Source organism: Carettochelys insculpta, chromosome 1 (genome assembly GCF_033958435.1).
Source record: "Carettochelys insculpta isolate YL-2023 chromosome 1, ASM3395843v1, whole genome shotgun sequence".
In the NCBI taxonomy this organism is placed as follows: Eukaryota; Metazoa; Chordata; order Testudines; family Carettochelyidae; genus Carettochelys; species Carettochelys insculpta.
The window spans coordinates 46,406,726-46,478,814 of record NC_134137.1 but is presented as its reverse complement, the minus strand read 5'-3'; the positions used below and the strand labels follow the sequence as shown (position 1 = coordinate 46,478,814).

Sequence of the window (72,089 nt, the reverse complement as noted above, 5' to 3'; positions counted from 1 at the left end):
GCTATGTCTCTCTCCCGCCAGCCCTGGCCCTCAGGCTCTTGCAGTGGCTCAGCTTCCAGTCCTGGCTGGGCTGCTGCCTCCACTCCTGCCAACCCTGACTGTCCGACTGGCCCCACTGCTGCTGACCCCATTTGGGCTGCCCACCATGTTGCCACTGGCCCCACTGCCACCAGCCCCATATGGGTTGCCAGCGCCAGCCGGACTCCCAATCCCCAGCAGAGCTTCCAGTCATAAGCTCTCCTGCCACCCAGCTCCTGGCCAGTGGGCTCTCTGTGGGCCAGTCAGAACACAGAGTCCCTGTTTTTAGATGGTCAATCTGTATTGTATAAACTAAGGGGGAAATTCAGCCCATAAAAAGGATTTCTGATTACATCAGCAACCTGGGGGTATCCACAGGGCTCAGAAAACCTGGCAGTAGTCACTTTTAAAGGACTATTACTATTGAGATAACTGTTCACTTACTGTTCACTCTGCAGCAGAGAACTGGAATCTTTCCCTCTAAAATAATGTGGATCAATCGGACATTAATATAGCTGGTTTTGGGTGCTAATTAGAATTCTGCTGAGAATACAAATGCTGACTCATTGTCCTACATTATCTAATTAAAGAGTTGTACTAAGCTATCTTTGTCTCTTTTTTTAAGGTGACACAAATACTTTATTATAGACATAGTTTAGTTTTGAATTTCTAAAAAATATTTCCAGTTTTTGCTTCAAATGGCATTAATACATGATATGATCACTAAAAAGAGCATTATCTGCAGGCTCCTTTCAAAAGTTCATTGTGGTGTGTCAGTGTGCTGTTCATTAGGGCACGTCTTGTAACACATTATAGTTTCCTTGTAAAATACTTCCATAAACTGTGTGTGAAAAGTACTATATTAATGTCTGTTCAAGGAGTTCTCCTCTTTATGCCAAATTCACAACTATTTGCTTGATTAATAATGAATACCAGTGCTGTCTTGAATAAAGATTATCGTGTAGCTAACTTTCTCTCCTCTGAAACACTGACTAGGAACTTAGAAACTAACAATTATCAGAATACATACGTGAGTATTTGTTTTTGTTTTAATATTTTAGAAACTGTATTATGTATTGATCCACTCCTGTGAAATGCTATAAGTATGGCCTGAGTGTACATTCTCCTGTTCAATGTGCTTTTTATTGTAACGCCATATTTCTTTATTTCAATTCATAAATGAACATTAAAGTGCCCATCCAAAGTGCTCTGGGCTATAGACGGTCCATTCCAGTTTCCTTTAAAAGCATTTTTTTAAACTTTATGGCTTTGCTTCTCATGGGCCTTGCATAGTAATATTTAATGAATTCTTGTCCGTCAAAGAAGTCTCCCATTGAGCCAGCTCCCTTCACAGCAATAGGCGCAGGATTTAATTCATTGACAGGCATTGTGTCTGCTCCCTTGATTTAGAGGTCACCACTTTTTTTGGTGGGGGTGATTTGCGATTGTGGGGTCTTATTGTATCCATCACTACTTGTCAGTTATGAAAATGGCAGAAGTGGCCCCAAGTGCCCAAGTGCTTTGATTGCCCTGAGTGTTGCAGATCTTGAGGGAATTACTAGTGCCATTGTCACCAAGAAGCTGGAGCACTGTAATGTAAGCCACCTAGAGATTTCTCAGATGCTTCAGCTAGTGCAGAATGACTCTGTTTCTTTGTTGAGTGGATCACAATAATATAGAAGCATAACACTTGTACTTCATTTGTGCCATGGCTTCCTCTTTGCATCCAAGAGCAAGTCAGGTGCAGTTGATGTTGGTGTTGAATTACTGATGATCTACAAAGCCCTAATGTTATTTGGATCCAAATATTTCTGAGGTCTTCTATCTAAACATCTCTCCTCTTACGTCCCAGTGTTGCAGTTTCAACCAACTGGAAGGCTTAAGTTTCTCTTATTTGGGCTGAATTATTGTATGTGCTATTCATGAGGGTTTCTGCTGTTGTAGAGGACCCAGCTGTATGTAACAGATCAAACTGTATAGGAGCAACTCTATACTGTCTATTACAGTGGGTACCGTAGTGCAAAAGCCCTCGGGAGCTGACCTGGTGCTAGATGAAGAAAGATTGAAAAGACTTGGAATTTTTAGCTTAGAATAGAGGGGACTAAGAGGGTTGTGCGGGGGATATGACAGAGGTATATAAAATCATGACTGGTGTGGAAAAAGTGAATAAGGAAAAGTTACTTACTTGTTCCCATAACAAAATAACTAGGGGTCACCAAGTCTACGTCTACACTAGCTCACTATGTCAAAGTAGCCTATTTCAAAGTAAGAACATCAAAATAGGCTACTTCGACACCTATCATCTACACATCCTCCAGGGCTGGTGCTGTCGACGTTCAACTTCGACGTAGTGACAGGGAAGGTTGAAAGGAGCTGCCCCAGAAGGAAATGAGGAGTGTCCACACATACAAGCACTCCCCATCGAAGTAAGGGGCCACCAAAGCCTGCAGATGGGGTCACGGGCTGGACTAGCCATTCTGGGGCAACAGCAAGCTGCTCCCTTAAAGGGCCCCTTCCAGACACACACAGCCTGCACAGCATGAGCTCCGCAGAGCCAACAACCAGTTGCAGACCCCATGCACACAGCATGGACCCCCAGTTGCAGCCGCAGCAGCAGCCAGAAGACCTGGGCTAAGGGCTGCTGCACGTGGAGACCATAGACCCCTGCAGGGGCTGGACAGAGCACCTCTCAACCCCTCAGCTGATGGCCGCCATGGAGGACCCCGCTTTTTTGACGTAGCTGGACGCAGATCATCTACACATGCCCTACTTCGACGTTGAACATCAAAGAAGGGCACTATTCCCATCTTCAGGTAGGAACAGCGATTTTGACGTCTCACCACCTAACACCGATTTCAACGTCGAAATAGTACACGGCGTGCGTAGACACGATGCATGCTATTTTGAAGTTGTGCCAGCTACTTCAAAGTAGCCAGCTAGTGTAGACGCACATGAAAAGAAATTAATGAGTAGCAGGTTTAAAACTAGCAAAAGGAAGTTTTTCTTCACACAGTGCATAGTAGGCCTGTGGATCTCTTTGCTGAAGGATGTTGTGAAGACCAAGACTTTAAAAGGGTTCAAAAAAGATCTAGATAAATACATGGAGGTTAGGTCCATCAATGGATATTACCCAGGATAGGGAGGAATGGTGTCCCTAGCCTCTGTCAGAGATTGGAAATGGATGTCGGGAGAGATCGCTTTGTGATTTCCTGTTCTGTCCACTCCCTCTGGAGCATCAGGAATTGGTCTCTGTTGGAAGACTGGATACTGGGCCAGATGGACCATTAGTCTGACCCAATATGTCCATTCTTATGTTCTTATGCAGGAACTTAACAGAATGATGAGGAATGACACATTTTCCCAGCTTTGGATACAAATAAACACAATTAAATGGACAATGAGAAGTCCTGTGTCACCTTAGAAACTAACAGATTTATTGGAGCATAAACTTTTGTGGGCAAAGATCCTCTTCATCATATGCATGGGGGGGTCTTTGCCCACAAAAGCTTATGCTCCAATAAATCTGTTAGTCTATAAGGTGACGCAGGACTTCTTGCTGTTATTGCATATACAGACTAACACGGCTACCCCTCTGATACTGACAATTGAATTGGCTACTTACAGCACAAATTAAAAGAGAAATGCTAATTTCTTTAAAAAGTTGCTCCTTCTAGGAGCTTCTCAGAAGACACTTTTCCTAAAAATAATTTTTAGTAAGGTCCTATGCCTCTCCATAGTCTCACTAATTTGAAGGTATAGCCAATAAAAAAAGCAGACACATCCCTCTGTTGTATGGCAACATGTTCCAGATATGGGGTTCAGACCTTCCCTCCTGGTGAATATGAACCTTAAGATGAGAGTTAATGTAGGAAAAGCTTCCAAAACCTTTGCATAAACTAATAAAGCTGCAAACTTCAGACTGGCCATATCAGTAATAAAAAATGTTAGCTAAAACTAGGGCTGGCGTCTTCCACTAGCTGACAGAGTAAAGTGAGTAACTTGCTGATAAGTGCATCCCTTTGCATATAATGAAAGCATCTTCAGCTACTCTGGGATAAAAATTTCAGTGGCAGTCATCATTCCTCCTGCAACAAGGCATGAACTGATCATCATCTGGAAAGAGGAAGAAGGTTCTTCTCATTGTAGAAGGTTACATAATTGGGTGTGTTATGGGAGTGCTACGACTTTCTCTGCAAAATGCTCCAGAGGACACTGTTGAAAGCAAGATATCAAACTAGACGAGCCGTCTGTTTCAAACTATGGCTGCTCCTATATTCCTATAAATGGCTCCTCTTTTGGCTGTTTAGGGCCACCTTTCCAGCAAGTGCCTATATTGCATATGTAGGTAGGATCAGTTTTTAATTAGATTGTATTACTATAAATGAATATAAAACTAACACTTTTCACGTGTCTTAAGAGTTTCCTGTGACCAGCAGGCAAGTGTAGCAAGTAAATTTATATGAACCTATCACAGCCTTTAACTTGAATTATGTCAGAAACTTTCTGCCTTGAGCTTTGAAGATTTTTAAAGCTTTTAGTTCCTTTGTGAGAGCTAAGGGGAAAAGATTGAATGTGCTAATGTAGGAAAACACACTTTGAGGAACACTTTCTGGAATAAAAGAATCACTATCCAGATGGTTTACAAGAGACAAATGTGTGTGAGGAATCGCTGTCCATGAAAACAAAGAAGATGTAAGAAGTAACCCCACTTCCTGATAAGTGTACATAGCAAAAAATGAGCCAATAGTAATCTAAACTCTATTGATTGAACCAAACAAAAATAGACTCTACAGATTCCATCTTCTCACTTAACCTTAAATCAACATATTTCCTTTTGCATCTATTGGTAATAGAAACAGTGCTAATCACAACATCATGCTCAGGTGGTGTATTAAACTAGTCAATCACAAGCCATTTCCAGATAGGAAAGCAATTTAACTCCTGAATACCCATAGAAGCAGGACAATGTTATATGCTGGCTAAACACTTTCTCATTTGTGGTTTATTCATGTAGTGTCTGTCAGACACTAACACTAAATAAATGTAGTTGTATATTTGTGGTCACACAAGTGTTTGTTGTATACTTTCAATATTTGCTGAAAGATGGTTTTCTCCGAAATGTTCCCTATTGGCCTGGCTCTGCTTCCTTTTAATTTACTCACTTCAGTGGAAACAGGCCAATGCTGAGAGCTTCTGACCAGCTCCTCTAAAATATCAATAATTCGCCTTAGAGCTTTTGCTTCAGTAAGGCTGTGGCCGCCCTAGCCCCTCTTTTTGGAGGGGCTATGGTAATGTGTCACTTTGGAATTTGCTAATGAGGCGCCCCAGGAATATGCACTGGCTTATTAGCATAATGGTGGCCATGCGCACCTCGAAACTGCCAGTTTTGAAATGCACACCGCTCGTGTAGCTGGGAGCCTTTCAAAACAGCCCCGATTTCAAAAGCCCCTTTTTCCTATTTGGTTTTGAGAAGAAGGGGCATTCGAAATCGGGGGGCTGTTTCGAAAGGCCCCGGGCTACGTGGGTGGCATGTGTTTCGAAACTGGCCATTTCAAAGCGCGCACAGCTGCCAATATGCTAATGAGGTGCTGCATATTTATGGCAGCACCTCATTGGTATATTCCGAAGTGCCATGTTGCCATCGCCCCTCTGAAAGGAGGGGCTAGTGTGGCCACAGCGTAACTCTCTTTCAAATATGTTACCAGTGAGCCATGAGTGTACTTCAGACTAGTGGAGGTTTGGTTCTCGGAATTATCAGAAATGGTGACAGCTCTTCCAGATTTAAGAGATATAAATCTCTTAAGTGGTCAAATGCAGTAGCAGACTTTTCTGAAATTTCCACTTCTCCAGTATTTCCCAATTAATATGAATTCCACGTTGAAGTGAAAATTATTGCATTAGTTTGCAGACCAGTAAAGATAGATGAGACAAAAACCCCTGCTTCCTAACTACGGTAAACAGAGGCATCTCCCCAGTGCTTTCCAGGAACATAACCACTGGCACATCTCTTAGAAGATGCATCACCCATCCTGCATTGCTATCGCCACCCTGTGGGTATCTGTTACCTTCCCACACCACCCAGACTTGGTGGGCTATGCAGGCTACCTACGGCCACCATGACAAAGGGAAAGTTATAGCTGTTTTTCATGGCCACAGCCTCCACCTCCTTCCACAGACAGGGCCCTGCAGTAGGTTTTACACCAGCAGCCATTGCTATAAGTCCAGGCTGAATGTAGCCCATTGAGTGTAGTTACACAAGCCAAGGCAGAAAAATCTTACCTTGTAAGCCTTGAAAAGAAATGCAATTTCTCTTACTTTACAATCGAAGTGGGACTAGGCATAATGTTTAAAAAGTTACTTCTTTTTTCTTTTTCCCCCTTCTCACTTTCATCTGATGGAAAAACTGATTCAAAAGGGAGTTATGTGCTTAGGACAACCTGGCTCATGTTAAAACCCTCTTTAAAAAGAAAATTCCAGGCTCCCATGCTCAGGATGACCCTAAGGGGACTATGCTTAAAGACAAAGCAGAACAGAAGGCATGCAGGGTGAGTGTCTCAGACAGACAACAAGTTGAACCATGGCTGTTCAACCAGGGGTTTTGTTTCTTGGTTCTGGCTGTGCTTCCAGCCATTTACTCTGCTGTTTGATGGCAACAGTGTTGAATGTGGGATCAGAGAAAGGATAGTGAAGCCTAGCATGGTGCTCATCCAGCTCTCCTTACCACACTTTGCTTTCTTTCTGCTTCTCTCACCAGCGTCAGGAGCTTGATCTATAGCTTGCCAAAAAGAGAGAGAAAAATCATGCGCAGACTGAGATCCAGTGAACTCACTCTAAGTCTATTTTTCCTTTCAGCAGCACCTGCACTGGGAGCAGTTTGAAAACCCTGTTCATTTGGTGGCTCAGGTGTTAATCCTTTAATTCATCCCACTATTCATGCCTGTAAAGAGCAAGCTTATGCAGCATCTTGGGGCTGCATCCCAGGATTTTACAGCTGTAAAACAATTAATTCACCATCCTATTGCTTTGCCTACCATCTTCCATATTCCCCATTCTCCGCTGCCAATGACCTCCTTTGCTCTCTATTTTCACCCTGCTTCATTAAAATCAATGGAAAGCCATCTTCTCTTCGTGCTTCCTCTGAACCCTTTCCTGCTGCAAATGCACACTCCAGGCCCAAACCAGAACTGAAACGTTCTGCTCTGTAATGAATGTGTGAGAAGCAGTGTTCTTTCAGTTCCAGCAAACTGGAGAGATTAAAGTCAGTCAGTTCATAAGCACGAAAGAGCTTGTTTAAAACCTAGCTTTTATATTCTTTTAATTGCTAAAAGTGCTAGTTTTTTAGAGATTTAAAAAGGCCCAAAGTCTGAATCAGGGCTCAAGGGATACATATAGATGGATGGAAAATTTCAAAGCTGTAGAAAATGAGGTGGCAACTGGTAAAAAGATTTTGGATGATATTTTGTATGCATGTCAGAGGGGGTGTCTTTTCAGCATTATTCATATTTTTTCTCTTTACTTTTCTGTAGGAGGGTCTATATCTTAATTTCACTTTTGCACTTCATTAAAACATAGAGTAAGGAGCCAGAATAACTGTCTGAGCTGTCTAGTTCTGCCACAGATTTCCTGTATGACCTTGGAGAAGTTACCTCAGTAGGAACTGTTGATGTTCAGCAACTCTGAACATCACCTGCAAAAGCAGCTGTTTAAATGTGAACTAGTACATCTGAATTAGAAAATGTTGTATTTAATCCCTTTGCCCTTCAATTTTCCCCAACTATACAACGCAGGCTAATAACATTTACCTGCCTCAATAGTCGAGCAAGTCTAGATACTACAATGGCTTGCGTCCATAAATGCCTAGAAAAATACATTAATTCCTTTTGTAAAAGTATTGAAAATCATCAAATGAAGGTGCTACATGAATGCCAACTATATTTCTATTTTCTTGCTTTCCTTTTCTGTCCCAATATAGTTCATATTTTTAAGCACCTAAGCTATGTCTGCCTTAGAGGGTTTTGTCAGCAAAATGGCTGTTTTGCTGACAAAACCCATGGTACATCCAGATTCCCAAGGTATTCTGTTGACAGTAAGTCGGCAGAACACTGTACTTCTGTTCACAGCTGTACCCTGCTTCACACAAGGAATAACACCAGAGATATGTCAACAGAAAGCTGGTGCGATGTGCTGGGGAGCCCTCTGTCAACAGACAGGGCTTCCAGTTCACCGAGCAGCCCTGTCTGCTGTGCTTCCAGTTGATCATTTTGCTGATAGAGCAGTCAGGCAGTCCAGCTGCTCTCTGACGACAGAGCGGATTGCTGTTGCAATCAGCTTGTCAGTTTGGATGCTATCTGTCAACAAAAGTTTTATCGGAAGATATCTTCCAAGCCAAATGTCTATAGAAAATCCCTGTAATCTAGACGTAGCCCTGTCGTGGATGTCCTCTGGAGCAAAGATCATAGAATCATAGACTCCTAGGGTTGGAAGAGACCTCAGGAGGTCGTCGAGTCCAGCCCCCAAGATAGAGCTGAGCAAAACGGTTAACCACAAATAATTTGTTAGATTAATTTAGCTTCTTTTTCTGCTTGTAGAATAGTTAGTCTGTGATGTGCGGAAAGATAACCACTGTTGTTGTGTTGGTGGAGGGGGGCTTTAATTTGGGAGAGGGGTATTGGAGGTCTCATGCACCAAGCAGTAAAACAATGAAAATTTCTGAAAAATTAGAGCCAATGATTTTCTAACACACATGAGCTGCGTCTACACGTGCACGCTACTTCGAAGTAGCGGCACCAACTTCGACGTTAGGCGGCGAGACGTCGAAGTCGCTAACCTCATGAGGAGATAGGAATAGCGCCCTACTTCAACGTTCAATGTCGAAGTAGGGACCGTGTAGACGATCCACGTCCCGCAACGTCAAAATTGCTGGGTCCTCCATGGCGGCCATCAGCTGGGGGGTTGAGAGATGCTCTCTCTCCAGCCCCTGCGGGGCTCTATGGTCACTGTGGGCAGCAGCCCTTAGCCCAGGGCTTCTGGCTGCTTCTGCGGCAGCTGGGGATCTATGCTGCAGGCACAGGGTCTGCAACCAGTTCTCAGCTCTGTGTATCTTGTGTTGTTTAGTGCAACTGTGTCTGGGAGGGGCCCTTTAAGGGAGCGGCTGGCTGTTGAGTCCGCCCTGTGACCCTGTCTGCAGCTGTGCCTGGCATCCCTATTTCGATGTGTGCTACTGTGGCGTGTAGACGTTCCCTCGCTGCGCCTATTTCGATGTTGGGCTGAGCAACGTCGAAGTTGAACATCGACGTTGCCGGCCCTGGAGGACGTGTAGACGTTATTCATCGAAATAGACTATTTTGATGTCGCAACATCGAAATAAGCTATTTCGATGTTGGCTGCACGTGTAGACGTAGCCATGGTATTATGGCCAGCCTTTGTAGGTGCAGATCTGCATGATACTTAAGAGGGAAGAGCAATGGCAGGACAGGGAGCCTGTGCAGAGGGGTCCGAATAAGAGACGCTTATTGAACCTGACACAGAACACTGCAAGCACCTATTTGCTGGAATACAGACTGGGTTTGAAAGGGTTCCCCGGGCACGATGGCTGAAGAGCCCTGATTTTCAGCTAGTCTACCCAGGAACCCAAACAGGAGACTCCCTGGGAACTGGAACTGTTTAAGGCCATCTACCTTCCTGGAAACCTGATGAAATCGACTTTCTCTTCATCGTGCACCTGTGAGGTTATTGGGGCCCACAGGGACTAATGTTTAGCTGGCCTAGATGCTGAAGCACCAACAGTGCTTTCCTCCAAGTTGAGATCAATCTGGCATAATACCGGTACTGGGGGCATTTGATGTAGCAGGCAGCTGCAATGCTCACTGCTTTTCTGAGGACGTGGTAGTTTCTTTGGGAAAGCACCTATATTTGTGTTAAACTAATGAATTAAACTCAGTCCCAAGCTACACCTGCTGTGGAATATTCCACCGGAGTGAAAGGCCCCCAGTTGCCTCTCCCAAGTGGTTATTATCAGACCCACAATGCCTTGGGTGGCTGGATGTGGTGAATCAGGACATCCTCTAGACAACCTCAACTGGCTGAACCAACTTTAAAGCTGCCTTCTGCCAGCAGAAATCCTGGGGAATGTGGAGGTGCAGCTGCTAGCTCTTTCCTTGGGGCAACTCTCTGAACAGTCGCTCCATCCCCCTGCACCAGCAGAATCTAATCCATCCCAGTCACGTTGACCACTGTATGCTACATTCAAAAATATGTATTATGTCTACAATTAAACAGGGCAAAATTATGAAATCTGGACATATTAAGATGTGAGTGAGCTTGAAGGAATAGTCAGCATGGAGCAGAACATCAGAAAACCTCTTGACAGAGGGTGAAATGGAAACTCTGGGGTACTTAAAGTAGGCAGACAAGGAAAGGAATTTAACTTAAGTGCAATGAGACCACATGTGTGGTCCCAATAGCTATTGGATAAATTCTTCTGGTGCTGCCTCAGAATAATGTCACAGTGTAATACTCTTCTTTTAGGGGACCCCACCAGCTGCCATCTCTCATCATCACAATGCTATTAGCCTTAGCTTTTTCCTTTCTGTACAAATCTCACTGTTACCACTTTAAATCATTTCCCCCAAAACAAAAAAGGACTATTCTTGTGTAATAGTTATGTTTAGTCCAATCTATTCCTTTGTATTGTATTTGATTCATTCATGCTTTTAAAGTATACTTAGTATATTCTTATATAAATTTTATGTATTTCAAATATGCTATTTTTATGAAGGCAAAATTATGGCTCAACCTCACATGCTGCATCCTGACCAGTTACTGAGAATGATCACAAATATAATGCATACACTTCCAACATACCAGTCATTTTGTTGTGTTTCAAAATGGATTGTACTGAAATTTAACTGCCTGCACCTTTAGATTGTAGCATCATGTACAGCTCTTGTCACTGGGGATAAGGTTATACATGGTAATGTGCTTAGATATAACAAAACATGAACTACAGATACTGAGCAGGATAAAAATGTTATAAACAAAAAGGTCCAAAAATTGTTATCAAGGTTGGCAAATCAGAAAAGCAGAGGGGCAACAGGAGAGGGGTATTGAGAGGGGAAGTTAAGAGTTAGACAAAACAATGTGTTTTAAAGGGGAGCTGCCAATTTATCCTAAAACTATGTTCCTGATTCTTTACTGTCTTCCAATTTTGGTGTAAAATGTGAACATTGTGATGCAACTGACTGCACAAAGGAGAAAAAAAGTCACCAAATATGCCTCTCAGATCCCAAGATGAGTTTGCAGAGCTGACAGTTTTCTGTAAATTAAGCGCATTTGCCCTGGGATTTACCAAGTAAAATCTATAATGCCAGCTCCACAGTTTTTCAGAGTAGAACTGCAGTTTAAAGAACAAAATATTTGCAAAGCAGCACAGAAACCAATCTGCATGAGAACAACACCATAAGCCATTTCTGCAAGGTATTTTTCAGTACTGCCACAAACGGAAATTAAGCAGAGGCGACACCAAACCTATGAAGTCTACTGTGAACTTTCCAAATCTGAGACACTTAGAACTGTAACTATACACAGGGCTGGAAAAAAGAAACACATCACAAGGGAATTCTTTTTTGTTTTAATCACTTGCATATAGATGATAACTTAGTGTCTTACAAGTATTATGTCGCCTTTCAGGCTGGAGTGCCCTTAAGCACTTTCACAAACTTTTGTCCTTATTTAGCACATGCTCAGTTTTAAGTATGCGAGTAATCCCGTCCCTCTTCACATGCTAAAATCAATAGGACATAAAAATGTGCATAAGTGGTTGGCGGATCAGGGGTCTGTACTAGAAAACAAATCATTTCCATTGGTCACTGAAGAGTAGCTCTTGGGGCGAGGAGGGAAAAGTAGGATCCATTTAACAGGGCTCAGTGATGCTAAACAACAACTCAGAATAGGAACACAAATTAAACAAATTGCTTCTTTCCAATAAGAGGAGCTGTGTTCCCTAACTCATCCATAAATTCAATACATAAATTCACATTCATTTAGAAGAATGTTAAGGTTTTTATTCACTGCCAGTCCAAAGGTTAAAAGTGAGGCCAGATCTCTGCTGTTCTGGTGTGCAAGACACACAGAAACGTATTCAATGTGTCTGCAAGCCCAACCTTAAACCAAGATAATTCACGGGGTTACTTCATCATTACAAAATAAATTGTTTATGATACTTTATGAAACACCCATGGCATTGTCCATAAAAGTGGAATGCTGTATTTATGAGACAACCCTTATGAAAGGTAGTATAATTTTAGTATCTTATACTTGAGGTATGCTAAAAATATATGACTTTTTCATCAGGGAACAATTACAATAAGAAAAGAGAGAATGCAACACAAGACTGGACGGAGCTGACTGGCTGAGAATGAGGTAAGGATTTATAAAGCATTGTTCTCTGGTGGTCTGGTAGTGCACAATGAAAAGTTACAGTGGCCGCCCAGCCTGCTAGTCTGGTTCAATCATCAGCAATTTCCCTTCAGTCCTCTGTTCGTAGCTGGGCTCCCATGCAACCCTGAAGCTCTCTGGAAACTCTGAAGCAACTGCAAGAATCCCAGTAGAAAGCAGGGGATAAGTGTCAAACTACAGTCATACCGTCTGACACAAGAGCCATGGGGCCGTAATTCTGCATGCTGCCGCTACTAGACAACCAAAGCAAATTATAAATGGCGTAGCAGGCTGTCTGCTGGTTATGTGGTATGAGATATCTATTTTTATGTTTCAGTTTTCTGGAACCCAGCAGTAGCAGCTGAAAACAGTCAAAACTGTTTAAGTATGTGTGCAATCATCAGAATGCAAGGAAAATAGCCTTTTCTAATGAGAGAGAAGGTAAATAAAGCCTGAGAAACTGGAAACATTCCTTGGCTTGGCTTACTGAGGAAAAATCTTAAAAGGCATTGTGAACTGCAGAGAGGCCATTAATCACAGGGAATGCACTTTCTCAAGTACAGTAGGGACATGTGCGAACCTGTCACTTTTCAGACCATTATCCAAGAGCTTTCCAGAATTTCAGAATACAATGATTCTTCCTTCAGACCCAGCTTAAGCTGTCTGGCAACAGAGTTATTGATCTGAAGGAAGATAGTTTAGGGCTTTGTTCACCTGGCAAGATCCATAGTTTTCCAGACCATGAAAGCCCACCATAAACTGCAGGTGGTTGTCCTAGCTGGACACACGTGCATGAGATAAGCAAATGAGCTGGAAGTGTCACAAACTGCAGATGAATCTGTACACTTCTACAAACTTTCTTCATGATTTACAAGGTCCTAAAATTGATATTGCCTGTTAATAGTGTTATTAAAATACAGAGAAATAAATTTAGAGCCATTGTGAAATAATGGTAATTGCTACACTGGCTGCTGAAAACAGCAGCTCATTTATAATAGTAAAAGATATTCCTGCCTATTTCCTAAGCCTCTGGACATATTTATAGTAATTAAAATCTCAGTCAGCCATAGTTTTGCATTGTCCTGCCAACACTGGGCTGTTAGAGCAACACTTCCCAGATCTGAACTAGTCAGGGGTATCCTGAGACGTGCCCCCATCGCATGGATTGAAGGACTAAAGAGCATGCTGGCATTCAGGCAGAACCAGTTAAGTGCACTGCAGAACATGTGCCACCTGGAAATGGGGGAGCTTAATAAAGTGAACCTGGCCACAGAAGGGGCTCAGTTTGCCTGTGAGGAGAGACTGCTAAGGACTGCTAGCGAGCTCCAGTAGCAGCTGAAGCCCAGTCTGAGAATTTTCTTTCCCTTCTGAGCTCTTGTTTGGGGGCAGACCATTACTATAATCCCTAGAGGGCTACTGCAAGTCAGTGACCTCTGGCAGGGGCTTGGGAAGCACCACCACAGACTCTGAGTAACTGGACTCAGAAGGATCCTTGGAGTGAGCTGATCTCCCACTGGAAGCGAAGAGATTGCCCAGGAATGGGGAGTCCCATAGGGGACTTAGGGCAAGAGACTATAGTCAGTTCCAGGCTGAGGGCTGGCTCACTACAACTGGCAGAGAATACAGGCATGAAGCACTATGCCCGACACAAGGCCCTGAGATAGAAACAGGTACCACACCAGCTCACCGAAAGGGGCTTCCAGCGAGATGGATTCCAAATGCTGATGTAAGTGGATGGCAGTGTGGCAACCAGCAAGAGCAATTCCAGCAGCAAACGTTGCAGCAATGGATGGCCCAACAGTGGGCCCAACCAGCAAAGGCGACTGTATCCAAGCAACAGGAACCCAGACTGTATGCAACACTTGAGACCCCTGACACCTGCACAAAGAGATCCTATGGCAGGGAGCACTGCCACTTGTGCTGGTGAAATTAACTCATATGGACCCTGATGACAATCCAGAGTCTTTCCTCATGTTCTTTGACAGGATAGTGTTGGCCTGTTAAGCACGGGTCATTAGTTTTAGCTCCACACTTAATGGGTCAGGCACAGATGGCATACCATAATCCTGATCCCAAGCAGGCTACAGACTAGGGTCATGTAAAGGTCACTTTTTTAGGTTACCTGTGTATCCATGAAGAGACACATCTGCAATGCTTTAGAACACAGACCTACCCAAAGGGGACATGCCCTTGCCTGGTGGCATTATGATTATAGGAGCATTGCTGGCAGTGGCTTCGCCTCACAGAGCACTCCAGGGCACAAGTTGCAGGACTGGTCCTAACAGATTCCAGGAGAGCATTTCCAACACTGTGCTGAGTTGCTGTTGGATGCAGTGCAACTAAGGGAGAATTTTCTGACTGATGCAGGGTCATTGGAGATGGGACACACATGGCCTCTGCCAACTTTCCACTAGCACCACTTACAGTACCAGATGCCTACCAGCAGACACCAAACCCAAGCACATTCCTGGCATGATAGAAACTATGTGCAAACCCCACTCTTGTGACCCAAGCTACCTGCATGTAAAGGAGAAGACATGGGTGATGCATAGGGCAAGCTCAGATGAGGTATTACCCAGATAACTGCCCGGTAATGAAAACAACCAAGCTAGAGTCTTCGAGCTCAGACACAGGCCCCACTTCTGGTTTAACTCTGCTCCCCACCAAGAAGAAGCCCACAGGAAAGAGCTCAGTGACCTGTCACTCTTATGGGCTATGGAGATACATAAAGAAAAAGTCTTCATTGATGGCAGGTGAATACATGCAGGTATTACGTGCAGAAGAGGTAGCCAATAGGAGGACTCTGTTCAAATTGACAGTCCCCATGTGGGGCCAAGAAAAATAAGCATTGGGAATTGTAGACTCGGTGCAGCCAGATAATGATGCTAGGGTAGGTGGAGAGGATGACTTACCCACAGTGCACACGTGTAGGCATAAAGCAATATATCAGAAGATGACTAGAACCAACAGTGGGGTCCTGCACCTATTCATTTATAGTAGCACCAGCATAAAAATTGGTGTATCCCATAATAATTAGCTAGGATTCGCTCTCCTTTCTCCAAACCTTCAACTAACTGGCCAGAGGCACAGCTGACTCAAGTGATAGGTTCCAGCCTGTAGATACCATGGACCTAACTGGCCTAGAAGGCTCTGATGACCTCCAGAAGGGTATGATCTGTGGACCAGGACTTGTCAGAGAGATGCGTGAATGGCCAGCCTCTGCCATGGTCCATAAGGCCCTATGATGGAAGTGGGGAGGCACTTCATCCAAGAGCATCATGTGGCACTAAACTATGCCTGTGAACAGGTGGTGTCCGTGGATGCGGGGAGCAAAAGGTTCCTTCTCCCAATGCCTGAGACAGTACCCACAATTTGTGCTGGAGAAAGTATAGCTGTACCATTTGGACCAGCACCCTCTGTCAGCAGTAGTGACAACTCAGTTACTGGTACCCCCTACATACTGGCAGGCCATAATTCACCTAGTACAAAATGCCTGGAGCCCTCCACCCAGAGCTCTGTCTTCCCAGAGTTCAGAAGCCAAGAAGATTCCCCTGCCCTGCAGCTGTAGCCCCAACCCTTCATCCATTTCCCACCCCCACCACTGTGGCTGAAGTCCATAACCTCTTGTTCAGAGTTACAGACCATTTCAGAGTTATGGACAACCTCCATACCTGAGCTGTCTGTAACTATGAGGTTCTATTGTACAGCATCTGCCTACGGCAAATGCCTTAAGAAGTTGAGCACTTTTGCAAAAGAGGTATAATCACATAGCCACTTAAGAATTTTCCACCATGGAGGCAGAACTCTGCTATTATTACCATCTTCTGAGCCAAAACTAATGGACCATTGACAGGGCTCATTCAAAATGCTTAAATAAACCAGCTTGGTAAATTCTGATATAAGCTACGTGGCAAGAGGAAGGAGACAAAGGTTACTAGTTCAAATATTCTCAAGCTATGGAAAACCTTGGAAGCTCTCCTGACTGAGTCCTGGTTGATCAACCCAGAGCAGGGACCTGAAGTGATTTGTGTGGCACCTTGGCCCATACCATTTAGTGAGGCCCTTTCACCAGATCCGAAGAACCAACTGGAGCAAACTATCCAAGATGGTGATCTCTGCAAGTCGCGACCCATCCCACTGATAAAGAGGCTAAAGAGCCTTTCTGCACTCGGGCAGTGCAAATTAGGCTCACCAGCGGAACACTCTTCACCTGGATAAGGTGAGCTTAAAAAGATGAAACTTTCCAGCGACAGGGGAGAGGTTTGCCCAGGAAGAGAGTCTGCTAGGGATTGCTTATGAGGCCCAGTAGCAAGGGGAGCCAAGCCTGAAACAGCAACTAACTTTTCCTCTCTCCCCACCCTTGTTAGGGGACAGATTGATATTATAAGTGTGATACGGGCAAAGGGCCCTGGAAGACTGCTCCAAGCAAGGAACCTCTAACAGGAAACAGGGAGCACTGCCAGGAGCCAGAGGTAACGGCTTGAAGTCAGAACAGACCCAACAAATAAGCTAAAATCCTGCCAAGAAAAGCGAGATTGTTCAAGAGTGAAGAATACTCAGAGGACCCAGGGATAAGAGCAGGACCATCCCAAAGTGGGGTAGGGCCTGAGACAACCCCTCTCCAGTCCCCCATGCCTCAGGCCCCGCCCCTCCCATGCTCTACCCTGCCCACTTGCCCTCTCACCCAGCAACAGGGCAGGAGATTACCTGTGGCCAGGAGTTGCCATAGCAACGGTAGCAGTAACAGGGGGTCACCTTCCCCACCCCATTCATTTTGCAGGCAGTGGGAGCAGCAGCATGTTGCACACTCCCACCCCAACCCACTGCAGAAAAGCAAAGTGCAGAAGGATAGGAAGGTGGCAGAGCAGAGCAGGCTGCCACTTCCACCACCCACATGGTGAGTTCAGGGAGGAAAGCAGCCCCCTACTGCAGGTGCCCCCATACACAGACCCTGCCCCCTGTTAATCCCTTGCCCCAGGTAATCCTCCTCCTTCCATCATAGGACAGCTGGGGTGGCTGCTGCAGGGCCTCCCAGTAGCGCAGGGCCTGGGATGGCCATCACACCTCATCCTATGGACAGGATGGCTTTGGGTAAGAGACTGAAAGAGGCTACAGTCAAGCCAAGGTTGGTGTCTGGTTAACAACTGGGGGAAATTCCTCGTGGTGGTAGCCACATGTAGAATCGTGAAGTATTTCTAAACTGAAATTTGAGGAATACACAAATCATGTATCATGGTGTAAAAGTTCACAAAGACATTTTGGCCTGAATTTGCCAACGCTAATTTGGAAGATTCCACCCAGATGTTCAGCTTTCTTAAATTTACTTCCCCCTACCTCCACATGATCAAACAAACACAGTCCAGTGAACAAAAGCAATGACTCGTACAAAACATTCTGGAGTAGCATCAATCATTTTGTCAGAGTGGGGAACTGACCCAGCTCTGTATTTTGCATAGTGCCATGTAGCACTTGGGTGGTATTTTAAAAGAGTGACTACATCCCAGTCGATTGGGGCTAGCAGGGGCTTTACACGCTAGTTAAGACTAGTTCACAACTAGGACTTCTGTGTGCTATGGGAATACAAATAGCAACAATAAGTGAGAATAATTAGCCACACTTGTCCCTTACAAGCTGAGTTAACAAGGGCTCAGCATCCATGATCTTGCAAGGGCCCTTTGCATCACAGTTAACTTCACTGTGGAAGAGAGATCCTTAGCCTAGTGGAGTGGTCCCCAATACCTTTACCTCACACTTTTTCTTATCCTTATCTGTTTCCCATAGCCCATGATTCTGGGAAGGAGGCAGGGAATGCAGCTCGGGACCCAGGCTGTGGCTGGCCAATGGTTGGAAGTGACACCTTGACCAGGGACCAAGACAGGCAGCTAGAACCCCAGGCACAGACCTGGGTGGGGATTCCCGCCTACCCCCTTTGTGGATGCTGCATAACCCCAAATATTCCTCAGCACTCCCCTAGGGAGGCATGCACCACAGTGTGGGGACCTCTAGCCTAGTGTCTGTCATGGACGCAAAGAGAATCACAAGGTCTATCCCACATATATTGAGCAGCTGCTGAGCAGCTCCACTGAGGATACTTTCATCCCATGTAGTTGCCCCCAAAATATTAGTAGTAATAAAATTTGTCTTTATACTTTTGCCAGCATATTTGTTTCACAGAACTGTGACAGACCTGTGCTGTTTGCAAAAAAGTAGGTGATGAAGTTTTGCCAAAAAGCACTACACAATATAAGTCACACCATACTCTGTGTATAGTTACGCAAGCCACTTTGGACTTCTGTTCGTGAAACAGGCCGTTTGTGGGATGCATGACATCTAAAACACCAGAATACTTCCTACTGGTCAGCACGCAGGTCTGCAGTGGCTGCACTTCATTAAGTCCATGCCAGCATGGTTTTCTGCATGTGCACAGTTGTCTAAATGGAGAAGAGGGAAATTATAGGGGAGAAGCAATCAAATCTATAAAAAAAAAAAGTGAAAACCTTTCTCCCTGTTTATAGCACCACCGCCTTCATAAAATCCCAGGTACAGAATGGCTGTCTAACAATCTGTTGGTTTTCAAATAAGCAGGCAGAGTTAAAAGAAGTGCTTTTTTAACTGCTGCCACAAAAATTGTTGACAGCTAAGTGACACTGGAAATCCATCAGGAGAGAGGTCACAGCAGAGCCTGTCAGTTTAACTCTTTATCAGAACTTGTTTAATGGGACTTTATGTTCAGCCATGTGAACTTTGAAATACCTAAGTTCAAATTTCACCTTCAGATTTACCATATGTTCTTATTTCATCCTCAAATTTTCCATCTGCTTTCTTCTAGGCCTTCCTAATGTGATGCCCAGGCAGACTGTATGGTTTTCCCAGGTGCTTTTGTCTTGGAAATTTTATGGCTTATAAGAAACAATAAAAATTTATGTTATACATGTTACCTGTATTAATTAATTCCACTGCACAACAATGTTTCTTAAATGATATTGTCCAGAAAGGCTGTTAAAAATCTACTGTAGACAAATATGGCAATATTTTATAGCTCCTTAATGCCAGATGGGTTAGGAGTTCAGACAGACATTTGTGCTAATGCATTTTGCATTTAGGCATTGTGCTGGGAAAAGGCAAAGCTTAGTAACAAAGAGTTAAAACTAATATACACTGTCAGGTAGGAGCACATATAAGGCAGAGATTATGTATTTCCCTACTAAATGGACATGGTCCAGGGTGCTGCTAGGTGGCATACATTATCCTATTATTTCACAAATCTAACATGAAAGATTTTATATGTGGGCATCCACTTATTCCCTGTTGATAATGCATATATACACTTCACCAAATTTCGACACATTTGGCAGCATCTGAGCAAAGAAACATCCATATGCGGAACAGCCAGAATTACAACAAGCTGGAGAAAAAACCCACTACTACAGCTGAACATGCCTTGTTCGACTTAGCTTCGCCAGCGAAAGACCGTGAAATAAGCAGCACACGGACATGAGCTTTACTAAGTATAACAATTAGGCTACATCGATACTAGCAAGTTCTTTCAAAATATTTTTCAAAAGAAGCGGCTCTTTTGAAATATTCAGTGGAACACCTACACACACAAAAAGCATTCTTTCGAAATTAAATCAAAAGAATGTAGCACTCTTCTCAAAAATGCTCTTCCACTACCATTGCAGGAAGAGTGCCTTCTTTCAAAAGCTTCTTTCGAAAGAAAATGTGAAGATGCTCCATGGGCCCTTGTTTTCGAAAGGGTGCCTGATTTTTCAATCCCTGGTCCATACTTTCGAAAGAGCAGATCACTGTTTTGATCTACTTTTGTGTGTGTGGATGCACTTTCTCAAAAAAAGTTCTTTCAGATCTTCTGGAAGGGCTTCTTTTGAAAGATCACTGTAAAAGTAGATGTACCATTAGCGTATTAAGGAAATAGACAGCCTTTGTGGAGATTCCTACTGCTCTTTGCATCTGGTGGTTAATCACAAAGTCAACAGAGACCATGAGAGCCCGACATGAGGAAGGGGCCACTGACGGGAACATGTACTGCATGATGTTTTTCTCTTCATTTTTTTTTCCTAAAAAGAGCAGATAACTAAAGATTTTTGCCAACGGACAATCTCTTCTGTATCCTCCTCTCTCAAAGGCAGAAGACTAGGAAAGAAGCATAGATTTAGATCATAACTGGGACTGTGGCCTTCAGAGAAACATGGAAAAGAATGGGCCTTGCTTTGATTTAGATTCCCCTCCAAAAAAAGGGTGATTCATGAGTGAGAAAAAGGATGAAGATTCATCCGGGTTCAGCCTGTTCCCCTCAGAGAGTTGTTCCATTTCATTCTTCTCCAGATACGACTACTGCAATTGGAGTTTCTCAGTAAAAGTTTTATGGGCAAACCCAAATCATCCCCCCAGTCACAGAGAATTTGTGAGGTCCTAGCAGGAATAATACCTATTTAGAGTGACCTTCTATTTTCCAGTTTATTTAGACCATGCTTGACCTCAGATTAACTTCTAGTGGAGATGGGCATTTGGTAAATTGATTGTAATAAGCACTGAATTAACAGTGCCTGAAAGTATCCACCTTGGCTCACACAAGCCCAAAACTGCAAACTTGTACTGTTTCATCTCCACTGCAATCCTTCAGCATACTCTCAGGAGTGAGACAAGGGTGCCTATTGTCACATTTCCTGTTCTTGATCACGGTGGACTGGATTATGAGCAGGAGAACAGATGGCCATCAATGAAGCATTCAGTGGACACTTTCCAAACAGTAAGAGGACATTGATTTTACTGACAGTCACCTTCCTTTCACACCGACATGGTAGCGTAGAAGAAAACATTGCAACACTGAACAAAACTGCCTCAAAGACTGGACTGAGCATTAACAAGGGAAAGACCAAGACAATCAGAATCAACCAGTCCAACAACAACACCATCACACTGGGAGAGGATGACCTGGATGTAGTGGAGCAGTTCCCCTCCTTGGGGAGTATTATGGGAAGAGGTAGGGGAACAGATAAGGATACCAGTGCCAGGATACGGAAAGCAATAGCTGCATTCAAGATTCTTAGTCCATATGGAGTTCACAAATCATATCTGCAAAGACAAAACAGCGGATCTTCAACACAAATGTGAAAAGTGTACTCTTGTATGGATGTGGGACCTGGCATACTAAAAAGTCTTCAAATAACAAGCTACAGACATTCATAAATAGATGCCTGAGGCAAGACTTTGTTACAAATTAGGAGCTTTGGAACAGATCAGGACAAGAACCACTTGACGTTCAAATCAAGAGAAGGAAGTAGGGATTGCTAGGCCACACTCTCAGAAAACCATCATCCAGAATAGTCCGTTGAGCTCTCAAATGGAACCCTGAAGGAAAAGGTAAAAGAGGAAGACCTTGGACAACACAGAGAAGATATACTGATGTTGAAGGACAACAAGTGGGGTACTCCTGGAGTCAGCTAGAAATTTTGTCCCAAGACAAAGTGAAGTGGAGGAAACTTGCAGATGACCTGTGTTCCACTTGAAGTAGAAGGGTGTAACTCAAGTCAAAATTACCCACAAGTATTTGTGCAAATGTGATTTGATTATAGCACTTTATTGTGTGCTGCTAAACACTAAGCTGGGTAAAATTTTGATCATAAGGGGGAGTTCATCTGCTGAGACTTACAAATATTGTATTACTATCCAAGTGGATATTTACAACACGGATGTGATTCAAAAAATTATTTGTAAGCAAAAGCAGCAAGGTTAGCTTCCTGTTACATGTGAGTTGATTTATGTGATGATCATACGTGCTCACACTGCTGCTAGGTATTTGTGATGCTAACCAGGAATTATTCTGGTTTCAGAATTTTAGCACATATGATTTTATCAAGTAATTTTTACCAGTACTGTTGTGGTCACTATTCATTATTTCTCATTCTCCTGGTTTAAAAAGTCTCCATCACCCATTGAGGAAAAAAGACACTGCCGTGTGACTTATGTGACTAATTACACACCACAAAATAACTAATAGATTAAATGACCAGTTTGCAATTAGCCTATAGACAGAAGTGTGCTTGCATTAACTATTCAATGACTACTTATGAGCTAGAAATATATTCATGGACAGAAAAAAGACTACATTTACAATTAATATTTGCAATGAACAATTCTGCTTTTGCAAATGCAGCATCTTGTTCAGGTTCAAACATTATCCATTATTTTGGAATCCTGTGAATCACGTCATTACTTTACTGCTAAGCAGGAAAATAATTTCAGATCAGGTGGTTTCTATAAACCTTCAGGTTGCTTATATGTTCTTTTCACATAGGCTATGTATACACTAGCCCCCCACCTTTCGAAAGGGGGATGCCAATGAGATACTTCAGGGTACACTAATGAGGCACTGCAATGAATATGCCATGCCTCATTAGCATAATAATGGCCATGGCACTTCAAAAGTGCTGCTTTCGATCACATGCAGCTCTTCTACACAGGACCCTTTTTGAAAGGACTCCACACACTTCAAAATCCCCTTATTCCTATTTGGTTACAGGAATAAGGGGATTTTGAAGTGTGAGGGGTCCTCTCAAAAAGGACCCCATGTAGATAAGCCGCACGTGATCGAAAGCATCACTTTGAAAGTGCCACAGCCGCTATTATGCTAATGAGGTGTTGCATATTCATTGCAGCACCTCATTAGCATATCCCAAAGTGTCTCATTAGCATCCCCCTTTCGAAAGTGGGGGGCTACTGTAGAAATAGCCATAGTGTATTATTGTTTGCTGGTGAATAAGGACAACAGATTAACTAAACTAAAATAGACCACAGACTCGGCCTGATATCATTTAGTACATTGTTTATTAATAATTTATCCTATGATTGTGGCAAGAAGATTCTGGGGTTGAGCAATGGGTTCTGGAGCATTTCAATTCTGATAGGTTTGGATACATCCCAGGTCAACCATAGCCAAAATTTGCTACCATCACTGTCTGGCCATTAAGCTACAGTATTTGAAATGAGTTTGGGTCCTCTTTAAACCTAGGACTTGCCCCAACTGCAACTATATATATTGCCAACTTGTCTGAAGCATGCTGTTAAATTACTCCAAAGAAGGTGGTGGAAATCAGATCAACTTAGGTATTTGACTTAAAAATCAGCTGAACAAAGCACTAGAAAGTAGATTGTCTGGAATCATCCTGACCTAATCAATCCAATGTCTGTGATTCTGCTCCTGGTTATTAGCAGGTGAGTTGTCATTCTAAAGTACGTATAAATATAACTTCTGTAGCTGAAGCTGCCATGCATATCTATGTTAGCAATACAGGGTTTGATTATTTTTATGTTTAAAAAATAAAAACAATATATCCATGTGAGGCAGAGGAGAAAGGAAGGCCTGGCACCCCAGGGGTTACAGAAAGCCCCTGGGTCCAGCAAGCTCCACCCTGTTTTACCTGCAACCAATGCCAGACCTGCAGGAAGGAGAAAAGAAAAGTCTGGCTCAGCTGGGGGCTGACTAGCAAAAAGACAAGAGCCAGGTTCAGCAGTCTACAGGATATCAACCAGAGCCTGTCCGCACAGCAGCCATGGGAATAAGTAAACCCCTCTCCTACATCTCTGGGAAAAGTGGGAAACCAACTGAGGAGTCCCAGCTAATGGGAATGTGGACTCTTGGGGCCATGCTCCATACTTAAGGCAGTGGCTTGGAGTTCTTGGACCAGGAGCACTGGCAGAAGGGTTCCAGCACCCCCCTTTTTGCCTGCTTCCAGGGACCTGGCCACAATCCATTTGTCTATGTACTATTTGCCCTCTATCAATGGCATAAGAAATCCACTGTGTTTAAATCATGACAAGAAAGAAGGAAAAAGTAAACTTAGGGTGGTTTACATACAAACTTACATCTAAAAAGCTAAATTGTTTTTCGCTCATTCCTTTTGTTCTCTTGGTTCAGGTTTAAGAAGAGACAAAGAAACAATTCTTCTCAGAGTAAGGAGGATTACCACCTGACCCAGTACACCAGGCTCTTGCAAGTGGACCCCTGACTGATCCCATATGCTGCCAATCCAGCTGGGTATGGATAGAGCCTAGTCACTCTTCCTCACTCTGGAACTACAGAGCACAGTCCCAGGCTCAGAGCTCGTCAGATTTCCTTCTTTCGGCACTGCCGTTCAGAGATACATTAACCCCAAGTTCAGGGTGACGTCTTCTAAGCCCTCACAGTTACTTACACACACTCTCCCAGAGTTCCACCTCAGCTGCGGTCATTCCAGGCTTCTAATTCAACCCCTTTGGAGGCAATGTAAGAGGAATGCAAGGGAATTTCTTAACCACAGAAACTTTCATACAATCATAGAAGAGTAGGACTGGAAGGGACCACGAGAGGCCATTGAGTCCAGCCCCCCGCCCTCATGGCAGGACCAAGCACTTTCTAGACCATCCCTGAAAGCCATCTATCTAACCTCTTCTTAAATATCTCCAGTGATGGAGATTCTACCACCTCCCTTGGCAATTAGTTCCAGTGTTTGATCACCCTGACAGTTAGGAACTTTTTCCTAATGTCCAACCTGAACCTCCCCTGCTGCAATTTCAGTCCATTGCCTTTTGTTCTATCCTCAGAGGCAAGGAAGAACAAGTTCCCTCCCTCTGCCTTATGACACCCTTTTAGATACCTGAAAACTGCTATCATGTCCCCCCTCAATCTTCTCTTTTCCAAACTAAACAAGCCCAATTCTTTCAGCCTTTCTTCATAGGTCATGTTCGCTAGACCTTTGATCATTCTCGTTGCTCTCCTCTGGACCCTCTCCAATTTCTCCACATCCTTCCTGAACTGCGGTGCCCAGAACTGGACACAATACTCCAGCTGAGGCCTAACCAGTGCAGAGTAGAGTGGGAGAATGACTTCTCGTGTCTTGTTCACAACACACCTGTTAATGCATCCTAGAATCATGTTTGCCTTTTTCACAACAGCATCACACTGTTGACTCATATTTAGCTTGTGGTCCACTATAACCCCTAGATCCCTTTCTGCTGTACTCATTCCTAGGCAGTCCTTTCCCATTCTGTATGTGTGACACTGATTGTTCCTTCCTAAGTGGAGCACTTTGCATTTGTCCTTATTAAACTTCATCCTGTTTACCTCAGCCCATTTCTCCAGTTTATCCAGATCCTTTTGAATTATGACCCTATCCTCCAAAGAAGTTGCAACCCCTCCCAGGTTGGTATCATCTGCTTAATAAGTGTACTTTCTATGTCAGTATCTAAATCGTTAATGAAGATATTGAACAGAACCAGTCCTAAAACAGACCCCTGCGGAAGCCCACTATTTATACTTTTCCAGCAGGACTGAAAACCATTAATAACTACTATCTGGGTATGGTTATCCAGCCAGTTGTTCACCCACCTTATAGTAGCCCCATCTAAGTTGTATTTGCGTAGTTTATTGATAAGTATATTATGTGAGACCGTGTCAAATGCTTTACTGAAGTCTAGGTATACCACATCCACCGCTTTTCCCTTATCCACAAGAGTCGTTATTCTATCAAAGAAAGCTATTAGATTGGTTTGACATGATCTGTTTTTAACAAAACCATGCTGGCTGTTCCCTATCAGCTTACATCCTTCCAATTGCTTGCAGATGATTTCTTTAATTACCTGCTCCATTATCTTTCCTGGCAGAGAAGTTAAGCTGACTGGCCTGTAGTTTCCCGGGTTATTCTTGTTCCCCTTTTTATAAATTGGTACTATATTTGCCCTTTTCCAGTCTTCTGGAATCTCTCCCGTCTCCCACGATTTACCAGAAATGATTGCTAAAGGTTCAGATACCTCTTCTATCAGCTCCTTGAGGATTCTAGGATGCATTTCATCAGGCCGTGATGATTTGCAGACATCTAATTTCTCTAAGTAAATTTTAATTTGTTCTTTTCTTATTTCAACTTCTAAACCTACCCCTTTTTAACTAGCATTCTCTATGTCAGGCATTCCTTCAGATTTCTCAGTGAAGACCGAAACAAAGAAATCATTAAACATCTCTGCCATTTCTAAATTCCCTGTTACTGTTCCTCCCTCCTCACTGACCAATGGCCCTACCCTCTCCTTAGTCTTCCTCTTGTTACCAATGTATTTGTAAAAAGCCTTCTTGTTTCCCTTTATGCTTGTAGCTAGTTTGAGCTCATTTTGTGCCTTAGCCTTTCTAATCTTGCTCCTGCACGCTCGTGTTGTTTGCCTATATTCATCCTTTGTAATTTGTCCTAGTTTCCATTTCTTATACGATTCCTTTTTTAGTTTGAGATCATGCAAGATCTCCTGGTTAAGCCAAGGCAGTCTTTTGCCATGTTTTCTATCTTTCCTATGCAGCAGGATAGCTTGCTTTTGGGCCCTTAATAATGTCCCTTTGAAAAACTGCCAACTCTCCTCAGCCGTTTTTCCCTTCAGTTTAGCTTCCCATGGGACCTTACCTACCAGCTGTCTGAGGCTGTGTCTACACGTGCACGCTACTTTGAAGTAGCGGCACCAACTTCGAAATAGCGCCCGTCGCGTCTACACGCGTCGGGCGCTATTTTGAAGTTAACTTCGACGTTAGGCGGCGAGACGTCGAAGTCGCTAACCTCATTAGGAGATAGGAATAGCGCCCTACTTCGACGTTCAACATCGAAGTAGGGACCGTGTAGACGATCCGCGTCCCGCAACGTCAAAATTGCTGGGTCCTCCATGGTGGCCATCAGCTGGGGGGTTGAGAGATGCTCTCTCTCCAGCCCCTGCGGGGCTCTATGGTCACCGTGGGCAGCAGCCCTTAGCCCAGGGCTTCTGACTCCTTCTGCGGCAGCTGGGGATCTATGCTGCAGGCACAGGGTCTGCAACCAGTTCTCAGCTCTGTGTATCTTGTGTTGTTTAGTGCAACTGTGTCTGGGAGGGGCCCTTTAAGGGAGCGGCTTGCTGTTGAGTCTGCCCTGTGACCCTGTCTGCAGCTGTGCCTGGCATCCCTATTTCGATGTGTGCTACTTTGACGTGTAGACGGTCCCTCGCTGCGCCTATTTCAATGTTGGGCTGAGCAACGTCGAAGTTGAACATCGACGTTGCTGGCCCTGGAGGACGTGTAGACGTTATTCATCGAAATAGCCTATTTCGATGTCGGAACATCGAAATAAGCTATTTCGATGTTGGCTGCACGTGTAGACGTAGCCTGAGTTTACCAAAATCTGCCTTCCTGAAATCCATTATCTCTGTTGTACTGTTTTCCCTTCTACCCTTCCTTAGAACTGTGAACTCTATGATTTCATGATCACTTTCACCCAAGCATCCTTCCACTTTCAAATTCTCAATAATTTCCTCCTTATTTGTTAAAATTAAATCTAGAACAGCTTCCCGTCTGGTAGCTTTTTCAACCTTTTGGAATAAAAAGTTGTCTGCAATGCAATCCAAGAATTTATTGGACAGTCTGTCCCCTGCTGTATTAGTTTCCCAACATATACCTGGATAGTTGAAGTCCCCCATCACCACCAAATTCTGGGCCCTGGATGATTTTGTTAGCTGTTTAAAGAAAGCCTCATCCACCTCTTCCACCTGGCTAGGGGGGCTGTAGTAGACTCCTAGTAGGACCTCATCCTTGTTTTTCACTCCTCTGAGTCTAACCCAGAGACTTTCAACCTGTCCATCTCCTATGTCCATCTCCACCTCTGTCCAAGTGTGTACATTTTTAATATACAAGGGAACACCTCCTCCCTTCTTTCCCTGTCTGTCCTTCCTAAGCAGGCTGTACCCTTCAATACCAACATTCCAGTCATGAGTATTATCCCACCAAGTTTCTGTGATGCCAACGATATCATAGTTGTATTCATTTATTAGTACTTCCAATTCTTCTTGTTTATTTCCCATACTTCTTGCATTTGTATATAGGCATCTCAGACGTTGATTTGGTCTTGCCTCCCAGTTTTGCTCTGGCCCTCTTTTTACTCTCCCAGGGTAGCCCATACTCCCTCCCATTTCAAATTCATCTCCCATGTATTCATGCTGTCCACTTACCTGCGGGCTTTGCTCCCCTGCCCCCGTTGAACCTAGATGAAGGCCCTCCTCACTAGGTTAGCCAGCCTGTGTCCGAATATGGTCTTCCCCTTCCTCGAAAGGTAAACGCCATCTCTGCCTAGTAGTCCTTCCTGGAAAAGGATCCCGTGGTCAAAGAAACCAAAGCCTTCCTGGCAACACCATCTACGCAACCAAGCATTCACCTCTAGGATACACCTGTCTCTGCCTGGGCCCCTACCTCTGACAGGCAGGATTGAAGAGAATACCACCTGTGCCCCAAACCCCCTGACCCGTGCCCCCAGAGCCCTGAAGTCACTCTTGACCTGCTCAGCGTCACACCTCACAGTATCATTAGTGCCCACATGGATGAGAAGCATGGGATAGTAGTCAGAGGGCTGGATAATTAAAAGACCAGTCCCTGAGATGTACCCTTTCTTGTTCTCATCTTGCCCCTTCTGGTAGGGTATTTCAGCCATTCAGGATAGGCAGATACTCTCTTGCACTGAACTTTCTGCAAGTCCTTCTTTCACGTGGCAATGGCTGTCTCCCTACACATAGAGCAACTCCTTGCTCTTAAGTAGACCTCTCTGTCTCTGACATGTGCTCTCCTAGGAAGCTCTAGCCCAGCTCCAGTCATACATGTTCCATTTCAATGTTCCACCTGTATGAAAGGCCATTGTTCCATTGTATGTGCCAGTAGTTGAGAGACAATCAGTCAATAGCCCTAGAATGTAGTTTTGGTGGCTTCTCAGTGATAAACCTCCAATTAGGTGTCAAGCACCTTTCCTGGGAAGGGAGGCCATCTGGAATACATTCCAGTAAGCTACCCTGGGCCAACTTTAGATGTGTGTAGCATATAATGCAACATACAGTTCATAATCTGATATAGACATACCCCCCTTGTCTCAAGAAATGTAGTACTCGGACATTACACACAAAGGTTCAAGTCCAGAAAAGAATGTGCCCTCACAGTATCTCACCACTTTGTTGCAACTCTAGCATTGCTTTGCTTGATGAGTCAGTAGATCAAATTTGAGTCAGCCCCTGCTTAGCGGTGACCTCAACTTTATGACACGGTGAATGCGAGTGCTACTGCTACACCTCATTCACGCTGTGCTCACTCAGTCAGTAAGGGAGATGGGAAGAAGAAGTTGAAGAAGTCTCCACCATTTTATCATTTCTGATGGCACAGCTGAACCCTCTGGCTTTCTGAGAAAAGAAGAAACGTGGATTGTGAGATTTTGGGATGACCCCTAGGTCACACAGCCCTGTTTGGCTGTCCTGCCTGGCCTATGCAAGTTGGAGGTGATGTTTATCAAAGGAAGCAGAGCTGCTTGGACGAGACAGGCAAAGAAATGGAGCAAACCTGTGTCCTCAGTTCTGGGACTACCCAGGAGCTCTCATTGTCTGAGACCTGGTAACACAAAGATATGACCTGCAGTGGAGAAACTGGTGACTCATTGGGAAGGCCAGACATTTTATCTGAAGTTCTTCAATCTACCACTGTGACAAGATGCAAAATTGAGCTGTCCGTCATTGAGCCCTGGATCAGAGCCCAGTAGAACTGGCAGTCTGGGCTCATCTAACAACTCTGAAAGACAGGGTAATAATAGGAGAACCTCTGTGGAGAATCCAACTGGGAAAGACCTGGACTGGCTAAACTAAAGCAAAAGCTCTGAAGCATGTGCAGAATCTGAAAGAATTCTTGATTGGATGTTCTTTTGGCGCACCCCAAAAGGATGGTCTGGAAGGTATGACCTGGCCAGAAGGCTGTCCTGTATTATGAGGGACAGATCCCACAAGACAGAACTAGCGCTGAAAAGGGAGGATGTCAGGCCCCAGCCTTTCCTGACCTCTAGGCACCCTGATGGTGAGCATTCGCCTTTACAGCTTGGCAGCAGTAGTTTTCTCCCTTTCCCTAACTGATCATCATCTGCTTCTTTGCAATCTTCCATCTGTTGTTGCTGGAGAACGACTCTCTTTTTGCCTGACCCAGGAAAACCTCGTTCCTAAAGCTCTGCTCCGCACAGGGCACACGTCTCTCTCCTTTCCTGTCTCCCAGCAAAACAAACAAATTGAAAAGCTCTCTCTTTTGAAAAGAAGTCTGGCTTTCTCAGCGTGTAGGAAGGTGAATGCTATTTATACTCACATGTCATACACTCTCAAATTTCACACAGGAAATCAAAATCTTGGAGAGCACACTCATTGCAACATTGTCCAAAATACTCATTCTGTAACTTCTTGTCATTTAGGTTTCCATTTGGGAGGCCTAAGATGGCAAAAGGAATCTATGAATTCAGCTATCCAGGAAAAGGGAAAGAAGCTGCAGAATTTAACCCCATGTGCTGTTCAGAAAAATAGCACCTGCTATTTGAAGACATCCCATATCTTTGGTTTGTATCGCTCCCTTTGCACCCTTGGGAAGCCACTTTGGCAGAATTCCACAGGTGACAAGCCCAAGTCGATGAAATCAGAAGTCTGTGAGCGAGTGATCTGACTTCATTATTTTAAATGATTTGTCAGAGGTACCTAGACACTTCACATTTCCCATATTGTCTTATAAAACTAAAGAAACTATACAAAGAGATAACACTTTTCAATATTAACATTCCAAAGTAAAACTCTTTGCAGCTTTTCTTGCTTCTGAGTTCTAGTTACATCTGAGTAATATATTAAGTTTTGCAAACACCTTATTTACCAGTGCTAGATCACCATATTAAGGCATGAGGTTCCAAACAAATTCAGCAGTCCATGAATCAGTTGTTATTACCATATATTGTATTTTTAGTTCAGACAAAAGCTGTTTTGGCATCAAATATCTACTCATGAGTTTTAAAAAATAACTCTGACTCTGGGTTTTAAAGATGAGCTGAAAAACAAAACTAAAAACACTGTGTCCAGTACTGATCTTGCATGAAGGATAGAAATGGTCTTTCAGAGGATTTGGGTGAGAGAAAGAAAGTTGTTTTTTTGTTTGCTTTGTTTTGTTTTTAAATAATGTTTTTCATTTTTACACATAAATTGAAGTTCCTGACTTCCCTCTCTTTGGTGGAAGATTTTTCCAGAAAGAGCTGAACTATCTGAGAATCTTTCAAGGCTCAGAGCACTTTTAGATTGCCAAGGAATTCACTTCCCCCTCCAATTCACCAAAAGCTGGTAGATCTGTATCTTGGGTTTCAGCTTGGGATGAATTGTATCAGTTCTGGGAGTTACGCTAGAGATGAATTTGTATGCTAATGTTCTGCTCTGGATATGTGAGGAAAGATATATTTTTGCCTGGACATTGTGACTGTATCTCTGTGTATAGGTTATAGCTACGTGATACATATGGTTATTGATCATTCTTGTTTCATTCAAAATAATAATTTTGCAGTTATAGTGATCGATATTTGAAGTAAAGACAAAAGCTTACTTCAGTTAACAGGCTGGGGACAAGAGCAATGAGGACACCCTCTACAGGGAAGGGCAGATCTTGACTAGAAACAGCTGAAATTGTAATCCACACACTTCCTCTTTTGTTCCCCCACCCCACTTCCTGCAGGCAGCGGCTTTTACAGGAAGGTCACAACATTTGCGAGTTTAACATTCGCGAATTCAATTATTCTCTTGCAGCTCATGAAATCGCAGTACTGTAAAATTATTAAATTTTAAACTGGGCTGTTGCGAGTTGAAATTCAAATTGGCCACACGCCATTGTGTGATGGTGAAGTGAAATGTTTGATCATTGCTAATGTGCAAGCCTCAGTGTTCTGCTAGACAGCATTCCAGCTCCACACAGTCTCGTCTTGCAGGAAAATAGCCCCCAGAAGAGATAAAAGTGCTAGTGCTCCTGGGGAAAGTGTCCCTAAAGAGGAAAGGGCCAAGCATGTGAATTCCCTTGAAGTGAAAATTGAAATTTTAGACTTATTAAGGAGTGGAATGAGCAACTCCAAACTTGTCTGCCAGTTTGGCGTGAACGAGTCCATGATATGCTACATCAAGAAAAGGGAAAAGAACGTTTGTGATTCAGTAGCAGCAAGTGGTCCAGCCACAGCTAAAGCTACCCATCAAGTGCAAAGTAAAACATTAAATACTGAAAGGGCACTGAATATATGGCTGGAAGATATGACTAGGAAATGAGTGCCTACCAATACACCAGTCATATGTGAGAAAGCGAAGCGCCTATACGAGAATTTTTGTGCATCAGCAGGAGGTGAAGGGACCAGTGAAACTACAGAGTTAGTGTTTATTGCAAGTAAAGGTTTTCTCAGTACTTTTAAAAAATGATTTTCACTGCATCACATCAAATTAACAGGCGAATCAGCATTGGCTGACCACAAGGTTGCAGAAGTATTTCCTACCATGCTAAAGAAGCTCATAGAGGAGAAGGGCTATAGGCCAGAAAAAGTTTTTAATGATGATTAAACTGGCTTATTTTGGAAGAAAACACCCATGTGGACATACTTTCCAAGGCAGAGAGGCAAGCACCAGCATTTAAGGCAGCCAAAGACCAAGTGACAGTTCTTCTGTGGGGCAATGCAGCAGACTTCATGATAAAGACAGGCATGATCTACCGATCTGCAAACCCCAGGGCATTGGGGAGGAAAAATAAGAACCTCTTGCGCATACGTTGGCAATCAAATAAGCAGTCTTGGGTCGCAGCAACGCTATTTCTGGACTGATTCCATAAGTGCTTTGTGCCAGAGGTGGAAACCTATCTCACTTCAGAGAACCTTAAGTTCAAGGTTCTATTACTAGTTGATAATGCCCCAGGCCATCCACAAGTTTAGAGTTTGCCTACCCAAAGGTCAAGGTCATCTTCCTGTCTCCCAACACCACCTCGCTCCTCTAGCCTCTCAACCAGGGGTTAATGTGCGCCTTGAAAGCTTATTACACTTGGCATATGTTTGCCCACATAAGAAATGCAGTGGACATGGATCTCAACATTGATGTTGCTAAGTGTTGGAAGCAGTACGATATAGCTGACTGTATTAATAACATGAATGTTTCTTTGGATGAGCTGAAACCAGAAACAGTGAATGCTTGTTGGCGACCTCTATAGAAGGAGGCAGTGAATGACTTTATGGGGTTGCCTTCCATAGACTCAGAAGTGAAACGAATTCTGAGTGTTGCTCAGCAAGTGGGTGGCAAAGGTTTCATGGACAGAGGAGTTGATTGAGGGACATGGTGAGGAACTGATGGCAGAAGACCTGGAGAGGTTGGTAAAAAGTGCAGAAGAAGATAAAGATGATGAAGTTGAGGAAATAGAGCAAGCAAAGTTTGACTCGCATAAATTTAGCAAAATAAATTTAGCGTTTCAATATGTGAAGCTGCTAACTGGTACCTTCACACAATACAATCCATTGTTGGATCAGAGTCTCAAGATCGGTTGGCAGATAAACCAGGCATTGTTCCTGTACCAGGAAATTTATAAGGAACTCCAAAGAAAATGAAAACAGATGCCAATCACGTTGTTCCTTAAGAAAGAACCACCTACATTATCTTTACAGGTGTCCTCTCCTCAGGCTTCAAAACTAGATTGGCAGTCACACCCGCCTCACAGTCGCCTCCCTCATCTCCTCTACAGTCTGCTTCCTCCAACATTGATCCTGATGATCTACCAGAAGGTCCAGAGGACTTTCCTGAACTGCAATAACCTGATCTCATCATCATTATGGGGTAAAATGATATTAGCGAAAATTCAGCATTCGCAAGGGTTCTCAACACCCAACCCTCGTGAATGTCACAACCCTATTGTATTTATTTCCTCCTTCTCTTCTCCCCTTCCTTATGTTGCAGAGTGTGATAGAGAAAGGGAAAGGAGACTCCACATGTTGCATTTTGGTTCAGGCTCTGGGGCTTGACCTGCCCCCACTACCACCACCTTTGGGTATAATACCTGATGTGTAGCCCTGGTGGGAGGACAATGTATCTGGGAAAGGTAGCTTCAGGTAGTTACTTCCCTGCTTCAGTCTCACCCATGTTTCCTAAGCTTATTGCTTGATTTCTGGTGGTGCTGAGGACACATGATCCACAGTGGTGGGCCTGGAAAAGATTTTTCCTCCTTTATGGCAAAATTGGCAAACTACCGTTTGAGTTTTTTCACCTTCTACTCAAAATTTCAGGTGGAGTTTAAACTTCAGGTAAAGTGTTTAAATTACAAGTGTCACAGGCACATCCCTGTGGTGGTTCAGGACCGGGTCCGGCCAGAGTTCTAAACCCCAGTGGGCTATTTGGGCTTTGGTCCTAGAAACTCACAGTGCATGTAAAGGTGATATGCCTGCATACCTGATGCAGCTCATAGCTCCTTTCATCTCAGCTCTCTGGCATTGAAGAACTGGGGAGGAGGGCTCAGGAGACTGGTATCCAGGCAGGCAGGTCAGAGTGTGTAGAGTGGGCTAGAGCTACACATTGGTCATCATTTTATAGGACTTTATGGGCCATTGGAGCCAGCTGTGATCACCATTGGAACAACCCTACCAGATAGTTTTGGATGGTTTACCCCACTTAGGTATTAGTTAAAAAATAAGTTGTGGCTGCCACTTTTGCCATATTATTCTGTGTGGGTGTGTTTGTGAGAGAGAGAGAGCACATTCCCATCTCCACAGCAATAATTTTGCTCTGTTGTAGATAATTGCATATTTCAGTTAATCGATGGTTGAGTATATATTAAGGCAAGTGGCCTATACAAAACAGCCTTGAAACACTTCCAAGGATTTCTGTTCTGAAAAGTGACCTTAACGGTAGCACTGTGAATTTACATATGAAATGTGCTGTTTGCAAATAAAAGGTCTCTGTTGCCAACCTTACACACTTACCCTGCAATCTTTGAGCCAAGTTTCTATCTTTCTCGCATATTATCACCAGTAAAAAGGGTTCGCAAGCCAAACTGGACTATCACTAACCCCTGTGCAAACAATTGTCATCACTGTGTTTCCAAAGGTAGAGCTAACTGGACTTAGTAAGCAGATCTAGTGTTAAGTACAGAATTAGTAGCATGCATGTCAGGCCTTCTCAACTGCTTGCCCTGCAGGTTGAGAGAAATGAGAAAATACTTGCAATCTTTTTGGGCACTAAAATACCCTGCTAGACTCTGAGTATACTCTTGGCTCAGATTTGAAGCAAGAGAAGTGTTTTTTTTCCCACAGCTTTTATTCTGCACAAGTGTGTAAGCGTGTGCAGGGCCTGACTCATACTCTCTGCATTTTCGTGAAAAGAGGTAGCACATCCTGTGATCTACTTCAGTCGAAGTACGATGAGTCATAGAACAAGACATCATATGCCACAGAACAGGATAAGAGAACAACATTTTTGAAACTAAGACCACTCCCTGAAGCATGGTAAAATGGCCAATGATTTACAAGCTCCCAGAAATTGAAGGGACTGATTCTCATTTGTATTAAGGTCCTTCACATGGCTGTGCATTTGGCTGTGTATTTTCAAACTCTTTATAGCTCCTTTACCAGATACCTCATAGGCTGTGTCTACACTTGCCCCCAACTTCAAAAGGGGCATGGTAATCAGGGCCATAGGAGATTACTGATGAAGTGCTGCGGTGAATGGGCACCACTTCTTTAGGCTAATTTTCCCCCGCGGCAACTTTGAAGCTTCAAACTTCAAAGTGCCAGCCTGCGTGTAGCCGTGGGCGCTTTGCAATAGCACAGTCACTTTGAAGTCCCTTTGTTCCTCAAAATATATAAATTTATTTATAAATTATAAATTTAAATTTATTTATATGTTCTGAGGAGTAAAGGGACTTTGAAATTGGGCGGGCACTTCAAAGTGCATGCAGCTACGTGCATGCCAGCACTTCAAAGTTTGAAGTTTCGAAGTTGCCACGGGGGAAAATTAGGATTCACCGCAGCAATTCATTAGTAATCTCCCGTGGCCCTGATTACTATGCCCCCTTCGAAGTTGGGGGCAAGTGTAGACACAGCCATAGTGTACTTGAGAATTCAGGCCCCAAATCTCTTTTCCCCACAGTTTCTTTAGCTCTTTGTGCATTTCTCCGTAAAAGCACAAAGATTTGCTAATGAATCTGAATGGTCATGAAGAATGATCGGTCCCTAGCAAATACGTGAAAGAAATCAAACAAGCCATATAAATGAAAGAGAAAAGATTCTGCCTGAATTGTCCCGTGACTTTCCTGCCAGAGTATTGCATTGTGGCCAGATATATGTTCCTGTCGAAGGTTCACGGCGTGAAAATCACCCAGGTGCAGGGAGTCAGCATATGGCTCTATGCGCCACTAAGCCCTCGGGGTTTAAATAGGACTGAGAATCAGAATAGTAGAACTGTAAGGGACCTCGCAAGGTCATCAAGTCCAGTCCCCTGCATTCATGGCAGGACCAAGATCATCCTAATTGCCCTAATCTGCTCTTAAAAATCTCCGATGATGGACATTCTACAACCTCCCTAGGCAATTTATTCCAGCTCTTAATCACCTTGACAATTAAGAATTTTTTCCTAATATCCAACGTAAACATTTCTTCCTGCAATTTAAGCCTATTGCTTTTTTGTCCTTTCATCAGAGCTTAAGAAGAATAATTTTCTCCCTCTTACCTGTTTTCTAGATTTTTTATCATTTTTGTTGCTCTCCTCTGGATTTTTTCCAATATGTCCATATATTTTCTGAAATGTGGCACCAGAACTGACTCTGGTTGTGGCCTAATCAGAGCACAGCAAAATAATTACTTCTCATGTCTTGCTTAAAACACTCCTGTTAATACATCTCGGAATGACATTTGCTTTACTTTTCAACAGAGTCACACCGTTGACTCATATTTAGCTTGTGATCCATATGACCCTGGAGATGCCTTTCTGCAGTACTCGTTCCTAGATAGTCATTTCCCTTTTTGTATGTTGGAACCTGACTGTTCCTTCCTAAGTGGAGTATTTTGCTTTTGTCCTTACTGAAATTCATCCTATTTACCTCACTTCATTTCTCAAATTTTTCCAGATCATTTTGAATTATAATCCTATCCTCCAAAGCACTTTTGACCCCTCCCAGCTTGGTATCATCCACAAACTTTATAATTGCACTTTCTGGCTTTGTCTACACTTGCATTCCTCTTTTGAAAGAGGTATGCAACTGAGGGAAATAAAAAATGCAAATGAGGTGCAGATTTACATGTGAGACTCTATCAAATCCTTAATTAAAGTCTAGGTGTACCACATCTACTGCCTCCCCCTTATCCACAAGGCTAGTCATCCTATCAAAGAAAGCTGTCAGGTTGCTTTGACAAGATTTGTTCTTTACAAATCCATGCTGACTATTGCTTATCACCTTATTATCTTCCAGATGTTTGCAAATGGATTCATTAATTATTTGCTCTATTATCTTTCCTGGCACAGACGAGATGACTGGTCCACGTTTTCCTGGGGTGTTCTCATTTCCATTTTGATAGCTTGGCACTATATCTATTGCCTAAAGAGGTGGCGGATTCTTCATCCCCAGAAGTTTTTAAGTCCCAGCTTGACAAGGTACTGGCTGGGATGACTTAGTTGGAGTTGATCCTGCTTGAAAGAGCGGGCTGGACTAGATGACCTTCTGAGGTCCCTTCCAGCATTATGATTCTATGATTCTATGATTTGCCTTTTTCTGGTCTTCTGGAGTCCCTCCTATCTTCTATGACTTTTCAAAGATGACTTGCATGCATTATGCTTATTGTGCAGTAATAATTTCAGACAGTATGCTGCCAGCTTTTTAAAATCGCTCTTGTTCCACAACTATTTAAGCAGTCATAAATTATTTCCAAAACTGAGCGCTGAGAGATCAATTTTTTATATTTCTTACTATCAGGGCAAAACCTGGTAAAGACATAGTTGTTATGTATCATTTCATTCTAGTTCCAATATTCTTGTTCAGATCATGTTGAACTTAAGCATATAAGTCACAAATAATAGCATAGGTGGAATGAAATGCTCGTTAGTGTCACTTTAAAAGGAAAATACTATATTTGCCTTCATATAAGAATAACTGTTTAGTAAAATTTTCTTTTTCCTCATTCATGATCTTTAAGTCTTCTCTCAAAGAACCCCCTGCCATAATGTTGCACATTGTAATTAGCCTGTGATGCCAGTAAAGCCATCACGAAAGAGGAAAACTACAAAAGTAGGTCATTGATTTTAGAAGTTTGCTGCAATTGAGTGGCAAAAAACTTGCTTGCTCTGCATTTCCTTTCCAGAATAATCGTTCTGTTAGGGATTTTCCTTTATGAGGCACATAGGTCTGTGAGGCTAGCTTTTAAAGGTACCAGTCACTCTTGGTAATGGATTTGGGAACAAGTATTTTAAAAATCCTTTGACTTTCTCTGAGCTAAATGATAATGAGTCTGGCTTTATTCTTCTAATAAGCTAATACATCTAATATGCTCAAGCTATAAAATGGTCAATAACTATCAAAAGAAGGGAAATACCTGAAATTAGAGATAAACTGGAGAAGAACTCTTACTTCTGCCACTGAAAAAGAAACTGCTTCTGTGAGTAGAGGGAGGGGGAATTTCTATAATTTTCATCCTGCTTGAAAGACCTGATTTTCAACAGTGTACTAAGTGCTCATGATTTATTTTAGTAATCATTTTCATGTAGTACAGAAGTTCAGCTATGTGAAAAGAACACAAATGTAAAAATTTTCCCAAAGCTTATTTGGAGGGCTCTGTGTGTTATTTTTTTTAAATACAAGAATCTTCTTTTTTTTTTCCTTAGATGACTTTAGCTTATTGGCCAGATCTTATGCCATTGGAAATCTACCAGAGTGACGCCCCATTATCTACATGGTCAAGACTGCTTTAAACCTCCATTAGATGTTTGGGTCGCATCTACACTAGCGAGTATTTTCAAAAAATCATAGTCTCTTTTGAAAGATCCCATAGAGCGTCTGCACAGAAAATACATTCTTTCAGTATTAAAATGGAAGAGGGCAGAACTTTTTCCGGCAGCCCTCTTCCTCTCCTAGATGAGAAAGAGCACCTTTTTCCAAAAGATTCTTTTGGGGAAAAAAGGTATGCAGATGCTCAAGGGGCCCCTTTTTTCAAAAAAGCAGTCCTAATAGCTCCAGATTTTTTGATCCCTGGCTCGTTCTTGCTAAAAAGCAGGGATTGTGTGGACAGTCTCTATTGAAAGCGATCAATTTTTTCAATGCACTTTTTTGTTTGTGGATGTACTTTTTTGAAAGAAGATTTTTTGGAAGAGGTCTTCTGGAAGAACTTTTTTTGGAGGATTGCTGTAGGATAGACACAGCAGTTGGCTTTCAGCATGGTGCTTTACTAGGTTCTGAAAAAGATACCGCTATCATTGCACTCCTTGTTGTATGAATGCTATTACAAATATTAAAAGCACATAACATTTGTTTCAGAAAGGCAGTCATGTTAGTCTGTATCTTCGAAAACAACAAGAAGTTCTGTGGCACCTTGTAGACTAACAGATATTTTAGAGCATAAACTTGCATGGGCAAAGACCCGCTTCATCAGATGCATAAGTGGAGGGGTAAAATACCCCTCTGAAACCCTGCCCCACTCATGCATCTGATGAAGCGGGTCTTTGCCCACAAAAGCTTATGCTCCAAAATATCTGTAAGTCTATAAGTTGCCACAGGACTTCATAACATTTGTAATTTTTGGAACTAAAATGAGGTAAACAATCTGAATTACCCCCAAATGTGAGCCCCAAAGTCAATGTAGTATCCTGACTAACTCTTTCTCCACATGCATGTGCTCATGTCTTTTTCCTCTTTAAAATGTAAAAAAAACAACTAGCTCTAATGATCTGTATAGGGACTTCTGTCATAGGCTTCTTGTTGGAAGAGGAAAACTCTATTTTTAGTGGCTTGGGAATTCTTGTGAGAACAAATATTTTTTTATTTACGTGCGTCAAAAGCAATTTCTTTATGTCTTTTTTAATTCAAGCCACCCTCGGTGTCTCCTTTGCAAGGTAATATGAAATTTCACAGGATCACACACTTGGCTCTTCCATGAGGGGAGCGAAACCTTGGAACATTTTTCGTTCCAGAATGGCATCTGAACTAGAATTCCACTGTTGAAATGCTTTTTTGCTCTGGCCACTTTCCATAAGTTCCATCTTCATATTAGAATTTATCATCTTGCTTAAGCTGGAATTGCATCCAGCTGGGGAGCTGCCATTCAGTTCTTATTCATCTTACTAAATATTCAGAGAATGAATTTAACAGCTAAAGAAGTGCGGTTTGTAATACAGAGCTTAAATGTATGGTAACACTATTTGCATGTTAATAAGAAATTTGCAGGCTATACAGATGATTATCTTTCTCCTTAAACATATACGTCCTTACCCAGGCCATCTCCACATTAATGATGATAGGCTGGATGATCATTTTCTTTAGAATAGCCAATGCTTTTCCTATTCCTTTATATTATAAGAAAATGCATGGAACACAGAATTTTGAAATGAATCTGAGATGACAAGAGATTATGGTCACTATTGTCTTGTATATAAAAAAACATATTTCTGGGATAGAAAGGTTTAAACTTCCATACTGCACAATGTAATACGAACTAGGTTAGGCATAATTTCTTTAGCAAGACCTTCAGTAAATAAGAAAAGTCAGTTTATTCATGTCTAAATACTGGTGACATCATAGCAGACTTTTCTGTAGCTCTCTCAGTCCACTGCTAAATTCACATGCTCTGCAGTTGACCTCACAGTTATCTGTTGCACATGGTATTGCCCCATATATGTGAGAAGTCTTCCACTGACAACCTCCATCTACCCATACAGTATGTGCCATCTTACTGGGAAGAAGATGTGGCCTGCTATCCTACTTGATCATCTTTGGTAGATATATTAGTCTCCTTTCTGATATCTTTGTGGGAGTTTCATGCGGGGCTTCAGTTACGAAAGAACTGGATTTGACATAACCACAACGATATTGTTGACTAATCCATCATTTGTAGATGATACAGTAGATTAGTGCAGAGTTAGTCTACAGAAATTAAGCCTCTCTGCACTGGATAAGGAAAGATGGAAGGATATAGTGAGGGATGCATTGGACACCAACTGGCTCTGAGCCCATTGATGATGATGATGATGATGATGATGATGATGAAGAATTCATCATTAATGGGAAGTGAGAATACCATGTTGCCAGGAATAACTTGAGCTTTGCATAAGCATACAAAATAGCTGCAGCTACAATTTTGCAGATGAGGATAGAAAAAGATTAGAAGAACTATGAGAAGGAGCAGAAGTACGGATAGCTGACATTAGATCGAAGGTTTCTGGTTATTAGTTTTTGCTGGTGCTATAACTAGAAGATGCTAGCTGGATATGAGGAAAATTGTTAGTTTGCAAAGTGTTGCTATCAGTTATGTGCTATTTTCAAGCACCATATGAAAAGAAAAGTCACAGTGTGTAAGGTTGGAGAAGTTTGGAGACATTTTATAGAAAATGTATTGAGGCATCATACTCACCAGCAATAGGAGAAAGGCTGGACACTGGGGACCTGCTGCTGACCACTTGACACTACCTCAGACTTTGGGTACCTATATCTGGGTTGCTCTTGTATATTGGTATTTTAGATATGTGCTGTAGTGCTAATAAAATGCATTTTGGCAAGTAAAAACACTTACGTTTATATCAATAATTTTTGCGTCCCCATTGATTTATTCCTGAAATCACCTGCAAAGGGAAAACAGAAGTTGTCACTGTTGCATGAATGGGGTTTCCAAATATGTCAATGTAAATTGAGGGCACAGAGCCTTACGAGAGTTGCCCTCTCATTCCTAATTGTCTCTTTAAAGAATTAAGATGGAAGTAAAAATCTGTATTATAGCTGACAAAGTCCAGGAAGCACACTTTTTGGTGCTTGGGACATATAACAGGAATGAATGAAGAGGACCTGGTGAAGACAGCATGGCAGGAAAGAGATCCTGAGTAAAACCAATAAAGTAATAGATGGATTTCATCAAAGACAACAGTAAACGGGTAAACTTTCATGGTCCTTCAAACAAAGATGGAAGATGGTGTCCACAAACCAATCCTAGATGTTGGGTACAGGGAAGAAGACATATTTGTGCATATGTCTATCACCTTTAAGCTTTTAGTGCTTGATTCTTTTATTGGAAGTGTAAGGAAATTATGATTTCCTACAAACTGAGCAGATACAATTTTTCAGGTTTACCTGCACAGGACAGGTACTTTTATGTTAAATACCAGTGATATCATAGAATCATAGAATGCTAGGACTGGAAGGGATCTTGAGAGGTCATCAAGTCAAGCCCCCTGCCCTCATGGCAGGACCAAATACTGTCTAGACCATCCCCGATAGACGTATATATATTTATATATTTAATTAGGTTGAATATTTTCTAAACTTCATCTCCCCTGCTAAAATAAAATAGATTTGATCTGCTTGGCTACAAAAACTTTCATTTTGCCAATGTTACATTGTCTGACATTTCAGAGTATACATTATAATGTCACTTGAGATGAAGAAAAAAAATATTTGTGGTGCTCAGCCATGACACATGATGTAATTTTACTCTCTACCTGCACATGCTGTAATAGATTTTGCCAATACAGGCATTTGGTATCAATATTCCATCTGGCATTGGTTCAGCAGAGTCTATCAATACTGAAGAAATGTAAGCACACAGGTTGTATGGAAAAATGCCTTAATGTTATCCAGAGATGGGGTAACATTAACATTTATTACCTATCTAGTCATCTATAGACAACATGAAAAAGGAGCAAGATGTTTCTCTTTCCACTTCTGTTTCTCAGTTAAACAGTATAGGCAACTATACTGTCTATATTGGGGTAGGCAATGATTTTTGATGGGAGCCCGCTACCAGAATTACATAATTGGTCAAGGGCTGCACCCTTTGATGGTATTAAGGTGCCTGTACACAAATGCAAGAAGCCTGGGGAACAAACAGGAAGAATTAGAGGCTCTGGCACAGAGACGTATAAGGTGGTTGGAACAATGGAGCCTTGGTGAGATGATTTGCATAACTGGAGCACGGTCATGGAAGGGTATAAACTGTTTAGGAAGGACAGACAAGGGAGAAAAGGAGGAGGAGTTGCATTCTATGTGAGAGAGCAGTATGATAGGTAACAGCTCCAGTATAAGGAGGGAGAAAAACCAGTTGGTTGTCTTTGGGTTAAGCTTAGAGGTAGAAACAACAGAGGTGGTGTTGTAGTTGGTGCCAGATCAGGGAGATGAGGTAGATGAGGACTTCTTCAGACCACTAAGAGAAGCTTCCAAATGACAGGTCCTGGTTCTTATGGGAGACTTTAATCATCAGGACGTTTGTTGGGAGACCAATACAGCAGCACACAGACAATCCAGAAAGTTTTTGGAGAATGTTGGAGATAATTTCTTGGTACAAGTACTAAAGGAACCGACCGGAGCCATGCACAACTTGACCTGCTGCTCACAAACAGGGAAGAACTAGTAGGAGAAATAGAAGTGGGTAGCAACCCAGCCTGCAGCAACCATCAGATGGGAGATTCAGGATCCTGACAAAAGGGAGAAAGGTGAGCAGTAACTTACAGACCCTTGATTTCAAAAGAGCAGACTTTGACTCCCTTTGAGAACTGATGGGCAGGATTCCTTGGGAAACAAAGCTGAAGAGTAAAAGAGTTCAAGAGAACTGTCAGTATTTTAAAGAAGTCTTACTGAAGGCATAGGAACAAACCCGCCCACTACATAGTAAGAAATGCAAATATGGTAGGCAACTAGCTTGGTTTACAGGGAAATCCTTAGTTAGGTTAAACTCAAAAAGGATGTTTATAAGAAATGGATGTTCACAACTCCACACTAACTGCCCATAATGGGTCACATCCATGCTGTCTGAATAGACCTTGTCAGCTTTGGCCATCTCCTTTATTGAGAGTCCCTCTTTAGATCCTCCTCTGAACCCCCCGCCCCAACCCCACTCATGCATCTGATGAAGCAGGTCTTAGCCCATGAAAGCTTATGTTCCAAAATATCTGTTAGTCTATAAGGTGCCACAGGACTTCTTACTGTTTTTGAAGATACAGGCTAACTTGGCTACCTCTCTGATAAGAAATCTGATGCAGTTCAACAAGGAGAAGTGTAGAGTCCTGCACTTGGGAAAGACAAATCCCAAGTATATTTAGAGGCTGGGGACTGACTGGATAAGCAGCAGTGCAGCGGACAGGGACCTAGGGGTTATGGTGGATGAAAGGCTGGATATGAGTAAACAGTGTGCCCGTGTAGCCAAGAACACTAACGACATATTAGGATGCATTAGGAGGAGCATTGCAAGCAGATCTAGAGAAGTGGTTGTTCCCCTCTATGCAGCACTGGTGAGGCCACATTTGGAATGTTGTGTCCAGTTTTGGACCCCCAGTATAGGATGTGGATGTGATGGAGCAGGTTCAGTGAAGGGCAACAAAAATGATTAAGGGGCTGAAGCACATGACCTATGAGGAGAGGCTGAGGGATTTTGGCTTATTTAGTTTGCAGAAAAGAAGACTGAGGGGTGATTTAATAGCAGCCTTCAAATTCCTGAAGGGGACCTCTAAAAAGGATAGAGAGAAACCATTCTCAGTAGTGACAAATGGCAGAACAAGGAGCAACGGTCTGAAGTTACAGAAGGAGAGGAGCAGGTTGGATATTAGGAAAAACTACTTCACAAAGCATGTGGTAAAGCACTGGAATGCGTTGCCTAGACAGATGGTGGATTCTCCATCCTTAGAGGTTTCTAAGTCCCAGCTTGACAAGGTCCTGGCTGGGATGGCTTAGTGGGGGTTGATCCTGCTTGAAACAGGGGGCTGGACTGGATGACCTCCTCAGGTTCCTTCCAGCCCTATGATTCTATGATGTGCAGGGTCTGGGATGGAGGTTGGTTGCAGAAAGGAGATCACGATAGAGAATTGGGATGCAGGAGGGGATGTAGGGTCTGGGAAGGAGTTTGGATGAAGGAGGGAGTAATGACCTGAGGCAGGACACTGGGGTCTGGGAGGGGGGGTCATGATCAGGAGCAGGGGTACTGGAGGGGGTGCAGGGGTTTTGGTCATGATCTAAGGCAGGCGGTGTTTGTGACCTAGGACAGTGGATTGAGGTGCAGGAGAGGGTGCAGGGTCTGGGAGGAAGTATGAGTGCTGGAGAAGATTCTGACCTGGAGGAATGGTGTAGGAGAGCATGCAAGGTCTGGGAGCGGGGTGTGGCCTGGTGCAGGGGTGCAAGGCAGGGAGTAAAGAGGATTTCGTTTGTGACCTGGGGCAATTGAGGAATGCAAGAAGCGAGGAGATGCCAAGTACAGGCTCTGTCTTGGGGTGCCAGCAGTCCACCAGAGCCCTGGGGCAGGCTCCCGGCCTGCTACATCCCTGCACATCACTCAAAGTCACCAGCTGTGGGGGCCATGTGCATCCCTGCATGCCATGCACTTCTGGGGAAGGAGGAGGGGGTTGCCACACTTTGCCTACACCACAAGCACAACCCAGGCAGGTCCCATTGGCTGGTTTCTGGCTAAAGGGAACTGCAAGATTATGCTGGGAGGAGGGCAGCACACAAAGCTCCTCTCCCTAGGGGCATGCAGTGCATAGAGGCACACATGGCCCCGAGAGCCAGCCACTTTGAGCAGCATGTGAGAATGCAGACAGGCAGCTCACTTAAGGTTCCCGTTGGGTCACAGGATGGTGGCAGGATGGACTGAAAGGCTCAGTGGCCAGATGCAGCCCCCAGGCCATATTTTACCCACCCCCAGTCTATGGCTTACAGTCGTACAAACAAGTCACTGGTAGCAATTACCGGAATGTATATTAAGCAAGAGCTAGTTTGCAGAGCTGGTGCTGGTTTCCTGGCTAGCAGTTTCTGGAAAAGACCTACTGAGAGAGAAAGGAGAGATAGTTCAATTGTTATTTCATGTGTTTTTTGAGAGGCCTGATGACACTTCCTATGCAATGCAGCACCGTGCAAAGCAATGCAATGCAATAATGTCGAAATAATTGAACTATCTTTGGGTATAACAAATGCTGAGCATCAGGAGAGACCCATAATTTTAAATCACTGCATGTAAGGCCACAGGTCCAAACATAATAGGGCAGCATTAGCCAATCAACCTCCATCCCAGTGCTACTTTTGTGTCAAATTCTATACCAATTTTGCTGTTTCAGATTATTCATATGTAACTGAGTGCCCCTCATGATGATTAGGGTTGCAGCTGTGCCTCTGACATTGAAAGAACTCATTGACTCCAGAAAGCAGTTTAAAGGCAGACCAAGTAGTAAAAATACCCAACCAGTCTCCAAACACATTTGTTTTTCATGGTCCCAACCTTGCTACTCCCACAAGACTGGAAACATAGCTACCTTATCAAGCATCCAAAGAAAGGTAACCTGAAGGAGTTAAAGAACTGGAGGGCCATGGCGTTAATGTCTGTTCCAGGAAAAGTGTTCAATAGGCTTTTCTTGGAGAGAATGAAGAGAAGAAATTGATAGACAGCTCAGGGAAGAAAAGGCCAGCTTCCGAAGTGAGAGATGACCAAATAGTAACTCTCAGAGTGATCACTGACAGTCGCTTGAGTGGAATTACCCTCTGTACATAACCTTCATAGACTTTGAAAAAGCCTTCAACAGTGTTGATAGAGATACTTTGTGGAAACTGCTGCAACACTGTGGTATGCCATCCAATATTATAAACCTGATCCATTCAAAGTACAAACCCTTGACATGCCAAGTTGTTCACAGTGGTGTCTTGGCAGACTCCTTCAGTGTACTGTCAGGAGTGGGACAATGGTGTCCTGCTTGTTCTTGATCACAATGGACTGGATTATGAGCAGAACAACAGATGGCCATCAACAAGGCATTCAGTGGACACTTTTCAGACAGCTAAAGGACATTGATTTTGCTTATGATGTCACCCTAAAACTGCCTCAGTGACTGGACTGAGCATTAATAAGGGAAAGACGAAGACAATCAGGATCAACCCCTCCAACAATGACACCATCACACTGGGAGGGGATGAACTGGAAGATGTGGAGCAGTCCACCTCCTTGGGAAGTATTATGGGAAGAGGTAGAGGGACAGATAAGGATACCAGTGCCAGGATACGGAAAGCAACAGCTGTATTCAAGATTCTTAGTCCCATATGGTGTTCACAAATAATATCTGCAAAGGCAAACCTGTGGATCTGCAATGCAAATGTGAAGAGTGTGCTCTTGTATGGATGTGAGACCTGGTGTACTAAAAAGTCCTCAAATCACAAGCTACAGACATTCATAAATAGATGCCTGAGGTACATTTTTCACATCACATGGCAAGATGTTATCATAAATAAGGAGATTTCGAACAGAGCAGGACAAGAACAACTTGACGTTCAAATAAAGAGAAGAAAGTGGGCGTAGCTAGGCCACACTCTCAGAAAACCATCATTCAGCATAGTGCATTAAGCTCTCACATGGTACCTGCAATGAAAACACAAAGGAGGAAGACCTCCAACAACATGGAAAAGATCTACTGAGGCTGAAGGACAAGTGGGGTACTCTTGGAGTCAGCTACAAGTTTTGTCCCAAGACAGAGTGAGGTGGAGGAGACTCATGGATTACCTATGCTCCACTCGGAGTAGAAGGGTTTACGTAGTAAGCGGTAAACTTGCTAAACTCATACCTATATTTTAATTGTAACTTTTACATTTTAAGCACTCTTTTCTAGATCAATGGAAGTCTTCTATTGACTTGACTAGTAACTGTACATAACAAATGAGATATTGTCTATCTGTTTGATGATAGTTCAGTGACAAGGTTGCTTTGGAATTAGTGCTAGGCTATTCCACTTTTCCACATATCCTAAGGTTACTTCATGTAGATAGACCTATATTATCAAGGAAGCATTCACTTCACTCTAAAAAAAGTGCATTCAAAGCAGCAGCGTTGCTGCCTTGCAACACTAAAACAGACACGTGCTTCAAACTAGGCTCTCAGTAACAACCCTGATTTTGGAATGGGTTTTTCGATATAACTTTTCATGCAAATTACTTTCCTCACTTTATGGCCTTATTCCTTGGTTCTTCCTCAAAAGCCAAGGCTGGTCAGACATTGAAATACGTAAACCCAGAGTAAGGTAACTTTTTCCATAATTTTTATATGTTGGAAGATTAAAGCTCAAAGGCTTATGTGCCAGTGACAAGCACAGTTAAAGTTATGAACTTTCATTTAAGCAAATCTTGAAGAGTATGTATTAGAACAGGGCCAGGCAAAGCTGCTAGATCTGGCCTGTGGAAGGAGAGGGAGCCTCAGTCAGGCTCCCTGCCTGCCACTCAGTTTCTGGCCAATGGGAGCTGCCTGTTTAAAGAACAGGCAGCACTCACAGTAGTCCTTCCCATCCTCCCCTTGGGCTCATGGCTGTTCACAGATGCACATGGCCCTGCACTTAGCTGCTCTGAGCAGCCTGCCAGGGCATGAAAGACCAGTCCTCTAACCCAAGTCAGAACCCCCTTCTGCCCTAGGTCACAACTCAAGCCCCTGTAACTCCTTCCTTCACCCAATCTGCATCCCAGACCCCACACCTCCTCCATTACTACCATGGTAGAGTGCAGTCCTTGACCACTTACCATCAAATTCTTGGAGCAGTCTCCCCAACCTGTTGTCCGCCCCGTTCTAGAAGATCTCTCCTTTTCCTTCTGCTTGTTATTAATCAGATCAACCAGTAATTACATAGTGACTGATCCTGGAAGTTTGTGTGCATTGTGCAGGGTCCTCAACTCCTATTTTGAGGTCAATGAACTCAGGGCCTCACAGGGGACACTTGGTAACTTGCTGGGCCAAGCCAATATTGACTTACATATAACAAATGTATGTTGTGATTGTGCCAGGATTGTGCTGGTGTGCAACCTAGAACTGTGGGACCATTATGCTCCCTTAGCTCTCCAGCTTGAGCTGTTTTTCACTGTGCTTTGCCATTGGCAACCAGCAGACCCCTCCAGGTGCTAATATCACCAGCATGCAAAGGTGTATCTAGCTAAGTTGCATGAGTGCTCTCCAAGCCACTTATGAACTACTCTTAGGGAAATACCAGCAAATATACCAAGCACCCAGACTTGAATCCCAAAAATATATTGCCTTACACTCCTCAAGGCCTTCTAATGAACAGGGCAAGCTCATTACGTAGTTTGTTATTTTGTCAAAAAAACAGTATCCATGCACCAGACTGCAATCCGAGCAGATTCCCCAAGCGCTTAGAAAACTCATTGTAAGGATAAAGCATTAAAATCAGTTTATTAACCACAGAAATATAGTTTTTAAATTATTACAAGGCATAGATATAAAGTTCAGAGTTAGTTACCTTATGAAAAGACAAAGTAAACAGATTCTAAATCTTAAATATTTAAACTAAGCAAGAGTTGAATCAAATACCTTTCCTCATTCTAGTGCATATTGCAGGTTACAGTCCTCAGTACAAAGGTTGAACTTCCTTCTCACTCCGGGCCTAGTCTCTTCAGTTCATTCTTCATCTTCCCAGAATTCTTGTTGCCTTCAACATAGGCTGGGTGGAGAAAGGTGGTCTCCTGATTTTATTATCCCTTATTTTAAACTTTCAGTCTATCTCTATGGGAAGATGAGTCCCAGGCATGTAGTGGTGAGCTTTGCTGAATCACAGAGTTGAGCAATCCCTATTGTGAAGTGTTTATGCAACTGTCTCAAATAAAAGTCTCTTTTCTCACTTCCCTAATGGCCAATAGTTGTTTAATGCTGCCTGAGTGGAGATCATTATTCTTCTTGTCCTCGGAAGTCTAGCAGTGGGTGTCTCCCAAACTCACAACAATTTCAATAACAACCATTTAGCAAAATTTCATAACAACATACACAATTTTGATATATATATTTTGAAAGAACAACAAATATCAGCAGACCATGACCTTTCACATGATACAGTACTTGCAAGGCAAGCCTTGTAAGAAGTATGACAACCATATACCGAGGTTGAATATGAGGGTTATAGGGTTCTGCTTTGAGAAGTGGCAGGTCATAGTGATGGTGCTATAAAATATCATGTCTCTTATAAAATATATATATAAAAGAAATATGAAAATATAATCCCTGGTTAGTTTAAATACTCCTTGGTTAAGAGATGCTCTTTTTAAAAGCTTCCCAACATTTTTTTGAGAAATAATCACTTAACCTCATAGAAATACATCTCTAACACTTGTTTAGGTGTCAAGCATTCACTACATCAAAAGATGTTTTATATCATTTCTAGATCTGGACACATACACCAAATAAAAAGTACTAAGGAATAAACTGAAGGGTGGACATTTACTCATGTGAGTAGTCCCTCTAACGTTCATTGAACTACTTCAGTGCCTAAAATAAGTTGAGTACTTCAGAATGAAGAAAACTTCATCATTTTACTCTAAATAAATTTCTTTTTTCCCCCTTGTTTATGCTTTCCATTAAGTTTTCACTACAGGAGGTCAATATGGTCTAGCAGCATTAGCAACCCTCTCACTACTTACTGGGCTCTTAGAAGACATTTAGGGTAAATTAGAGCTAAATAACAGCACAGAACACTGACAGCCAGGACTGTTGGCTGTAAACAAATTTTATGGGACCATTGGAAACTTGTCTACACCTGTGATAAGTTGTTGTCTGGCTGCTTAAAATCATGCTGAATTAAGGATGTTACTGGATATTGCTGGAGTGCTGAACAAGAGAGGTTCAACCTGTAATATGGTATAAATGTTTGTGAAAGGCAAATTTTACACTCACCAGTTCAACTGCTCAGAAAAAGTAAAAATTACATTTAATTTCCACTAGTATTCATGAGTAAAAAGTCACAATTAATGTAGGTTGAGTTTGGAATTTTGAATTTTAGAGAGTAAGTCATATTAAACACAACTTGCAAATTTGTGCATTGTCCTAATGTTGTTGAGTATTGTCCAACTATCAAATACATCTGAGAAAGCTGTGACGTTTGTGAACATGAATATTATATATGTGAGAGAAATTGAAAGTTCCAACTGTTCATAAAACCACAACAGTTGTTTTTATTCATTTTCCATGACTAAAACTTACCCTTGCTCTTTGATCAAAATCACCTTTACAAAGAAGTTTACTTACTTTTAAGAACACTCCTTCCAGTAAGGGTACTATTGAAGGACAGGCTGCAAAGTAGATTTCTGAATGGAAACTCTTACTATGTCTACACTAGCCCCAAACTTCGAAATGGCCATGCAAATGGCCACTTCAAAGTTTACTAATGAAGCGCTGAAATACATATTCAGTGCCTCATTAGCATGCGGGCGGCCGCAGCACTTCGAAATTGACGTGGCTCACCACCTTGCGGCTCGTCCAGACAGGGCTCCTTTTCGAAAGGACCCCGGCTACTTCGAAGTCCCCTTATTCCTATGAGCAAATGGGAATAAGGGGACTTTGAAGTAGGCGGGGTCCTTTTGAAAAGGAGCCCCATCTGGACGAGCTGCGCGGCGGCAAGCCACATCAATTTTGAAGTGCCGCGGCCACCTGCATGCTAATGAGGTGCTGAATATGTAGTTCAGTGCTTCATTAGTAAACTTCGAAATGGCCATTTGCATGGCCATTTCGAAGTTTGGGGCTAGTGTAGACATAGCCTTAGACAGACAAGGTGCATGAGATAATATCTGTTATTGGATCAGCTTCTGTTGGTGAAAAGACAAGCTTCAGCAGCTGGTTACTTATTCAGGGAGTTTTTCTTTTGTTTTAGGCTGATCAGACGTTTATTTTCCACATAGCCTTTGACAGACAGCCTCATACTAAAATAGCAGTTATAAATTAAAAATACTTTCATGTCCTGAGTTATCATAGTCTTCAACTGATTAAAGGAATCACTACAATATGCAATTTACAAAGGCTACAGATACAAAATAAATCCTAACAGCTCTTACTGAATTCAGCTGTAAACTTACTAGCTATATTACTCTATGATGGATCAGGAGTGCAAAAATGTAGATTTGCCACTTTGTTAAAATAATGGGAGAATTCCTCAGAAATAACCCAACATACTAAAACTACACTATTTTAAGACTGGGTCCTACAGATACATGAGTAACTTGACTTAGCTGTGTTACCTCAGAATTTATAGATTTTTAAAGCCCGATATGACCTTAAATTATTATCTCATCTTACCTCTTGAAGAAAGAGGGCAATCAAATTCCACTCAGTTATTCCCCCCCTGAACCCAATAACCTGTTTGACCAAACTTATCTTCAAGAAAGGCACTCAGTAGTATTGATTTGATGACTCAATTATCCCTCTGTCTCAAGTTACTCAAATAATATACTACTATGTACTTACTTACTTAAACCCTTGTACTCCAAGTGGAGCATAGGTCATCCACAAATCTCTACTTCACTCTGTCTCAGGACAAAACTTCTATCTGATTCCAGGAGTATCACAGTTATTCTTCAATCTCACATGAATCCAAATTTGTATGTGTGTTTACAGAATGAGTTTTTGACTTGTATGGTCTTGAACCATAAAATAGGATTCTCTAGTAATTTGTCTTAGAAAGATAGAGCTAATATTGAGGACCAGTGCTGCCCTATTGGCTTTATGGTCTTGCTATATGTTATATTTTCAGAGGAACTACTTATATCTTTGGTTTTATTTTAAAGGGATATTGTCAAGCATTTTACACCCAAAATTTGACTGTAGTGAGTCAGTATGGCCTCCTGCTGACTCAGAGGCAGAGGAGGCTGCGCAGAGGCCCTGGTGGGCAGGCCCGGAACCAGAACACCAGAGGCCCACCCCTCAGAGGGTGGGGCCCAGGGCTAGAAAGGCCAAGGGCAGGGCTCGGGACCCTTTAAAGCCTGGGCCTCCGGGCAGGGAGGACGCGCCTGCACGAGCTCCCCGGCGCCGAGGGCAGAGGGCCTGTCGCCACCCGGCCAAGCCAGAGGAGCAAGCCCCCAGCGGCTCTGAACAACTCCGGATCCAGATGTCCCAGGGGGACTACCCGGACTTCCCAGACCTGCCAGGACCCTCATGCCAGCAGAGACCCCCTACCTTGGAAGAAGACCCAGGAGCGGCCTGCCCCAGAGTCCCGGCGGACCCCTGCAGCCCTCTGGCCCAGGGTCGCCTCGGGCCCACCGTGCTACCGCCGCCCGACTATCCTAATGATGTCAACATGAGCGACTGGCCGGAGCCCCCGAAGGTGGACAATTTGGAGGAGACTGACCCCGCAGGACCCCCTGACCAGAGGGACTGGGACCTTCCGCCAGTGGAGGTAGAGGTAGGAAGTGGCCCGGGGAACGACGCTCCCGAACCCATGGCAGTGTGTTGCGGCCTGGATCCCCACTGCCGTGGTCGTGTGTGAGCGACCCCCAGGGCCCCGGGCCGGGTCACAGTGGAGTGGGAGGGCCTGCGACCCCCTACCCCCCTCCTTGACAGGGCCAGCCCGCGCTGGGCCTGTGCTCAAACCCTTGTGCTGTTGCCCCGCCCCAAACTGAGGGCTGGGCTGGTGCTCAAACCCTTGTGTTGCTGTCCCGCCCTGGACTGAGGGCTGGGCCGGGATTTTGTTGCAACTGTGAACTGCTGACTGCCCCGAACTGAGCGCGGGGCTGGTGTTCTAACCCTTTTTGGGGTGCCGCCCGCCCTAGGCCAAGGGCTGGGCGTCTCGGGACTCTTACATTGACCTACCTTTAAGTAATTACAATATACAATATAATGTTTCCAAATATAAATTTCTTCTGGTGGAGGTGCTGGGAAAATTATGACACGATGTCTCGTGCTGGAAGGATAATAGTTTTGATTCCTTTCAGCAGCAATGAATTAACAAACTTAACTGTACGTGCTCAAAACTGCAGAAAATATTTTGCAACTTCTTTTTATCAAAATTGAAATGTTGACCATTTTATAAACTGGTTAAAAAACAGCATCTTTATCGGTCTGTCTCTCTGTCTTGCTCCCTTTGCACAGCATCTGATACCACAATGCTGCCTTCGGAACTGTGCAATCAGTTTTTATGCAAGCACAACATGTGGCTCCCTCAATGTGGGTTCATTAACAATTCACATGGGAACAGGGAATGCACAGCCATCCCCAGTATTGCCAAACCTGAACTTTGAAATACTGTAAGTCAGACCATAAAAATTCAGAGGTTTTTTAAATATTAATTGTGGGGATTTTTTTTTTTTTTGCCTTCTACACAGATTCTTTAGGTCACACACATCACATTTTTGAACTTTTCTCCATAACGATGAGGGCTAGAAATGTACGTTTTTTTAACAGGGAAAACTGAGAATCCTATATAATCACATGACTCCAGCGCCTGGGCCTTTCAGAAGAACACTAAATATTACGAGACTCATAATAAAATCACAAGTGTTGGCCTCCCATTGTACACAGTGCACTCACCTATTTTAGGAGTCAGTCAGTCACACTACGGTCCTCAGGGAGCGCAAAGCTACTGCCCTTCCTGGCAGCATTAGAACACCCGGGTGGCTAGTCCAGGAAGGCTGAGGTCATTGAATATGAACATGTAAAGAATACAAATATTGATAGTTAGAAGGATTGTAGGAGGCTTTTTCTAGGCCCTCCTTTTTCCCCACTAACCTAAAATTCCACACTTTTAACCTGTTAGTAACAAGGTGGCTATTCCATTTTTAATTAGTACATTTATTTGGTTTGGGTTTAGAAATGAAAGTTTTAAAATATACATTTAATTCAAACTGCTTTTCAAAACATGATCTGAAATGAGGATTGCAAGTGCTAATGATAACAAAAATCGAGGAGCTTCCTCATGGAAAAGACAACAGCTATTGTGCATTTCATCTTTTCTTTTTAGTAATTCCTCTAGCAAATTGCTTTGCTTTGTTAGGGTTAAATGTATTTTCTGTTACGCTGAGACTTTTCCTGTAGGTGCTTATCAACAAACAAGCTAAGCTGCTAGCCAGAAGGAAGAGGAAGTGAGCAGTTTGTAACAGTGGAGATACATGTCTCATAGAGCTGGAAAGGACCTTCAGAGGTCATCGAGTCCAGTCCCCTGCCCTCTTGGCAAGACCCCAGCACCACCCCTTTTTTTCTTAAATCTATTTGCCTAAGGTCTCTAAATGGCCCCCTCAAGGAGTGAACTCACAACCCTGGGTGCAACACATTTGATGAACATACATTTTGTCCTCAAAAGCCAGTCAGCAAGCAGAAAGAATCCTCTCATGTTCTAAAGGCAAGTATTCTGCAACACAGTCATCTTCAGAATGCTGGGCGGGACTCCTTTGCTGGTGATGGGGGCAGGTTGCTGTCCCTGCAAATGGAACATTCCATAATGGCTGAGTTGTAGAAACCTTTGAAAATATGGCTTGGAATGACTAATTTCAACTCAGTTCGAACATGATGTTCATGGATAACAGCCATCTCACTTGCAGTAGGGGTGCCAAGAACTCTTGAATTTGCTTTGCAGTTCCCTCACCCATATAGCTCATGACACAGCACTCCCATCACCCAAAAAGGCAACTCTAGCAGCCAAAACACAAGATAAATCATCCAAAACACAGGATTTGGTGGTGATGGGGGACTTCAACTATCCCAACATATGTTGGGAAACTAACACAGTGAGGCACAGACTATCCATAAAGTTCTTGGACTGCATGGATAATGGGTTTTTTTTATTTCAAAAGGTGGAAAAAGCTACTGGGGGGGAAGCAATACTAGATTTGATTTTAACAAATAGGGAGGAACTTGCTGAGAATTTTAAAGTGGAAGGTAGCTTGGGAGAAAATGACCATGAAATCATAGAGTTCATGATTCTAAGAAATAGTGAAAGGGAGAACAGCAAAACAGAGACATTGGATTTCAGGAAAGCAAATTTTGGTAAACTCAGAGCACTGGTAGGTAAAGTCCTGTGGGAAGCAAGACTAAGAGAAAAAACAATTGAAGAGAGTTGGCAGTTTTTTTCATTAAGGGCCCAAAAGCAAGCTATATTGCTGCATAGGAAAAATAGAAAGTATGGTAAAAGACCTCCATGGCTTAGCCAGGAGATCTTGCAGTATCTCAGAATCAAAAAGGAGTCATATAAAAAGTGGAAATTAGGAGATATTACAAAGGATGGATACATGCAAACAACACGTGTATGCAGGGGCAAGATTAGAAAGGGCAATGCACAAAACGACCTTAAACTAGCTAGAGACATAAATGGTAGCAAAAAGTAATTCTATAAATATATTAGAAGCAAGAGGAAGACCAAAGACAGGGTAGGCCCACGATTCAGTGAGGAGGGAGAAACAATATCAGGAAACATGGAAATGGCAGAGGTGCTTAGTGACTTCTTCATTTCAGTCTTCACCAAAAAGACTGATACAGAAAAGCTTAAACATAATGTATGTTAGTGGGGAGGGGTAGGTTTAAAGGATAAAATTTAAAAAGAACAAGTTGAAAACTACTTAGAAAAGTTAGATGTCTGCAAGTCACCAGGGCCTGATGAAATGCATCCTAGAATACTTAAGGAGCGATAGAGGAGGTTTCTGAGCCTTTAGCTACCATCTTTCAAAATTCCTGGAAGTCTGGAGAGATTCCAGAAGACTGGAAAAGGGTAAATATAGTGCCTATCTATGAAAAGGGACAAAAGAACAACCCAGGAAACTACAGAGCAGTCAGTTTAACTTCTTTGCCGCGAAAGACAATGGAGCAAATAATTAAGGAATTCATCTGCAAACATCTGTAAGAAAATAAGATGATAAGTAATAGCCAGCATAGATGTGTAAAGAACAAATCATGCCAGATCAATCTGATAGCTTTTTCTGACAGGATAACAAATCTTGTGGATAAGGGAGAAGCAGTGTATGTGGTATACCTAGACTTTAGAAAGGCATTTGACACAGTCTCACGTGATCTTCGTATCAATAAACTTAAGCAAATACAACTTAGATGGGCCACTATAAGGTGAGTGCATAAGTGGCTAGATAACTGTTTTCAAAGGGTGGTTATTAATGGTTCGCAGTCATGATGGAAGGGCATAACAATTGAGGTTTCATGGGGATCTGTTCTGGGGCCAGTTCTATTCAATATCTTCATCAACAATTTAGATATTTGCATAGAGAGTAAACTTATTAAGTTTGCAGATGACACCAAGCTGGGAGGAGTTGCAACTGCTTTGAAGGATAGGCTTCAAATTCAAAATGATCCAGACAAACTGGGGAAACGGTCTGAGGTACACAGGATGAAGTTTAATAAGGACAAATGAAAAGTGCTCCACTTAGGAAAGAACAATCAGTTTCATATTTATAGAACGGGAAGTAACTGTCTAGGAAGTGGTACTGCAGAGAGGGATTTGGGGGTCATAGTGGATCACAAGCTAAATATGAATCAACAGTGTGATGCTGTTGCAAAAAAAGCAAACAAGATTCTGAGATGCATTAACAGGAGCGTAATGAGCAAGACACGAGAAGTCATTCTTCCTCTCTGCTCAGTGCTCATTAGGCCTCAATTAGAGTATTGTATCCAGTTCTGGGCACCACATTTCAAGAAAGATGTGGAGAAATTGGAGAAGGTCCAGAGAAGAAGAACAAGAATGATTAATGGTCTAGAGAACGTGAGCTGTGAAGGAAGACTGAAAGAACTGGGCTTGTTTAGTTTAGAAAAAGGAAGATTTAGAAGGGACATGATAGCAGTTTTCAAGTACCTTAAAGAGTGTTATGAGGAGGAGGGAGAAAAATTGTTTTCCTTGGCCGCTGAGGATAGGACAAGGAGCAAACGGCTTAAACAGCAAGGGTGGTTTAAGTTGGACATTAGGAAAAACTCCTTAACTGTTAGGGTGATCAAACACTGGAATAAGTTACCTAGAGAAGTTGTGGAATCTCCATCACTGGAGATTTTTAAGAGCAAGTTAGACAGACACCTATCAGGGATGGTCTAGACAGTGCTTGGTCCTGGTTAGAGGGCAGGGAACTGGACTCAATGGCCTCTCGAGGTCCCTTCCAGTTCCAGTGTTCTATGATTCTATTATTTTTATGATAGAGTTATATTATAAACATCTATTTTTATCTTTATTTTCCAAAAATGTATCAATGTTGCATCACTGAATGTATTTTTATTTGCTCCTTGGTGAAATTTGAGTGGAAACAGATCGTCAGTTGATTAAAGCCAAGAGAACTGTGTAGGTTTGCATCAGCTGAGGCTCCAGCCCTAGTGATGTGTGGCAATCAGAACAGCATTCCATGAAATCATGAGATGGAATAGTCAAGCCCAATTTATTACCAGTTTCCCAGCACTAGCTTTGCCCCCAGTCACAGCACAAAATGAACAAGATCTCTAGAGTAGCAAGATATTAGTCAATTTTCCTAAATTTTTGAACCTTCTGCTCCCAACCACATATTGAGAATAGCATCAATAGCACCTAATTATGGAGGAATGGAGGATTGGAGGCTTTTCTTCTCCTATCTCTCTCTACCTCAAAAGAAACCATGAATGTATGGAATACATCCATACTGATACACAGTCATGGTGTTGGAAACCCCAAGCCAACTGCTACTTACTGTGGCCGTAATAAATGATGGTGGGTGAATTAATTATTTATTTGTGAAATTGCTAATGGTGATGCAGTGAGGTCATGCACCGCACAGTTCTTTTTGCAGAGGGCAATAAAAATTGTGGTATCTATTTACCAAATGATAATGAATCGGGGAAAAAATAGAAACAAAGGAGGGGTAAAATATATTCACTGGCTTGGAAGTTGCTTAAAACTTACAAGAAGGGAGATTTTCCTGGCACTACCCATGCTCTACAAACAAATCACCATGAAAATATGATTCAGTGTTGAGCAAATTGAGTAATATTTCCACAAAGCATTAAAACAAACGTTAAGTTAAAAATCTGTGAGAGATAAGAAGAAGAGGAGGTGAGGGGATAGAAGACAAAAGAAGGAAAAAGAAAAGATACAATTTTCAAAGCAGTCTAGTAAGATCAGAATAGCTAACTTGCCATAAAACCCAGTTACAATAGGATATCCCCAAAAATCTAACCTATGGTATATAGTCTTTCTGGATCATGGACTTTTATGGTTACCACAAATACTGTGAACATCTATATGGTGAGTTTACTGAGCCCATGCTGTCCACTGGGACTTCAGGGAAGATCAAATGGCTTGTTTCACTTTAAACTGCAAGATGGAATAAATAAAAATTTCAGGGTAAGAGCCTCATGGTTTATCTGTGAAGCAACCTAGTCTGGATGGAATTTGAAGGGGCGTGGCAGAAATCACAAAAATCCTATCACTAATACTCTTATTTTGCTTCAAGGCAAATTGTTTTTGAAAACTTTCCTTTTGATTTTTGTTATCCAAATAATTCTAGTTTCAATTGGAACTCAGCTATTAATCTGATAATGACATGGCTGAGACATATTCTTTGCCTATTGATCTCAAATGACTTACAAGGCTTTACTTTACCTCATTGTCTGCATTCCTTTCCAGTCAGGAGTTTTGTCAGTATTTAACACAAACACAACCCCCCCCACCCCCCCGAAATGTAAGTAGTAAGATGATTACTATGTACCTGGAAAGATCCCTTAATTTGAATTTTGTTTTATTTTATTTTTAGCTTCAAAGCTTTCCCAGGAATGAACACCTGTATTTCACAGCATAACAAGAAATAGTCAGGTACCTCAGATGCTTTGTTGTGTCAAGTCCTCTAACAGGTACACTGAGTATAAGTCACATTTAATTAATGATCAAAGCAAGGACACTTGTAAATTTTGGGTTTGTTTTTTCAGTTCTTTGATATCAGGTTTACCCGTGGGTAAATGATTCCTTTGATACATATCCAGCTGACACCATGTATCTTTCATGTCCAGATGCCATGGTGACTGGAGCCTGACAAAGGCCTGAACAGAATAAATAGACTAGGACTGAGTTTTCCCCTTCCTAAATATCTGTCTGAAAAAAGTGACAAAGCTAGGTGGCCCATGCAGTCTGTGACAACCATAGGTCTTTTTTCTCTTTGAGTTCTCAGCTGGTCTTGAACATCTTTCTGGGTATGACTCTAGTGCATTGAAATCTGTATTAAATTATAGGATATCACTTTAGATTCTCTGGAGGGCTTTCCTCAACTTGCTTGCAGACTAAGGGGGCCTGTAGGTAAGTGTACAATATAGGTCTAGCTAGTGGTGGTTTTTGTTTTTTAATTCTTCTTTTTGTGCCAGTACTTGTCAGTACAGAGTACTGGCACCTCAGCATTGCAGCCCTGGAACTGGCTGTGGGGAGGGAGTAGGGAGTTGCCTGAATACCATCTCCTCTGATGTCACACCTCTGACAGAGTGGCCCTGATAGTCAGATATTCTAACTTTGCATTGCATTCCTCCTGCAGGGTTGAATCCTGGCCTTAGGAGTGTTGCATTTGAGGGCTTGCAGAGTGCACCCACTGTTGCAAACAGAATGACAATAGCAATCTTTTTATAAGGAGGAGGGACTGTCTTGCAGGTAAGACATTGGATTGAGGATCATCTCTGCTACATATATCCTGTTTGAACTTGGACAGGGTCATTTTCCTATCTGTAACAAGGGTATAATAATACTTCTTTTCTGTCTTGTCAGTTAATGCCATGATGTCTTCAGGGCAGGGGCTGCCTCTGACTATGAGTTTGTACAGTACCTAGCACAGGGGCCCCCACTCTCAGGTGAAACATCTCAGCTCATGGTCTCCCTCTGCCTCCCTGCTTTAGGCCCTGTGAATTTTACTCCCGTCCCTAGTCTCTCCTGAGTTGACCCCACAGTATTATTTGAGTCCTGGATAGAGTAATTCCAACCTTTAGGATGGGGAAGGGGCTTTAGATGTGGGCTGGCTTGTGCCCATCCATTCCCCCAGAACCTTAAAAAGTACAATGACTCACACATCCTCACAGCAAAACCTGTGGCTACCCAGCTCTCAGGTACAGTGCACAAACTCAGCTCCTCTAACTTATCCCTGAGGCATGCTACAGTAGGCTGTCCCTGGGCAGGGCTCAGCTCAGATGACACCCCTCCCTGACTAGAGCTACAAGATGCTCTGTGCACCACTTTGTTCGGAGCCCTCCTACTGCCTCATGGCATTACAGGACCCTTAGTGCTTCCAGCTTGTCTTCAGTTCTGCCCCTTTTCCCATCTGAGCCTTGCCTGAACCTTATTCCAGCCCACTTCAGCCTTCTTTGTGCGCTCTTACAGCCCTACCCTATCCCTGGCCCACACCAATCCAGCACCAACCTCCTGACCCCCAAACCTTTGGACTGACTCCCACCCAGCTTTGACTTCTGGCTTCCTTGTGCACTCTGACCGTAATCCTGGTTTGTCTTGTCTACGCACTCTGACCTCTATTCTGACCCACAGCCTGGTCCCAGCCTCAGTTTCAGCACTGCTAATGGCTCAGTTCCGGTTCTACGTCTGTCTTCAACCCCTGGTACTTGGCCCTGACCACAACTCCAATCACCTGGCTCAATCACCTACAACCCAGCACTCAGTGAATGCAGCTGAAAAGTTTACCCTTCCAGAGGGTTTCTTTTTAATCCAGAGTTCACAGGAGGTTTATTATTTATTTAGTTTTTAATTGAGACCAGTTCCAACTCCCTGGTGAAGCAACACAGAGCTAGCAGACATGATTTATCAGCCAAGTCACTGATACTGAAATAGGAGTTGTTAACTGAGGCTAAGTGATTCAACAAGACATTAATATCCTCAGAGGATTCATAGTTGGGCTTCAGTGATTTGTCTACAGACTCAGCTCTGACCAGCATTCCAGTTAACCCAGTGAAACCAGAAATGAATTCAAAGATTTAGGTTGTACAAGTGGCAGTAGAAGTCACATGTGCCACTTTGTTGCTGAAATAATTCAGGAATAAAAGTTTCATTCCTGAAAAGGGGCTTCTAAATTCCTATCCTATATTTTATGCACAAGACAAAACCCCTGTACATTCAGCAGCAGAATTACTCAGTTGTACTTTTCCATCTTGAAAGGTAGGCATCTGTCTGCCTTTGATATCCTGCATTTAGCAAAGACTCCCTGATGGGAAACATGCAATACTCAGGGAATTATTCACTGCTGCGCAGTCCCACCATTCGCTCTGTAACTGTGTCAGTGTCCTCCTTTTCTACAGGGCTGTTGGGAAAATATTCTCTGCAAATATGTTTTTAACAGTATTATCTAAAACTAATGCTTCTCTCACTTTGGTGCGTGCTCAGCACATTACAGGATTTTTTTTCTAGGTCTTCCGCCTCCTTTGCTCTTGAGCCTATCTGATCTGGCAAGGGGTAGTGGCTCAGGCTTTAGAGGTAGTGAAAACTGCAAACAGTGCTGAGCAATGGCTAAATCTCACCGTCCTCCCTTGACTCAAAGCCCACTAACAGCAATGGAAGTCATTTTGCTCAGGCCCATGGTCCCCAAGATAATCAGGGGTGGCCATGCAGTTCTATCTCAGACATTTGATCCTGTTGATGAAGGCTCACCCCATTCTAATGAACAGGCTAAGAAATGTAAAGGAACTTAAGCTGGAAGCAGACAGGATTTTCTTACAAAAAAGGCCTCCTCTGCATTCCCCTGTACCCAGACTATAACAAATTCCTAAGATTCTCTTGGAAGGGAGTGTTGTGCCGTCAGAGGGTAGTGACGTTTGGCCTGTGCTGTGTCCTGAAACTGTTTACTTACTCTAGCTGTTTCCTATAAAGTCTCTGCTGCTGCCTTGACACCATGAAGCTGCACAACTGTGAATGACAGAGGAAATTGTAACTGTGTAGTGTAACCAGACTAGCCATCCTCTTTTAATTCCCCCAGTGCTCACTCCCTACACAGCACAAGCCTTGCAAGTGCTGCATAGCCTATGAAGCATTGCACCTGTTCCACAATTCCCAGCACCTCTCCCTAGACCAAATACATAATATCTCTGGTATGCAGTATGTGTCTGCACTGTCTCACATTTTTGGTTTGTTGCAACGGATGCTCTGAAAGGTTCTATCTTGCTTGAGGAGCTACGCAGGTGCCCTAAGGGGCAGGAGCTAAGCCCTCACAATTGGATGTGCTGTTTCAGAAAGACACCATGCTCACCCTGAGCCACTGCAATATGTCCACGCTAGCCATCCATTGCAGGGTGCTAATTGGCACCACCCCGACGATCACTGATATTGCTTCAGATGGGAGAAGGCTGCAGGCCAAGTTGAAGATAACGGTGCCCTTACTGTTTGGGTATTGTGAGCACCTGGGTGACAATCACTGAACTAACAAGGTAATTGGGTAAAATATAAGGGAAGGCAACAGCAAGCAAGAGGGAATTTTAGGAGGTATTTAGGGAGTGAAGAGAGGGTTCTAGAGAAATCTCTGGTTGCTTTAAGCCTGTAGTACATGGTATCACTACTTATACAGACTTTAGGTAAGATAAACAGCCTGCTGTGTGTTTGTGACGCAGCAGCTACCTGAACTAGCCAGGCAGTGTTGTTCACTAGGTAGCAACAGAGGCATCCTGTAGAAGCCCTTCTTTGCTTAGGACCAGATCCTGGGATCCTTTCACAGGGTTGGATGCTGGCTGGGTTTCCATGGTCTCTTCGTAAATATACTATCCGTGGAGCCAGCAGTAAAGCTGTACTCTGCTAAATTGGCATCTAGTTTGTGGGGGAGGGATCTCTAGCATCTTCATTATAAAAATGCTGTTTAAGTAAAATATAGTGCAATGGCTAACATGGGACACTGGAGGTCAGTTTTCCACATTTGTGTTCCTTAGGGATCTGAGCGGTTCACAGGTATATGTGTTTTCATTAGACCTGAGTGCCTCGATTCTCGACTCTTGTGAAAATTAACAAGTACATCAGAGGCAGCCCTGTGTTTAGAATACGAAATCTAAAGTTGCTAAGGTCAATACTACTCAAGGCATTGCTAAAATAGAGCACTACAGTGGGAGATGTTCTTCCTGCTGTTCAGTACTGTAGCACAGGTTGCCTTGCGTTTGCTAAGCCCTGTGATTTAGTTTAACTGCCCTGGATACAGCAGGAAAGGCAGGTAATTTAATGAACCCTCCCACTAGCTGAAAACATAGGTCTTGCCACACTGGCTTAATCCACGCACTGCTTGGTTCTGTGCCCTCCGATGGGCCACAACCAGATGCTGCAGATGAAGATGCAAGAAACATGAGCTCTCTTGATCCTATCTTCCTACTGGGCCCTGGCAAGGTCCTGACAGTTTCTGGGTATTGGTGGGTATGTATAAATGCTGTTAAAGCAGGGGTAGCGGGGGCCAGCTACAGTGTCACAAAAAACAATCCTCACAGATTGGTCCTGGTAGGGGCAGGAGTAATTCCGCAGAATATGACATGGATAGACCATGAAGCATAGGGGGCCTCTAGTATCACATGAGCTAATTCAAAATGTCCTTGTTGCAGCGTCAGCAAGGAGTTCACATATAGAATGAAGCACACCATTCTCAGAGGTGTGCAAATCAGGCCATCACATATGTCTCCCACTTCATTGTCTGCTTCTTTCCCTTAATATGGAAAAGACTTGTCATTTCCCTCTGAATAGAATAGCACCTGTCCCACTTATAATCTGTTATAAAATGTAATGCTTTGTTTCACTGTAAGTACAAAAACATGTTCATTTTTAAAAAATTGTCACTACGTTGCAGGTATTAGAATTGTCAGAGTACCTACAGAAACTGATCTCAATTTTAGTCACGTTACTTGTATTTCTGAAAGTATTTCTCATCCTATTTTTTCCAAGGCTAGTTTTGCACTCAGTAAGTCTGTGGTTGCATATTAAATATACATTTTTCATAAATCAAGGTTCCAATTACAGTTTTGTTCATATAGAACTGGAGATATGCCTAACTCATAAAGTCAATGGAAAGGTTTCCAAGTGACTTCAGTCAACTTTAGATGAAGCCTTGAATTATTCTCTATGAAGGTTCACACAGTGCAGTTTCCGGTGAAGTCACTGTGTTCTATTCATTACTATAGAGAATATGGATGCAGCACTGGAAGACGCACTACTTTTATTGTTGTCATGTTAAAAATAGAAAAGAAAAAACACCTCAAAACACTGGGAATAATGGGATGATACTTACTCAGCAATTTTTGACGTACGCAAACTCTAAGTATCCAGAATTGGAGCCTTGCTAGGTTTCCAGGAGAATCATAACACAATACTGGAAATTAATTTACAAGATGTCATGGTAATGATTAATACTCAGCTTTATACTCATAGATCTGGAAGTGCTTAACAAAGGCTAATTGTCGTTATGTCCATGTTGTGGATGGGGAAGCTGAGGGTTCAAATAACTTGAAGAAGGTCACAGGCAGACCTGGAAACAGACTCTACATTTCCTGAATCCCAAGGCAGCGTGTGAGCCACAATGAGTCTCAAACTTATACCTGTATCTGAATCCCCTGGGTGTTTTCAAAAAAAATAAGCAAAAAGCTCTGCTGTATAACACCATGGGATGCGTGAACTAGATTTCAAGGGAAACATTTCCAAGCATTTCTGTCATTTCAGTCACATGGTGCAAGAGTGAGTTTTTCTGCTGGCAAAGAATTTATTTTGACCTTATTTAAAAGCAGCTTTTCACTGTGGTTGCAAACCAGAAAACATTTCAGTGGCTTGCAGTTTACTTGGTATTGAAGCATAACAGCCGCAGTATGATTGTGCTACAAAATAAACCAAAACAGGAATTTAAAATAATGGTCTCAATAAACTAGCTTTAAAATCTGTGGATACCAATGTATGAATAGTCACACAAGACAACCCAAAGTGGGTCAATGTGTAAGTGGGTCACTATCTAGAGCCCACTGCTTCTCTACAATAGCAGCATTAAATCTCTACTTCTCTAATCCATTTAGGATTAACTCAGCCATAGACATAAAATACAGCTAACTGTGTGCCAGAACCATGGACTGCAAAAACAAGCACATTACCTAGTCAACTAACTCTTCACTTGGAACCTGAACGTGTATGTTGGACTCGTCAGTGTGGCCAGGATGAGTCAGACAAAAACTTAAATCAAATTTTGCCCCATAACACCAGCTGGCAACTTTTTATTACCACAAGAGATGCTGGTGGAACACAGATTAACATACTGAATAATATTGCTTTCATTACAACATCATTCTGGACACAAAAGGTGTTATTTGGTTTGCAATTGATGTGTGTGACACATATGTGAGGCATGTTAGATACACAAAGGACCATATCGTGCCTCTTTAACACAGAATCATAGAATCCTAGGGCTGGAAGGGACCTCAAGAAGTCATCTAGTCCAGCCCCCTGCCTAAAGCAGGATTAACCCCAACTAAGTCATCCAAACCATGACTACTTCAAGCCAGGACTTAAAAACCTCTAGGGATGGAAATTCCACAACCTCTCCCAGTAATTCATTCCAGTGCTTCACCACCCTCCTGGTGAAAAAGTTTTTCCTAATATCCAACTTACTCCTCTCCCTCTGTAACTTCAAACCATTGCTCCTTGTTCTGCCATCTGTCACCACTGAGAACAGTCTCTCTCCATCCTCTTTAGAGCCCCCTTTCAGAAAGTTGAAGGCCGCTATCAAATTGCCCCTCAGTCTTCTCTTCTGCAAACTAAATAAGCCCAAATCTCTCAGTTTCTCCTCATAGGTCATGTGCTCCAGCCCCTTAATCATTTTTGTTGCCCTCTGCTGAACCTTCTCCAATGCATCCACATTAGAAGAAACACAAATTAGAGGAAAACAGTGGGCAAGTGACAAATTTCTGCATCCATGTTTCAATGGCTACAGTTGCCACTCCATTATCCAGCCCAGGTTACTCTGTGTTCCACTTCCTATCCATCTTGACACTTACGAACTTCCATATTCCTTACTCTTTGCTTCATATACCAACCCAGAATCAATTTCCTAGGTATCCCTCCCCATGCTTTGAGCCCATTCTTCCCATCTCAGTCACTGGAAATATTATCATTTGAAGCATAGAAACAAACAAGCAAATGACATTATATACCATAATGATAAATGGCCATTAATTCACACTCCCTATCATCAACAATGGCTTTCAACTGAGGTGACCATGGCAGGCTAAAGGATAGGACAGTGAAGATCCTCGGATCTAAAAGTGCCAAAGAAGTCCCCTCTGACACCCAAGGACTTCAACTTTTCAACCCTTGTATAATATAACTTACAATAGGAATTTCTATGCAGTGGGACCAATCTCCATAGCTTTGAAAACCTTGAAATGGGCAATTTACCAACCACTGTGCAGACTGTGGTTTAAGGCCAGAATTTCCAAATGTGGGTGCTTAAAGCTGCACCCCTGAGTACATTTTAGGTCCCTAACGAAGAGATCTGATTTCCAAAAGTGCTGAAAATCTACACAATGTGTGATAGTCAAGCTGACAAATTTTCAACTTTATGTTTTGTTAGGGAGAGTAGGAAATTAGCTAGAGTGCTGGCAGAAAGACAGCGAGTTTTAAACATCAAATACCTCCTACACATACCCCCCACACCAAGGTCAGCAGCTTCGCCAAGCTTTCTCTCATCATCATAACATAGAAACTTTGCAGAATTACTGTAACTAAAGGGGTCTACTGGAACAACCAGTCTACTCCCAGTGTCAACACAAAAAGTTCCCAACGCATATTTTTGAGTATTTTGTTACTCAGTTGCCTTTCTGTAACAACTGCTGGAAGATTGTTTGCCTGAAATAAGATAAGCAGTAATAGATACTGCAAAAATACCTAATTATTTTACCTTTATCTTAAATCAGGGTCTTGGTCTATATCTCTTCACAGTAGAAAAAGAAATGTAAGTGGGCCTGTGATGTTACTGCAACAGCACAGGTAGTTAGATCAGAGTGGCGGCTACCAATGTACAGATACAGAAATACAGCTTGAAGATGGTACTAAGAGCTGACGTATGTTACAGGATGATCACTGCTCACATTATATTGAATACCCAGTCACTCCTATGAATATTTGATTTTGCTAGGTGCTAAATGTATTCAACGCCCACTGGGGACACCTCATTGGAGGGATCAACAGCTTGCAGGATCCAGTCTATAGAACTTGCTTTTAGCACCGTTACTATATCACGGGCACTTTCTCATGCTCCTCAACTAACATCATATATGCCATCATGTGCCAACAATGCCCAGATGCTTTGTATATTGGACAGACTTCCAACTCCCTTAGACAAAGGGTTAATGGTCACAAAACGTACATCAAAACACTCCAGATCCACAAACCAGTTAGTCAACATTTTAATGGAGTGGACCATTCTGTTAATGACCTAAGAGTTCGCGTGTTACTGAAAAAAAAATTTCATACCACTATTCAACGGGAAACAGCTGAGCTGGCTTTTATGTTCACATTCAGCACATTAACACATGGTTTGAACCGGGATGGGAATTTTCTGAGTCACTATAGGGGCGCGTCTGTATACTTGCTTAATCTAATTCTTGACCTTCCCCTCCCCCCCACCCCTCCACTCTCTGATTTGCTCACCTTGATCATTTTTTTCTGATTTGTCTTCCTTGATTACTGTTTTTGGTTCTCTGTGCCTTAAATATTGAGTCTGTTCTGGTCTGGCTATGGTCTGAAGAAGTGGGTCTGTCCCACAAAAGCTCACCTAATAAATTATTTTGCTAGTCTTTAAAGTGCTACTTGACTGCTTTTTGTTTTCGCAGACTATGGTTACACTAGCAAGTTTTGCCGACAAAACCATGTTTTTGTCGACAAAACACCATTTTGTGTGTGGACGTTCCTCCAGTTTTGTCGACATTTAGTAGCTGCTCAGCTGTCTGCCACACTCCACTTTGATCTTCTATTCTCAAAGAATTTTGTCAACCAAACTCAGCACTTTCGCTTGCAGCCATGAGATATAACGCTGATGTCAAAAGATTCTGTCAACAAAAAAGCTGTGTGGATGACCTGGAGGGGGACAGACAGGGCCTGGCCACTCTGTCAACAGACAGGGCATCCAGAAAAAAGGGCAACCCTGTCAGCTGTAATTCTGGGTGCCTGTTTTGTCAAGAGAGCGTCCAGGCAGTCCAGCCACCTGTCAACAGAGCAGAGCACACCTCTGATTGGCTTTCGTGCGTGGCCGCACTCTGTAGAGAGAAGTTTTGCCAAGAAATCTCTTCCGACAGTGTCCTCTGTCAGATTGCTATAGTGTAACTGGAGCCACGCAGAATAGTACTTTAGTCTGTAAGAAACAAAAGTCAGTAAGAGCAGCAGTGGCAGAACTGACTCAGTGATTATATTGACTTTGAGACCCTCTCCATAGCCATTGTGCAGTCTCTTAAATGGACTAAAGACATACACTCACTTTTAGGTTTTTAACTTTTTTTCACATGCGGACGTCCAGCAACACCTTTATCCAAGATCTTCTCCTCTTCAGATTGAAGGCCTTGAGAATGGTCTAGGGATTCATGTGAGATTGCCGCTGGGCTGCTCCTATCATGCATGAAACGTTAAGCTTATAAATGTTTTGTACTTCCTATTGCAGTACCTGTGTCTCCATGTAACAGGTTAACACACCAGCCCCTCAGCCTTGGGCCCCTTTTGAATCCACAAACGAGTCAGAGATGTTCTTTTTGTGTAAGCACCTTCATTGTCCATGTCAGTTTCCACCACTTCTACATACAAAGGTTCAGCACAGTCAGCTCCGTGACTGCGAGGTCTTGCAACTGGCTGGGGAGCACAGTTTCCATTCCCTGACTCCTCCCTTTCCTCTCCCTCTACTTCCTTCCTGCCAGACCCTGTGGCTAAGGAGGCCTGCAGCTGTTCCCCATTTAACTCTCAAGTTTGGGCTTACTCAGCCAACTCCGATTGCACTTGCTGCTGTAGCTGCTCAGCCATCCGCAACACTCCACTTTGATCTTCTATTCTCAAAGAATTCAAAGAGCAGCTGCTATTGATGTTTTTCATAGGGCATCGCAAGATTCTTCAGTATCTTCTTAAAGCACAAAATATTGGACACCATGGTCCTGCATCTTTTTTTGTCTCATTCAAGTGAAAAGAAATATGTATTGAAAATGATAGTGTTTGTCCATTTAAATACCTAAGAATACCTAGAAATGGATGTAAATGTACACATCCCATTATTTCTGGTAATAATGCTCCTGTTTTTCATACATGCAGTGAAGCTCTAAGTCCATGGGCAGTGGTGAAGGACCAGCTGCAGAAGGCAAGCCCCAGCCCTGCCCCTTCCCTCAGTAACCTTCCCCCACCCTCCCTCCGTGCAGCCAAGCCCACCAAACCCAGCCCAATCCTTCCTGGCCAGCTGGAGGGCTGGGGCTGCAGAAAAAGTGCTGCATTCTTCCGATTTAATATCGAAAGAATACATTCTGTGTGCGGATGCTCCATGGGCTTTTTCTCTTTTTTCTTTGAAAAAGCCCCGCTTTTTGGGAAAAAACTTGCTAGTTTAGACATAGACATAGAGTGTATATGTAATGCCCCAATCTATCCAATTATATCTTTTGTCCCCACTTGTGGGTTTGATGGACAAGTCTGGCTTCTTCTGGGTCCTGTCTCCAGCTTCAGCTGAACGTTTTCTTTGTCTTGTTCTGAGATACAATCAGTTGGTGGTTTTGCAACTTCTCATGCTCCTTCCAGGGGTGCTGCTCGGAGAAAAATTTCTGACAGGCAGCCAGCAAAAGGGGCAAATGGGTGGCCAGTGGCAGCAAGTAGCAAAAGTGGGAAAGCAGTCAGTTGGTGGGGCAGCCAGGCAGCGAGGAACAGTGGCCGCCAGGCAGCAAAGAAATGTGGCTGGCAGCATGGTCACTGGAGAGAATCCATGGCTGGCAAGGCAGCCACCAGAGAGGAGCTGTGACTGGCAGGGTGTCCAGCCAAAGCAAGCACTCAGATAGCAGAGCAAGCCAGGGGTCTTCTTCCCCAACAGGGAGGTGAACGTTGAAACCTAGGTCCCCCCTAATCCAGGACAACTACTGTGAGTGGGGTCTGTTGAGGGTGCAGAGGAGCACATAGTAAAGGATTTTTTTGGTTGTAGAACTCAAGAACACAAAGCAGAAGACTCTGTTCCAAGTACTCATCTGCAGGTGTTCTGCTCTGTTTCAAGTTGAGGAATCCTGCCTGTGGCATTTTTTCTAAATAATGTCAGGTGACTTCCCTCCTTCTATCATATGTTTCTTTTCTGTGGTGAGTCACTCTGCTTGCAAGTGGGGAAGCGGTCCCTGTATGTATGGGTGCATCATTACAGACCTAACCATTACGAAAACATGTTAACATTAGTTCACGCCTGAGACAACGTTAATCATAAGGTAACAGAGGAGTTAAAAATCCCACTCTATGAAAAAAAACCTCAGAACTAACAAAACATGTGCTAGCTTAACTTCTCAGTCACTTACACAACATGACACCTCATCCTCCATCTACTTGTTTATTTATAATGCAAGTTCCCAGGACATTGACCTTGCCTGCATGTTGTATGTCAGCTGCCTAGTGTATTTGCTTTGTGTACATTTCTGCTTGCTTTTGGCACTCCCTCAGTTACACAGTATCCTTGTCTTAGATCTTGTGAGAAGGACCTTCCTGGCTGAGCTGGGATGACACATTTTATTGCTCTTATTATCATCCAGTCATAACCTTCATCTATTAACCCACCACAGATAGCACTTCTTAAGTTTCACTGTGAGACTTTTTTCTAATAGGATGGCTAGTTGTAATACAGCTGGAGCTCTCTCAAGAGGCCTGAGGTTGGCTTACATCACCACTCTATCACTTCTCAGTTTACTAATCATTGTTGCACTTGGCTGACATGA

General features: G+C 42.9%; 1 long non-coding RNA gene across 1 annotated transcript; it reads right to left on the bottom strand.

Annotated features, from left to right (window-relative positions):
* Positions 1 to 28,528: 28,528 nt before the first annotated feature.
* LOC142004473 (uncharacterized) lies at positions 28,529 to 54,807 on the bottom strand. Its single transcript, XR_012643001.1, has 3 exons — positions 54,765 to 54,807; positions 42,039 to 42,087; positions 28,529 to 28,586 (listed from the first exon to the last, which is right to left on the bottom strand). It is a non-coding gene; the product is annotated as an uncharacterized LOC142004473 (long non-coding RNA).
* Positions 54,808 to 72,089: the final 17,282 nt, after the last annotated feature.